This window comes from Toxorhynchites rutilus, chromosome 3, assembly GCF_029784135.1.
Source record: "Toxorhynchites rutilus septentrionalis strain SRP chromosome 3, ASM2978413v1, whole genome shotgun sequence".
In the NCBI taxonomy this organism is placed as follows: domain Eukaryota; kingdom Metazoa; phylum Arthropoda; class Insecta; order Diptera; family Culicidae; genus Toxorhynchites; species Toxorhynchites rutilus.
Window position 1 is genome coordinate 167968804 of NC_073746.1, and position 65493 is coordinate 168034296.

The window sequence follows — 65493 nt, forward strand, 5'->3', positions numbered from 1 at the left end:
TCGGACTCGCTTTTTTTTTTGCTTTTTTCATTCAGCGCTACGATTTTTTATCGGACTCGCTTTTATCTCTCAGCGCTACGATTTTCATCGGACTCGCTTTTTTCATTCAGCGCTATGATTTTCATCGGACTCGCTTTTATCTCTCAGCGCTTCGATTTACATCGGACTCGCTTTTTCTCTTTTTCTACGCTACGATTTACATCGGACTCGCTTTTTTTTTATTCAGCGCTACGATTTACATCGGACTCGCTTGTTTTATTTAGCGCTACGATTTTCATCGGACTCGCTTTTTTTAAACAACACTACGGTTTCTACCGTACTCGCTATATTTCCACTTTAATACATTGTCGAATTCACCTTGGCTTTCCACGAACTTTTCACAAACAAATTGCTACGAATTGTATTAGCTTCTCTTTTCTTCTCAATGGTTTCTAAAAAAATCACGTTTCTTTGTTATAGAACACTCGATTTCAAAACACACGCGCACTCATTTTTTTTGACATCGGCATAAGTGGCCTCTTCATGTGCAAACAAAATGGTATTTTTTTAAATTTCTTTATGCACTCCATGATCCTACCGACTGCACCAAATTGTAGCGTTTGATTATGGGGAGCTTCGCTACAATCAACCGTTCACCACGCTGGTCGAGATCCAAGAGCCCCGACTCCAATATTCGCTTGCTTCTGATACTGTTTTCGTGCTTGTGCTACACACGCACACACATTGATGGAAACAGTATTCATTCCGAGCGGGTTCTGTATGTGAATGTCATCCGCTATAGATGGATTCTGTAAACAAACACTGAATCAAATAACCAGTGCTATTTCCAGGACTCTACACTTACAATGTGCGTTTGAGGTGTGAAACAAATAGATAATTAGTAGCCATTCATCTTCAATCTTCCGCAATCTTTTTTTTTATATTGGGAAGTAAATAGAGAGATAATAACCCTTCATGTTTCATCTTTCTCAAAACCGGAATCCTCGCCATCATGGTCTGGACCACTTTGAGGTCCACTTTTTTGCCACATCTGATACGGGATTTGAGTTGTTGAGCTGTGGTGGCTTCCCAATCATTTTCGTATACCAAATGGGACAGTATGGCCCAATACGAATCGATTGGACGCACCTGTAGTACATTGAGGGGATTGTGTTATAAGTGATTACCTAATCCAGAGTGGTCTTTGGGTAATGGTACAAAGCTAGGATCCTTATGGTGCGTTTTTTACAAAAGCAACTATTTTTGGTAAACAGTTCATTGTGCAGCCACTTCCGATTTCAGATGTTGTCCAAGCATCCGAAAGACACGCTGTCGGAGAAACTCTCTTCCGCGACCTTCCTGTAAACAAAAGAAAACACACTTAACACGAACAACGCCCACAAAGAGGAGAGAAAAAAAACACGTGGCGTGGCGGAAAACGTGATCTGAATTTAGTTCCGCTACTTATGACTTATGACTAACCCGTTAAACGAACCTTTGGATATCGTTGCCGTATCTCTCAACGAAAATGTGTGTCTCAGATGTTCGTTAACTAAGTTGTGCAGACACGTTTTTAACTCAAAATCGAATTTTGCTCTATTATGTTATATCAAATGGACTGTGCTAGGAGTGGTTTGTCCGTTTCAAAAGTGGTAATTATGAGATCAAACAAAAGAAGCGCACTAGACAGCTCAAATTTAGAACACGTTGAATTTAAAGTATTGTTCGATCTAGACTCGTTTCCAACGCAAGAAGAGCTTTCAAAATCATTAGGTGGCTCCAGAAGTAATTCTAAATATCAATTTACAAGCTACTGAAACTGTAAAATGTCATAGACCACAATCGATTTGTTTGATCCTCGGTTAGTAATAGTAGGTTAGTAATTGAGAAAGATTTGGAATACAGTGAATAGGCATTATCGCTTCGAGCGTCTAATAACACTCGTTTTTAACGATAAAGAGCACTCTCGCTGGGATACACACCGCTGCAGAACAGGATAGCAAAATTGGCCATGACATTTCCGTGGGCTTAAATGGAAGTTTTTCCAGCAGGAATTCTAAAAATTGCCAAGTAGTGGGAAGCCATTTACATCACTTTTCATGACACTACAGTGGAACCTAGATTATCCGCGAGCGGATGATCCGCGGTGCGGTTTATCTATTCCGCGGATAACCGGGGTTCTACTGTATTTTCTAATATTTCATCTGAATATAGACGAGCAATTCGTCTCGTCTCGTCTCGGTTTCAGTCACTGTCGAGACGAGCAAAATATCCCATTCCAGTACACGAGTTTCATTGAAATGTTTTATTTGGTAAACTGGAGGAGAGACTTCAGTCAGTTTTTCTCGGTATAATCAGTGATGTCAGATGAGAAGCAACAAACAATTTTAAAATTGATCAATCGATACTCTTTTCTCAGTGCCAAAATATTTAAAAAAACATAACAAAAAGGAATAAGTTTCATATATCTTTTGGTTTCATTGATATTTTTCCTTGAGCATATGGTTTCATCACGTTTTGTTATTATGGATTTATTGGGGGCAATGTTTGTTCACCTAATCAACGATTTATCAAGGAAAGTTTTAAATCTATATATATGTATTTCCAATAAAGTGGTTGTTTTGATTTACTCATTTTCGTTCAATGTGTGAATATATTAACACGGCACGAAAAGTGTCTTCACATCATATTGAACGAAAATGAGTAATTCAAAACAACTGCTTCATTGGAAATATATGCATATCGATTTAAAACTTTTCTTGATAAATCGTTGATTAGGTGAACAGACATTGCCCCCAATAAATCCATAATAACAAAACGTCTGAGTGATGAAACCATATGCTCAAGAAAAAATAAAAAAAAAATAAAAAGATATATGAAACTTATTCCTTTTTGTTATGTGTAATGTGATGTTAAACAATGTTGACACTAAGAAAAAAGTAACGATTGATCAATTTTAAAAATGTTTGTTGTTTTTTCAAAATAAAAACGTGTCTTCCTGTCTGACATCACTGATAATACCAGGAAAAAGCAGGGGTATGTCTAAAACTAAAGGCTGATTTAGACGATGCCAGTCAGCGCTCTAGTTGCAGTATCCAGTGAATAGAGAACAGACACTCTGTTCAAGTTAGAGGGCAATTACTTGTTTGATACTGGTACAAGTGGTGCGGACTCAATCCACTTCATTTTCAAGCAAATTCATGCATGTTTTCAAGCGATTTCTTGCAATAAATTCTCAGACCACCAGGGATGCCAGATTTACAAATATATTTGTAAATTTACAGACATATCTGTAAACCATACATATCTGTAAGGTTTTTGAAAAATAAGAGGCTTTATTCATCACATCAAAAATATTCGACTTACCATATGACATTTTTCCATAGTTTTAATACAGAAAAGTTATTATATTTAGTTTTTATCAATACATATGACGTTAGACCAGCGATACTCAACCTGCGGCCCGGCAGTCTTTCTGGTTGGCCCATCTGGTGTGTATGAAGTTTGGAACTCGTACTTTTGCCCTCACATCATTGCAGACGAAAGAGAGAATACGGTTATTCACAATTAATAAAAAATTGCATTCTCTGAAGGTAAGGAAAAATCTTGAACGAAAATTGTCTCTGATAATTATTTTCTGTTCTAGATAAGATTGTTTTGCTGAAATGCAAGGAGATTTATTGAAAAATAGTTAAGTTAGGGTCAGGACTATGTCTTCTAAGTATTTAAACAACATCGAATAAAAATTTTCATTCTATTTTCAACAACTTACATTCGCTCTCGGGTCTGCTTATGACGAAATATGGGTTACTGTTCGATATTGTTACCCCAGACATGGTTCATGGCCGTGTAGTGATCTAAAACTTGTATAGCCTTGCATGGCGGATGGAAAATATACACTGCATTTTCTTATAAATTTCATCAACGACAAGACCGCAAGCCTTGGTGGATGTCCAATATATCAACGAAGAAATATTGATTTTTATAAAAGTTAACAACGCGTATGTATGTGTATGTATGTATGTGTAGATCGTTGAAACATTTAAACACACTTACAACACATAAGTTATTAAGTGGTCCGAAAAATCATTTTTTTCCACTTATTCCCAAAAATCACAAATGAAAATTAATAACTTTTGAATCACTGAACTGATTTAGATGATCGACATATAAAATTGAAACTAATGACCTAGCCTTTTATTAAAAAATATTTAACTTGCGAAAAAATAATTATATTTTAGTAATTATTGATTGTAGTCGTATTTTTATTTTTTTATGACTTTGGACTAGGAGGCGCTATATTTTTTTATATTTTTTCTTGAAAGCTGAGGATTTTTTACATAACATATATCGATATCAGAGATGCTATTTTTTCGTTTTTTAGATATGATTTTTCAAAGTTAACCGGTCCAATAGTTCAAAAGTTATGACTTTTTGTAGTGGGAAAAAGGGGGAAAAATTGTTTTCGAACCATCGATTAGTTTTGAAAAATCATATTTCAAAAACGAAAAAAAATAGCATCTCTGATATCGAGATATTTTATGTGAAAATTCTCAGCTTTCAAGAAAAAATATAGAAAAAAGCGCCCCTAGTCCAATTACATTAAAAAACGACTACAATCAATGATTGCGAAAATAGGATCCATATTATCTGCAAGTTCAATATTTCTCAATTAAAGCTCATTGGCTTGAATTTGATATGTCGATCATCTAAATCGGTTAAGTGGTTCGAAAGTTATAAATTTTTGAAAAAAGTCATTTTGGGAAGAAGTGGAAAAAATGATTTTTTGGATCACCCTAAAATGGAAATGGGCTCCCTAATGAAAAAATAAAAAAATCCGAGTTTAATGTTTTGCGATAAAGAACAAAATTACCACTTTTGACGAAGATCTGAGAACCACTATATTGGTTTGGCATGGAATGGCTGTATATATATACAAAATACAATCTTACGTGCATCGCGATGTACAAAGTATTAATGAGTATGTGAAAATTGACGTTAAAAGACATTTCTATAGATCTGCACACTTTTACAGACTTTTACACATTTTTAACAGACATTCACATGTTTTTACAGACTTTTAAAATCATCTGGCATCTCTTCCTTCCACTTTTTATCGAATATTTTCAAATCGCAGGAGTAAACATTTACGTGACTCTGACTTCGTTTGTTTTTATTTCGTTCGGAAAAACGTTATGTCAAAGAGAGGGGACATTAAAAGTGCGTTGCTCAGTGAAAGGCTGAGATGCTCTTTCAGAGATGCAATGGTTAATTAAACAATTGACGGAAAGATGTAGCTCGTTCATTTTATGATTTTAATTTTTTTTTTGCCCTTGACAACAATAGCTCTTTTATAGTGTTGATTATCATAAGAAAAATAACACTCCTGATCGTTGGATCTCTGTTGACAATTCAATTGGATCTTTTTTGACAGTCGTTTTGATTCAGTCCCCACCTAAGACAAGACCAGACAACTGGCTTCTTACTCTTCTTCGTCGTCCAAAAACGAAGCCATGACATGAAGATGCCAGAGCTGCCAAATATTATAAAATATCGGATTTTTCAAATTTCTATTTTAATGAATCGTAACATTTGGTTGGTGCGAATTCAATGATTATTGCATATTTTCAAATAGACAATCTCAAAAATATGCTTTAAAAGGATAAAATAAGTCTTTTAAATACCCATATCTATAATATAATCGTTTCCAAAACAAATTTGGGATTTTTTTTTTAGCAAATAAATCTAATCTGACAACCGTTACAGCGTTATGCAGATTCTCATTGTCTGAACCAAAACATTCTATCTTATTATATGAGCAGGAATACAACCAAAACAACGTTAGGAAGCCATTTTATTCATACAAAACGTAATTCAAAAATAAAAATGAAGTGTAAAGCCTTAAATTGTGAGCGAAGGACGGATACTCATCCTGAGTATAAATTTTATCGGTTCCCTCAAGACAAAAATATTCGGAAAGAATGGATTCGATTTTGCGTGAACAGTGAATTAGAAGTTCCATTCTTTGAAATCAAATCAAGCACAAGAATATGTAGCGTAAGTATTAAAAACTAATTCTAAAACATATCCTAATACTAGTATATATACAGGCTCATTTTGTTGATGGGAAATACAATGAAAATGGAGTTACGAAAATTCCGACCTTAGCTGCATCCGCGAATGAGGAATGGGAAGAGATACAAAGTATTGAGAACAATTATGATTTGGTTGACGTATATGAAGGAGATAAACAACTACAGGAAGAAATATTTCGTTTGAAACATCAAATTTCCAAGCTGAAAAGGTAGTGTGTCAAAAAATATGTTATTTTCTAATATTTTATATTGATGTAACCGTTAATAGAATGGAAAACAACCCTTGAAGAAGCTTTTCAGAGAAGATCAAATTAAGCTATTAACAGGAGAGGTTAAAAAAGTGAAACGTTGGTCCAATGAAACGATTACGGAAAATTTACAAATTCGGTTTGCATGTCAAGGTGGATACGACAAGCTTATTCAAAAAGGCTTCCCGTTCCCATCCACGAGGACTCTACTACGCCAAATTGAAGGAGTTCGTTTCAGTCCTGGTATGTAATTATAATCATATGTCTCATCGCATGTTAATATATGAAATGATATTTTGTAGGTATTCTTGAAGATATATTCGAGCTGCTACAACATAAAGTCTCCACAATGTCGGTTGAAGAAAAGGACTGCGGATTGGTTCTAGACGAAATGAGCATAGACGAGGCAAATGAGTTTTGTCAAAATACGAAGCAGTTTGTTGGAACAACAACGCTTCCTATGTCCCAAACTTTAGCCTGTAAAGCTTTGGTATTCATGCTAGTTGGAATCGCGCGCTGGAAACAGGTGGTTGCTTTCGAGTACACCGGCAACTCTATACAAAAAGAGTTTTTGAAGAATGCTGTATTGTCTGCAGTTTCAAGAGCAGAGGGAATCAGTTTGCGTGTCCATTTTATAACAACAGATTCCGGGTCCGAAAACCAGCGCATGTGGAAGGATCTGGGGATCGATATTCGTCGCAAAAATGAGACATTAAATGCTGCGATACCTCATCCAAACGCTGAGAACAGAATGCTAGAGATCATACCCGATCCCGTACACGTATTTAAAAATACAGTACATGGCTGGTTGAACAATGTCTACCTGAAAGTTCCGGATTGGTATGTTCGTGAAAAAAAGCTAACATCCAATATTGTTCATCGAGACCATTTAACCACAATCGTGAACTCCGAAATAAACAACACGTTGCGGCTTTGTCACAGACTAACGGCCTCGGATGTGTGCTTTGACAACAGAACATCTTCAATAGATAAAATGAAAGTATGCAACGCAACAAAATATTGCAACAGGACGGTGGCTGCAGCATTGAAGTTTCATGCGGAAATACGAGAATTACCGGAGCTTCTTACTACCGCATGCTTCATAGAAGACTTTGCTCGATGGTTCGAGCTTATCAATAATAGGGCAGAAGAAAAAGTATTTTGTTTGAATGATCCTATGAAATATGACGAGGATATCGCTCATCTGAAGACCATGGTGCGGTTAATGTATGATCTCCAAGTAGGACACGGACATTGGAAACCATGGCAAACAAGTGTAATCGTTTCCACGAATGCAATTGTGAGGTTGACAGATCGGCTTTTGCATGAAGGACACCCACAAATATTTACATCGCGGTTCGTCCAAGATTGTCTGGAGAGTCTTTTCTCATTGATTCGTGCAAAGCAACGACGCCCAACTCCATTGCAATTCAGCAATAACTTGAAAATTGTGACTCTTTCGCAATACATGACCGTAGTACCGAATGCTTCGTATACAGCCGATACACAACAACATCTTATTGGATTGATAGATTTGCTATCAAAGCGGCGTGAAGAATGTTCAGCCCAGAAATTGATGGACAATGAAGCAGCATCGACATCATATCGAATTTCAGCTTCATCTAATTCTAGTGATAATGTGGATATGAATATTGAATTCGACTATGAGTACACCGTCGATGAAGCGAAAACTTTTCTCGACAGAACAGAACAAAATTCGTTGTTCTATATAGCTGGTTTCATCATCAAAAAAATTATTCAGCGGGAAAGAACATGTCAGCAGTGTAACAAGAGATTGGTAGTCAGCAAAACACAACCTAGATTGTATCAACCGTCTCTTTTTTCATATTTGCGAGCTACAGCTTCTAACTCTCCCATCTGCATAGTGAATGATGAGACTTTTAATTTCTTCTTAGCAATGGAAATTCTATTCCGAAATATGAAATCGCATTTGGAACCTAACGAAGCTGATTTGCCGAAGAAAATGGCAGGAGAAATGTATGTTTTGCCATCCACTTTATTCCATTGTGAAAAAACAAGGAATGACATTATAAAAAAAATTATATCTTTTCGTTTAAAAAGCGGAGAAAACAAAAAAACAAGGAAACGAAAATTTGATAGCAGGAGCATGGCATGGTAGAAATAAAATATATTAGTATCAGAAACCAAATAGATTATTATTAAACTAAACTTATGTCCATTTCCATTTTAGTGTTGTCCGAAAACTCATTTTTTCAACTTTTTCCCAAAAATGACTTTTTCAAAAAATCATAACTTTTGAACCTCTGAACCGATTCAGATGATCAATAAATCTAATTGAAGCCAATGAGGTAGATTTTTAATAGAAAAAATATTGAAAAAAGTATTGAACTTGGAAAGAGGGTTCTAGAGAGGTGTTTTTTTCGTTTTAGAGTCATTATTTTGTAAATTTAACATGTTTTAAGTCTTCGTTCAATATTCTTATGTGACTAGACTAGACCTATGCGACTAGAATCCTATCTTTCCGGTAAGTGTAATATTTTTTCAAAAAAGATTGGCTTATTGGCTTCAATTTAATATGTCGATCATCTCAATCAGTTCAGTAGTTCAAATGTAATAAATTTTTGCAAAAAATTATTTTTGGATAAGAGTGGAAAAATGATTTTACGGACGACCGGTTAACTTTGAAAAGTCACTCAAAAACACATAAAAGCCTATCTGATATCGAGATATGTTATGTAATAAATCCTCAGCTTTCAAGAAAAAACATAAAATATAAAAACATAAAAACAAAAAACATAAAAATAACAAAAAACAACTACAATCAATAGTTACGAAAACAAAATTCGATTTCTTGGCAAGCCTAATATTTTTCCAAAAAAGATTAATTGGCTTCAATTTGATATATCGATCATCTAAATCGGTTCAGTGATTCAAAAGTTATAAATTTTTGAAAAAGGCACTTTTAGGAAAAAGTTGAAAAAAATGATTTTTCGGACCACCCTAAAATAAGAAAAGGTCACCCTAACGAAAAAATAAAAAATACGGGTCTAATATTTTGCAATAAAGAAAGAAACTACCACTTTTCATGGAAATCTGAGGAGCACTATATCGGTTTGACATGAAATGGATGTATATATATATATATATATATATATATATATATATATATATATATATATATATATATATATATATATAAATTTTTCAATTCAATCAAAATATAGTAACAAAATAATTAGGTAAAACGTGTATACAATTCCTTCACATTTCCTCTAAACTAAGTATCGTAATATCAATTAAATTCATTTTTTTTCTAAATTCAATACAAACCCAACGTAATTTATTTTTATTGGCAACACTGGAAAAATCGACTTTGTTTACAAAATTTATCGAAATCGACCAATCAGAAATCAGAACGACTGACAGAAATTTGGTCCGTATCTGACAGAAATTTGGTCCGTAAAAGACCCCCTATTGTCTGATCTTATCTTAGGTCCCCACTACCTAGGTCTAAAACGTCAAATCCCTCATATTGTCAGTGTACCCAATATTGCTGCGGTTCACTGACATTTTGGTTCTGTCAATTACTGTTTACAACTCGGTCCGGTTATATAGTCGAATAGTGGCTAACTTTAAACTCCATGTTAAATGTGAACACCTCCATGTGAAACCGAAACATGAAAATCGCTCATGCAGTTAGAAATCAAGCATACTATCTCCGTGATTTCAACGATTTCAATCCGCTCAAATGATATGTTGGTAAACAAATGACGCCATATTGATTTTGTTTTTGGGTAGCCTATATTCAATTGATGTCTAACCACTGGGAAAAAGTAACTGAAGTCTCTCCAGTCTACCAAATAAAACATTTCAATGAAACTCGTGTACTGGAATAGGATATTTTACTCGTCTCGACAGTGACTGAAGCCGACGAATTGCCCGTCTCATTTTCTGGAATAGGGCCCATAATAATAAGTTTTGGTAGAAGTACTAGGAATTTTATAGTAAAAGGTAATTTTGAAGGGTCGATTAGTAGACCAATCAATGAACAGTTCTGCGATTGGACTCATGAACATGCGCTTAGTAAGCAAACATAAATGTTTGAAGGTATTGATAACAAAAAATAAATTTTGGGAGGCGATCTGGCGTAGTGGTAACATCCATACCTCTCACGCAGAGATCACGAGTTCAATTCTCACTCCCGACATTCTTCCAAAAATGGAAGTAAAAGTGACGAACCAGCCGAAAGAGAAAAAAAAAAAAAATTAATTTTGGGCGAGACGAAGTTTGCCCGGTCAGCTAGTAATATATAACGGATTCAAATTTAATGAACATTCTGTTACCATCTACATTAGATTGTTTATTCGGGCAATAGAAAAAATAATACGATTTATGCACACAGGACTGGGCGTTCCAGGTGGTCGATGATTTTTCACATAAGTAGACTAACTGTCCGAGTCCGATGACAAATTCGATTGGCACACCTCATTGTAACTCGTATTTCGTTCGAATTCGTTCTGATGATGGTGATAGCTGTTCGGGTCACACTTTTGGCCCCGATAGATGACTGAATTTTTATCAGTCTCACAAATCCTAACCTCATAAAGCAATTCCGGTTTGGGCATAACCAGCTTCAGGCTGTCCCATATGAAGATGGCCACATTTTCCGTTGTGCTTGCCTTGACAATGAAAACAACCCATTGAGTAAGAAATGAACACTTGTTTAAGTCAAGAACAGTGAAATTTACCAGGTTCTTAAAATACGGAACATCTTTGTCTAGATTGAGATGGTCAAGCTTCTTCATTATAGTTTGTTCCATGTATTTCTTCAAATCGGTTATGTTCATAACCATGCCGGTCTTCGCATCCACTGGTCCTCGCACGGTGACTTCGACTGCAGGTGTCCATGTACCGCAAACAAACAAAGGGATGAGTCAGTTTATAGAAATAACAAAGCAATTCGTACCAGTGTAATTGTGGCCATGCCCATTGGGATTGTTGCACTTCCCGTACACTTCTCGGTTTACTTCATCGCTTAGAAATGGACTATAAAGAAACCATTATGATAAAAGCTCATCTGTTATTGATGTTACGCTGTTTGCTCATTTGAACCTGTGTAAACGATGGCAAGCGCTGAAGCATTCCTTGCGCGTTAAATACATTAGCGGCTGTGACATATTTTTCACTACACTGATAAGAACGGTCCACAATTTAAGCGAGTTCAACTTTGTCGTAATTCGGTTCTCCAATTTGTGATTTGTGCAGTTATCTAGACGCTGTGCTGCTATCTAATGTCATTTTACCACCACATTCGCGAGAAGAGAACGGAGAATCGGAGAACTCACTGCGATACTAAATGCTCGGAGTGTACCATGGACAAAATAAATGCGACGTGTTTTCATCCATACATTCACATTCCCTCCAAACGAATGTCGACAGCGGACGGAGTGTTTGCCGGTTATCACTATGCTACATGCATTGCAAACTCCAACTTGTTGCGTGTTTGTTTACTAGCCGACATTTAGGCGCTTGCGTACTTTTCCGGGTGATGTGACAGTAGAGATACATACTGTGAAATTATGGAACGAATATCTCCCTACTTGTGAATTTTTAGGTAGAGGAAGTGGTGGTAAAATGGTTACGCTAAAGATTATGCCCAATTCCTGCGTCCACATGCCACTATAATACACGTTTTCCGAAAAATATCGCAACGCAATTAATTGTTGTTCAAAATAAGACGAGTTTTGTTATAGAAACTAGCTGACCCGGAGAATTTCGCTGCGCTCAAAATTGATTTTCTGATATGAACACTTACGAAAATTCACGTTTTCTTACGAAGTGAACGTTCTTAGGTTCAATTGCAGAATTATTTGATTGATCTTCTAATTGGCCTTTTTCATTTTCCTTTATTATAAATTTCCTAGAATGTTATATTGAATGGCGTTAACGTTCCCTATGGAACGTTTGCTGTCTCAACGTTACAAATTTGCCTCTTCATTCAACTGACTTCAATCCACATTTCTACTCCCCTAGGAACGAAATGTATACCCGCGTACGCAATTTTATTTCTACGTCCATATAAAGAGGAACGAAAACATGATTTCTGATGCAAAAAATAAGTTACTCCATCAATGGACGGTTTATTGTTTGCCCATCGTGAACTCAAACCAACGAACTTAGATATTCATCAAGTATGCTATAAAGGTCCTCGCGTTAGTATTAGAAAATAGCGTGCAAAATAGCGCGCTCACACACTGCACGCTATTTTGTACGTGTGAGTAATTTTCGTGTACGATACAAAAGAATCTAGCTCACCTGTAGCGTATTTCAAACCACGTTGAACTCAAACATCGATGCATGCACACGTACATGGGAGAGAAAAATAAAGGAGCGAATTCGTTTTGGGGGAAGTCACTTCATAATGCAATGAGGACAATTTGACTTGGAAGAATGGAATGATATCGTCGAATCAGTAGAGGGAGATAGCGACTAAACACCCGACTGACTGTTTAGTTGTTTTGGCGGAGAAACTGCGTGGAGAAGCCAAAAGTCATTAATAACTGACTACGGGTATAGTCAGTCAGATAGTCAGCTGACTATCCTCAGTTGACTATGACTATGCAGAGCCCTGGTGTTGAGTACTGTTCATCTTTAAAACGCCCAAGAAAAGGCAATATTCTGAAGAAAGTCTAAATTATGAATGGATCAATATGATGACAATAAACTCAAGCAATTAGAAATGCAACATCTACTTGAAAATTCGTACTTCTTCGTTCAAAAATGATGATTTCTAAAACCAGACAAACCATGATCATTTTTCAAACCATGATCAAAGGTAGACAAACCATGATCATAATTTCTCTTTGAAGAATGTCGTTGAAAGACATGAAAATTCGGATCATTTGAACGCTTTATGGTATTAATAGCAACTAGAGACTTGGAACTTTTTAACAAACCCAAACTCGTCTTGATTATATGTGACTAGCTGACCTTCAATCATTCACGTGTTTCTTATGAAGCGATCATTCATGGGTCCAATCGCAGAACTCTTCATTGATTGATATTCTAATTGAACCTTTACAATTTCCTCTTAGTATAAATTTCTTAGTACTTCTACCAAAACTCATCATAATATCAAACTATCTTTCATGGTTTAGACACGATTCTCGTTCAAGATTTTCCAATCACTTGCAAATAACATATTTCTCCGTTACATGGAATATACGAGGGTAGTCCGATAAGTACTTAGCCTACAAAAAAAAAACAAAAATTTTGGAAAAGTGGCTATTCATTTCTCAACATAGTCTCCTTTTAGCCGATACACTTGACCCAGCGATGCTCCAACTTCTTTAATCCTTCTGAAAAATACGTTTTCTCGAGGTCTGCAAAGTAGGCCTCCGTGGCGGCGATGACCTTCTAATTCGACTGCCCGGCGAGTGACTTTTTCAAGTTTGGAAACAAAAAAAAGTCGCACGGGGCCAAATCATGAGAATACAGTGGATGGGGCAGCTGTTCGTAGTGCGATTCGACCTGTTTAGACTTTTCCTTGCTCTCTGGTACCATATTTATCCGACGGTCACGAAACGACACAGAAACGCCTTCGGATTGCGCTTAAACAGCGTCAAACACTGCTCTGAACTTTTCTTCATAAAACGATGTTTTTATGCATAATCTTCCGGAAAAACACAAAAAATCTCATTGTTTGTTCCCAGTATTTAAAAAACAACATCAAGTTCATAACTGCCCCACTATGTATTTTTTGTAGATCTATAATAAATGAATCGATTCAAGTACAGGAATGTTATGTGCATTATTCATATAATAATATAAACTGCTAGGAGTGCTTTTGAAAGAAAAGGGTCATCCATAAACCACGTACACTTTCAGGAAAAGAGGAGATTTGGTCAAAGTATACGATTTGTAAAAAAATCCAGAAATGTATGCATCAAGAGAGAAGAAGAGAAGGACTGAAATGACTGAAAATGAACTTACGTGGTTTATGAATAGCCCCAATTGGTAGAATCTAATGGAAGTGTAATGTGTAAATTGAATGTGAAGGCAGCATAATATACATTGAAATATTTAGGTGTAGTTTTTTTAAATTTTTATTTTTAGGAGATCTATCATTTTAAGCTCTATCACATGGTAAATAAAACGCTTTGTAAATGAAGAAGTATATAAGCATTAATTTGTTGGCATGTTCTCGAAAAAAACCTTCTTGGCTTCTGGAACAACTGTAAGTATTGCTGCCAATAACAATTTTTTCCGTTGCTTTTGAATTCCTCTCGGAGTTTTTTGCCACCTCATGCTGCCATCTAAACGAAAAGTGACCAGCTGCAAGCATCTTTTGCTGTTTCTTAGGTAGCAAAACACAATAATTCAGTTGCTTGCTGTCAACAACATCAGAATAGCCGATATCATACCGACCTTTAGCAATTCTGACCCGTCTAATATTCTCAATATATGGCCGCGGATTTAATTTATTGAGAGTGTATTGAGTAACGGCAAATTCAGTTTTAAAAAAATGTATGCTCTGCATGTCCATCACATCGACGCGCTTCTTGGCCCCTCCAACAGCCTTTTTGAAATCTTCGAAATCCACTACTCGGTCGTTTCGCACGGCAGTTTCAACAGCAGCATGAAAACTGCCAGCGCCATGAACGTATGACCAGATTCGAAGTATTTCAATACAATCTCCTTAACGTCAACTTTATCGTCGTTCAATAGGAGAACAAGATGTAGGAAAAAGTTCCAGTACTTATACTAGGGATACTATATTACTATATACTACACACCGATGCCACTTGCTACGGCACCAATTATGTTTACTTTTTTATGCTATGACACTGTCGTTTTACGCATAGTTCTCAAATGTTACTTTTTAACAATTTTCACTTTTGCTTCATAAAAGAATATTTTTGCTTCATACAATAATCTTTTGGAAAAACACAAAACAAATTATGATTTGTTCCCGTTATTAAAAAAACAAAATCATGTTCAACTGTCCCATGTTGATATTCTACGCATAACTGTCCCACCATGCATTTTAAGCGTGGGAATCTCTTCACGTTTCATTAAACAATAGCTTAGTGCTTATAAAAAACCCGGTGTATTGCTAAACTGAAATGCTTGAAGCTTCTGCTAGACAAATGTGTTAGAAAACTTTGATTGCGTTTTTCTCAGTTGCTGATTTTGGAACATGGGACAACTATGCGTAGAACGGCAGAAATGACGTTCCCTATCGTTTAAGGGAGAAAGTTTCAAATTGTTTAGATAAATTAGGGGTAGATAACGTTATAATACCTATTCAAACTAATCAGTGGGCATGCCCTGTGGTTGTAGTTGTCAAGAAAAACAATGATAAAAAATTAGTAATTAACTGCAAAGTTTTTATTAACAAGGTGATTATAGTGAATGCCTATCCATTGTCATTGCTCAGGATATTTTTGCTAGATTAGCTGGAAGTAGCGTTTTGACGTAGGACTACGTCTTTCATTTCTATACCGGGGTGTAAAACCAAAGTTTCGAAAACGAAAGCGTTACGCCGGAGACCGAGATTTAATAGCTCCTAAACAACTGAACGAAATGGTATGATAAACACTTCATTCGAAAGATAAAATGTCTACGCGTTCTATACTTGTTACTTTTTGATCCAAAAACTTGTTTCAATAGTCTTAAAATTGCTTTCAAAACAGGCTATTGAAATCACCAATCGGTATATAAGCGAGCGCCGCTCGGAAATCCACTCAGTTCTAATTGAACAGCGATTGGAGCATGTTGTCGCTGTTGTGGTGAAGCTAATTTCGTTTATCATGAAAGCGCTGATGAACGGTGTCACCAAGAGCCTGTTTGTGCACCTAAGGCCAGAAGGGAATCCATCATGAGGAGAGTGATGCCAAAAACGGTTCCCCGGGAAGACATCGCTACACACACATACACGCGCGGAATTCTTTCCGTTTGGATGCCATTCAGCATCGAGAAAGTTCCGGAAAGATCTAATCATTTCTGGAAAATAATCTACCAGTTCCTCTGGGAATTTAAAAATACATTCATGTGAAAGGGTTTATTTTAATGTTTTCTAACCATATCACACAGCGATCAAACACATTTGATTTTGTAATTTTTCAACCAAGTGTAATTAGCAGGAAAGCTTCTGAAGATTATTCTTCCTCATCAATAGGATATTTCCGTATCCAATATTGTATGCGCCCGCAATCGATTATTGTTCAGTCGCCGAAAGTTCCGAGCTCAGAGAGTTCATTCCCCTCTAATTTGCCTTCCAAATTGCCATCGTAAACCACGCCTTCTCTCGATTCAATCACACACAAAAAGCATACTTAAGCGATTTTCTGGTGGTGAGATGCATTCATTTTTCGTGAGGACATCGACAAGACAACATCGTTGCTGAGGGTGCTGGACGGCGAAGGATCGAGATCTGCCCTGCAACGCAAGCAGTTTGTTTGAAACTGTGAGGGAGCACAGAGAAGCCGTCCTTCAGGAGAAGAGAAGGTGACCATCGAAGCAGCCGCTACACACACACATACACGCACGGAATTCTTTCTGTTTGGATGCCATTCAGCATCGAGAAAGATCCGGAAAATAATCTGCCAGTTCCTCTGGGAATTTAAAAATACGTTCATGTGAAAGAGTTTATTTGAATGTTTTCTATCCACAAAATATCCATATAATACATTTGGGTTTGTGATTTGGTAATCAAGTACAGTTAGCAGGAAAGCTTCTGACGATTATTCTTCAGAACAAGGTTTTTCGTATCCTATATTGGATGCATAAAACCCTGTGCCTCCAACGTAACGCTCTCGTTTTCGAAGTCCCCCAAATATTCATTTATTCATTCATTCAGAATGGATTTAGATTCAACTTCAAACAAATGATCTCTAAATTAACGATAGTCTTACGTCACCCTTGCGGTCATACCATAGATATAACCCACTTCCTGTTTTTTGAGCGTTAGATTTAGAGGGAGCGTATATACACATATCAATGTCTGAACACGCTCGAAAATGTATGGTGTTTAACGCAATTAAAGAATATTTTACATATAATAGACTGCTACAGCGCGCTTCCTCTAGTGCATCTATCTTCCAGCAAGTAATGGATCAGGTTTTGTATGACACTGAAAATTTTGTTGCTGCTTGTGATGTTTGTGCAAGTATGGCAATTGTTCCAAAGCAAAGCATTACTTCAAAGTGGATCCCTACTACGAGACCATTCAGTAGAATAAATATACATTATAGTAGTTTCAAGTTTTTGATAGAGCCTGGTATGCTGAACTTAAAAGATGATCTAATTAATCCTTTTCTATTTAAATATAGAAATTATAACATGTTTCCCTTCTAAAAGAATATTTAGTTATAAATCAATCATGTTGATCGATTTGATCAACCCAAAGAAAAATTATAAGCAATTGTCGGTACCTCATTCGCTTGATGATGCTTCTGAATCTGATAATAACAATCATCAACATGACCCTTTACATACGCAGATGCCTGTGGATAGCGTGTGGTACAAGCATAACATTCTGCATTTACGTGAAAAATGGATTAATACATCATTTTTAAAACAATTCTCTAAAAAGTTTTCACAGATCACGGTTGGAAACGAGACGACTGCTATCGTTCATCCAACGCAGGTCAGAGTCGTTAAGGACACACAAGGAACATTGGGTCGGCCCAGGCCGTCGTTGACATTGGTCGAAACTGGTTGGCCAATACCGAATACCTCTGAAACCGAGATGCCAACCGTGGAGGAAAGAAATGATGTTCGGCAAACGCCGTTTCGAAACGAGAATCAATCAACAGTAAATGGAAGCAGAAAGAGAAAGTATCAGCCTGAATCGGTAGTGCTAACTGGCCTATCAAGGCGTTCGAAGAAAGTGAAGAAGCCATGAATAGAGAAGAAAGTGAATATGAATATTTTTGAATTATTGTTCTTATTTCTGGATTTTTGTAAGGGGGAAGAGCTATTGTATATGGAATTACAATTTAGATTAGTTGAATTTTAGAGTGTATTCGAACATCTATTAAATGAGTATATTATATAGACACTTTAGATAACTTCAATTATTCGTGTGTTCAGCATTCGGCGGGATAAACATACTACTGTCAAAGTAGTTGTTGAAGTAAAGCTCTTTTCCGACTTCGACTCCCAAACAAGTCACACGCTGTTTTATTGTACTCCGAAGAATTTGATTCAGTATCGGAACACATTACCAAGTACACCCAGGTTTTTTAACGCGGTTTTTTTGCGCGGTTTTTTTACGAGTTTTTTTTACGCGGATTTTCCAATTAACGTACCCGCATAAAAAAAGACCAGTGCAATATCACATCTCCCCATCAGCTCACATTTTTCTCTTATGTTCCCTTAGAGCATATTACGGTAATTAGTGCTTGTAACGGAGCTTAGCGCTTATGAATGAAATCAGTGCCGCATCTTATCACGATTCTTACGTGGATTTTAGCTGTTGGGTACCGGTACGGCGGTACAGTGGGACGGGGTTTTTACGGACAGCGACTCGTGAATTTCCCTGTCTACATAGCTCTGGACGGTCCAACAGTGGTATTTACGTGGATTTTTTAATTAACGCAATTTTTTACGCGGATTTTCCCATTAACGCGGTTTTTTTACGAGGTACGAATCCCCCGCGTAAAAAAACCTGGGTGTAGTCTCGCGTGCTAAAGCCCGGTCTCATCGCTTGCGCATGAAAGAGTTGTGAGGAAGAAAAAATCGATACTAATCTCTTGAAAATAAAGCGAGCGCACAGGAAGTTTAAATCATTATTGAAATGGCATGTAGATGTGTAAAATAAGCTGGGCCTATTCACCTAGCGTTTTTATTGAAACGTAGTAAGAAACACACAACGTGTCGCACCATTAGACATGGTTTTGGTTGGAGTGGTCTGTTTTCCTGGGTTAATTCCACAAAAGTTACCATTTTGAGAGCAGCATGTGATGAGGATCTATTTTCTTCTGTAAACAAATCATTGTAAATTGTCATGCACCACTAACCACTTTTGGCCACAAACAATAAAGCAATTTCTATGACAATTAATCGTCGAAATTAAACAAAATATCTATTTACCATTCCTACTATGTGTGAACAATCGTCCAAACTGTTGATTTGCGAAGATAAAGTAAATGTCATGAGAAATTCCTTCAATACGATGGGCCTTAAATTATATAAGAATGGTTACCGAGAGAGCAACTTCTGTTTTTATTCATATTTTGAGATGCGACAGCTGTACTGAAGTACAAGTACATTAATACAACACTAATAGTCATATTACCAATAATGCAACTTTACCAACAGTTTCCATACATGCAAAGGTGAACAGAACACAGATTTTAAATTTAATCATTCATTTTTATTTTATTTTGTGGTTCACTTTGTTCATTCCTTAAGGTGGCCATACACTGTTTGCCCGGAGGTCAAATATTTGTTATTTTTTGACAGATAAGGTTTGATTTGATATTTGCACAAACACTATTTTGTTTGCCACTCTTCAATTTTCAACAGTACTAAACAATATCAAACACCGAACATGGAAAAAATCAACTGAAATATTCAAGGTAACCTAATCATGTACCGACAGGTTCGAAGAACAGACTGAAAAAATATTTTAGGCATCCAATAATTGAATATTTGCTTGTCGTGTTTTGTGTAGAATATATTTGATCAGTACGCGTTGACCAAATTTTATCTGTCAAAAAGAGTCAAATATTTGGCTTCGGTCAAACAGTGTATGAGCACCCTTAGAAGTATAAAAACTATTTGTTCAATGTTTACCAACAATTTAATCTGCGCCACACCCTTTGTTTGCAGCTAGGTTATGTTAAGTCTAGCGGCTCCGTGAAATATTAAATGAAATATGAGGATTTCGATGTCGATGACCGTCCGCGTGAAGCAAGGTCAAAAACATTCGAAGACGATGAATTGGAGGCACTTGAACCCAAGTTCCTTGCAATGGTTTGAAACCAAGGGACGCTGAGCGTCGTTTTGACGTAGGACTACGAACTTTTTTCTGTACTGGTTTAGGAGGCGGTCTGGCGTAGTGGTTGACATCTGTACCTCTCACGCTAAAGGTCACGAGTTCAATTCTCACTCCCTACATTCTTTCTTCGGAATGGAAGTAAGGCCTTGGTCCGAGTGACGAACCAGCCATAAGGTTGAAAGTCGATATAGCGTATGCGTGATAATGTTTAGCACCATTGAGCAATGTCCAAATTTAAAAAAATCACGCTTAACTTTTCAGGACCTATCTGTTTTGATCGATTCTCTTTATTGACTTTCTCTTTCAATAAATACGGTCTTGCAGACAGATTTTGCGCCAATTTAGCCAAATAGTTTGATTAACGAGGTTCCTTTCTACACTCTTGGTCAACGAACAGATCAAGAAACGCTAAAGTCGTAGAGTTATTAACGGTAGAGAATGTCGATGAAGAGAATCGATCAAAACAGATAAGCCCTATTGAAAAGTTAGGCCTGAAATCTCAAACTTTTCGAATTGTTTTTTTTTATGTTTTCAGAAGGGGGATGGTTCTGAGAGTCTTAAAGTATGTTAATCATCGATCGAGTTTCCTCTTCCTACAATTATGGCTTCCACACGCTTCCGGAAAGCTTCCTTAAAATGTAGTATTTTCCTCATTGAACGCACTGGATTTGCCCGAATCTTTCTTTTGATGGCAGCGATAACCCTTGGAATTCGGACGACCTGTGGTCACCTTCGCGGATAGTTTACTTTTCTTCTCTCGGTCTAATGCCCTTTTCACTTCCACGGTGATTGAAATGTCTTTTTGCGATATTTGCGCGTGGGGCAAATCACGAATACGCTGCTACTTTGTGTTGGTGCAACCGTCAAACTAAAGAAATCTGCTTCTTTTATTCGCAGTCTATTATGATATGAATTATAGCTTACGCGCATGCGAAGAAAACAAAAGTATTTTATGTACAGGTGAAACGGGGACCATATTTGTACGATGGTACAAATATTATCACGGTAATACGTTAATACAGATAAAAAATTCTGTACTGGTGTGTGAGTTCAATGTAACGAATGTGTTATATTTGGGGTGCAAGGTTTTGAGTGTTAATAGCTCTTTGCCTACTGAATGAAGTGGTATGATAATCACTTTATTCGAAAGACAAAAAGTCTTCGAGTGATGTTTGTTACTTATTGACTCAAAAACTTGTTTCAATAGCTCAAAAATTGCTTTGAAGGTAAACTGTTGAACTCACAACAAGCTCACTCATTGACGATGCATTTAAGATGGGAATACTTGTGCTCGAATGTATCTGCACACTGGAATGTGTTTCCCTAACATGAATGAAAAATCGAGGACCCTCGGGAAATCGTCATTGCAGATACGTGCAAGCCGTGGGTACTTTTGTAGTCGCTTACATTTGTGCTGAACGGAATGTGCTTTCCTAAACAAAATTGAGAAACCTGGGGAAATCGTCTTTGCAGATTAAATGTTGATGTCATTGGGCCTTGTTAGGGCTACCAAATAATTGTACTAAAGAGTACTTAGTTCTAAAATCTATATAATGTCCGTTCTCGTCGGCATTAGTTTAATAGTCCTACGTTAACAATGCGGTAGTGTCTTGATTCAATTTGCAATTCGGAAAATGTTTTCACAAAAATCTATACAGGGCACAAAAATGAAAACTGCAATAAATTAGATTTATTTGAGGATTTCGTAATGGTTAGAATCTCTTGAGTTCCAGGTTCGAAGCAAGATTTTAAACGGATTAGTCTTGTCGTGGATCACCGAAAACCAGTGACTCATCTATCGTTGGCTGGTATTTATTGCAGGTGGGAAAGTTGGGCGGCGGTTTCACAAAATTTTTATGCTCTCCGATCTGCAAAATAAGAACCATTCCAACGGCCGTATGCCACTCGTAGTGGCAGTGCATCAACCAGAACCCCGGGTTGTCAGCTCGGAAACGGAGTCTTGTGTAACCTTTGCTAGGGATCGATACCGTATCTTTGATGGGTGGGAATTTCTTCGAACGAATCTGATGAAACGTCCGATTCCTTGCGATACTGCGGGCTCGTTCGACAGTAATCGGGTTTTCTCTGTCCTGACCCATTTCCATCACGTACATTTGGTAGCCATGAAGGTGGAATGGATGGTTGAGTTCGTTGATGTCCGATGTCAGATCGAGGATGTACAGTTCGACCAATGAATGCAGCTCGATTTTCAGTCTATGGATACAGGTGCATGAAGGTTGATGCTGGCAGCGCGTAGAACGCGTTTGTTCATCGCAGAACATGCTGTCGTCTATTAGGTCTGTCTGTGTCATTAACGAGAATGGTGGGTACGTGAAGCTCAAATTGTTGATAGATCCTTGGAGCGTGATATTGTCTTTTACGTCTACAAATAATGTTTTGTTTTATTCTCTACATGTTAGTAAACCGAAAAACTAGCTTACTCATGAAATGCTCATATTTATTCACACCAAATGCATCCTCAAAGGTTAACGGATAGTTCTGAAATCCCAAAATAAATTGATGATCCGGTATGCCATTGACGACACTCTCGTCAGCATCGTGTGCTTCAAAATCTGTAATGCATACATCCGGCTTGGATGTACCACATGATGTGTTAGGATGGTTCGCATACTGGAAGTGTAATAAATGTGTATCAACGAAAATAGTCAGGAGCTACAACTGAACTTACAATTAGATCCTCAAATAGAGTTTCTAAATATTCAGGGGTCACTTCGTTTGGAAATGCGATGTATTCCTTTTGAACGGTCAGTGGTTTATACGAAAGGATAGCAAACTGTTCGATTTGTCTGCTGCTGCAAGGTCCGATCGCTCTCAGACGAATCCAGTAGTCGCCTGTGAAATTGGAAGGGAGTTGAATGATAATGCATATTTATATTGGGCCATTTCAAAAGTATCCCCATATTTTTCACTAGATGGTGTTGATGGGTATATGTACAGGGTGTCACCGTGAAAGTGATACACATATTTGAGTGCCTGCCGATGTAAACTCTGCCGTGCTCTGTTAATTAGCTCTGTTTGTGTTGATTGCGACACTTGTTTATAGTGCACTTGTGAATGATAAAGCCAGTGTTTCACTTTTTTCAGATGAAAATGGCAATGGATTCGAGTGGAGAACAAATCAAGATATTGTGTCTTGATGGAATGAGCAACATACAGTTCAGAAGGAAGTTATCTCATCTGAATTTGAGCACATTATTCGTGTACAGGACCATCGAACGATTCGAGGAAAATACATAAAATCATCAAGAAGGACCTTGAGGATAGAGCTTTCAAGAAATAGAAGATTCACGGATTATCTCGCAAAACTATTCAACACCTCTGAATGGCTCGCATCTTCTCCCGGTTTGAATCCGTTCCGTCCGCGAAACGAACGGAGAAGGGAAAATAACTCGCTTCGTTAGCCACGCCCTTTTTTTATTTCATCGCGGTGCACTTGCAAAAGTGTAAGGGTATAAAAACAGCCACCCGACCGCGCGGAGGCAAGTCGAATTTCAACCATCAAGCAATACACATCAAGTTCAGTAGCAGCAACAAGAAAATTCAATCCAATCGTCGAACCAGCAACAAGGAGCAAGTGTGCAACAGAAGCAGCAAACATATCATCGCAAAAGTGCGACAGCAAGAGTAGCAGCTAATTGGCAAGAACATCAGGCAGTATTGCATCGCCACGGAGTGGCGAAATAAGAATTGATAGCAGCAATTGCCAGCACCAGCAATGGTGGCTAGGTATCATTCCAAATCAATTACACATCATCTGTACAACAGTTGTGAATATCTTGTAAATTAGTATTAAACAGAGAAAATGAATACAGTGCAAATAGCTTTGAACACCATGCTTTCACTCTGCGCTACTCCAACCCGTATCCCATAAAAAGTTTTCTTAAACCATTGAGACTCTGAAAACCCTGAAGTTTGAATTGATTCCACCAATTCCCCGTACTCTCCCGACCTTGTGTCTTGCGATTTTTTTTCCTCTACTAGTGAGAAAGACCTTAAGGATAATCATTACAGTTCTGACAACAAGGTGATAGCAGCTATCCCGTCCTGGATTTCAGAAAAGTCAGATGAATTTATCAGTGATGGTATGAAAAAACTTGTTACACGTTGAGAGAAATGTGTAATGCTTGAAGGGTGACTATGTCGAAAAATAATGCATGTTTTGAAGGTTAAGATTTGTTTTTTACCCAACCTTGCTATTTGTTTTTGTTCGTTTTCTACAAGCCTGTATGTGCATTATTTATCAGCCTACACCCGTATGTTATTGAAAAAATCCTTCTGCGCATATGGTCGAATTTCAACAATGACGGAGTTATTATAAAACTATAAACAATTTTCCTAACTCTATGCTTAGTAACAGTCCGGCTGAAAAGATCATAAAGTTGACGTCTAGATGGCGCCTCTTGCAAAAATCTACTTGACTATCACAAAGCATCATCTTTCAACGGATACGCGTCAAAATTTGACAGAAATCGGTCGATTGGTTCGTGAGCTACAGCATTGAGAGTGAAGCAACTTTTGTTATTGTGAAAAAAAATTGGAAAAATCGGTGTTTCGTGTGTAATTGCATTAATTGGGCTTCGAATTGCTTCCGCATCCACCGTACTCTCGAAATCTGGCCCCCAGCGACTATTTTCTGTTCGCAGACCTGAAGAGAATACTCGCTGACAAGAAATTTAAGACCGATGATGAAGTGATTACCGAAACTGAGGCTTATTTTGATGAAAAACCAAAAGAGTACTATAAAAATGGTATCGAAAAGTTGCAAGATCGCTATAAACGCTGTATCGTCCTCGAAGGCAGTTATGTTGAACAATAAAATTAAATTTTGCCAAAAAATAGTTTTACTGTGTTATCTTATAAACTTTTCAGCCCAACTGTTAAGGTGGAAAACCAATTACTCGCGGTGGACTCGAGTTTAGAAGGGTGATATATTTTTTGAGGAAAAGGATGGGATATAAGAGAATTGTTACAATGTTGAGAACACACTCAATTCTTAAATCTATTCGTTTATCTATTGTATATTTACATTTCAACTTATTTTACTGTTTATAGCAAGGGGGCCAATTGCTCGCAATGGAAAAGAAGGGGGGGGGGTATAAGGATATAGAGACAATTACACAAGACGATCGATAGTTTTAAGGAAAACATATACAGGGTAACTGCGATATAATGTACATTTCACTTTCAAAATTGTACGTGGTATCGAATTGTACGTTATATCGAAGCATAATAATGTACTCAGAAACGTAGCATGTATTACTTTATTGTGTTGCTGTTTGGGTAAGGTTGATGAATAAATTCAACTAGAAGACGAAGCTAGCCTTTTCTATGATGTTTTCCTTCGTACTGTTGATTAAAGCTTGATTCATTTAGAATCCGGAATCACAAAACCATTTGTATTTCAGGATTGGTTAAAGGTACGAAACATGTTCTAGTATCAACATACAGATAATTTATTGTTCTTTCAGAAAAAAATATTTCAAAAATAATTCCTTTACACTTTGAAAATGTGTACGTTATATCGAGGTAAAATGAATGTAAATGTATGTGTGAATTTTATATCCAGTGACGTTAAATCGAAGGCACGTTATAACGAGGATACTTTATATCGAAGTTTCCCTGTATTTGGGACATGTAATCAAGGTCTAACCGAGCCAACACATTAGGCTGTCTTCCTCGGGCGCGAAGGGAGCTTTCTAAACTCGATCTGGCGACAAGATACACGGGTTGTTTTAAAAACTCGTTAATTGGAGAGCTTGTGAAGATTCTGGATGTTAGATAACTACATTCAGCATCTTTGGAAGACAATAAAACAGTTTATAAGCCCTCACACTCTTTTCGGGTGACTTTCGCCGGTTCCGTTCTCCCAAACTAAGTGAAAGTGGAAAATGTTTCTTTCGGTGCCCCTGTTTGTACCGCGGGTTTACCATTGCACCAATAGCGAAAAAAAACTTGGAAATTCTTTCACCCATTGTGGCAACAAGTTTCGTTGTGGAAGATACACCTCGCACGAATAAACAATGGCCACAAACGCAGAAACAAGGCAAAATAAACATGATTACTTATAGCAACCAAATTAACGCTACAATTTGTTCTTAGACACCCAACTCCTATCTTTTGAAAATTTCTCTATAATATGTTTCCAAACAAATCCTGGCGATTTCTAGTGAAGGATAATTAGCCTTAGAATTTGAAGTATCTAAAAAAACAAACAAAGCAGAAAAATAAATTAAAAAAGACAATTCTCTTGAAGGGAAAATATTATACAAAATGTATTAAGAAGGGACCCCTGTCTGGAAGGTCGAAAAATAATGAATTTTCGTGATTTTTTTTTCCAGATGTTAGGAATGAAGTCAAGTGTTCGGGTATTTTGGTTATTGTTAAAGTTATATTGGGTTGGGGAAAATGAAATGTCGTATATTGTCAATATCTGACAACACATAAACATATTTTGTGTTGTACTTATCGCATCGGGTCATTTTATACGGCTATTTAAAGACGACAATTCCGTGCTACAAGAGTCGTTTTGACAGTGTTGTGATTGTCCTTTTCAGTCTCAAGTTATAGCGCGTCAAAGATGGAGTCCACTAAGCAAGAAATTCTCCATATTTTACGTTTTTACTACCTGCGAGGTAAAACTGCCACGAAGGCGGTCGAAAAAATTCGTGTAGTTTATGGACTCGATACTGTAACGATTCGCACAGCACAGCGTAGGTTTGATCGATTTCGTTCTGGTGTAGTGGCTGTCGAAGGTTCACCCCGTACTGGTAGGCCAATCGTCGTGGAAACCGATAAAATTGTTGAAATTATCATCATAGACCGGCATATGAGCACTCGCTCGATTGGCCAGGAACTGGGTATAGACCATAAAACCGTTTGGAACCATTTGCAGAAGATTGGATTCCAAAAAAAGCTGGATGTATGGGTGCCACACGAATTGACGCAAAACAATCTTTTAGATCGAATCAACGCCTGCGATGCACTGCTGAAACGGAACGAACTCGACCCATTTTTGAAGAAGATGGTGACTGGTGATGACAGGTGGATTACTTACGACAACCTAAAGCGAAAAAAGTCGTGGTCGAATCGCATTGAGCCGGCTCAAATCATCGCCAAGCCCGGATTGACGGCCAGGAAGGTTTTGCTGTGTGTTTGGTGGGATTGGAAGGGAATCATCCCCTATAAGGGGGGGATAATGAAGTTGCCTTCTAAATGGCAACAAGTTTGCGCATATTTGAATTAAATTGGACGGTTTTAAGTATGTTAAATAAAGTGTCAAATTTCGATCAGAAATACGACATTTATTTTTCCCCAACCCTATATTTGTAGATGTATTTATCATAAAACCGAATAAAATTTACGAATAATGATCATTACGCTGTTGACAGCTGGATACCTTACTGGTGGTTTCGGTTCTGAAGCAACGGGGTGCCGCAGAACGATGAATATTTTGAAACTTTAGGACAATACCTAAAGCATTACATAGGGGTTTTTAAAAATTTCGAACATTGCCAAAATAGCGACCATTTTTGCTAAAAATGAGTTATTTTTCTTGACAAATCGCAGTTTATAAGTTCATAAAAAAATCTAAAAAATGAGATATTAAAGCGGCGATGTAAGTATTTAGATAGTTCATTTTCACATGCTGATGAAAAAAACTCAGCCAAATTGGTCGAGTAGAACCTGAGATATCGATACCACCAGCTGAAAAACATGGTTTCGCGAAAAACACGTTCAAAAATTCGCACAGTAATACTTAATATATCCCTTGAGGTGACCTCATACTTTCGGCTGTGACATTCTAACGAAATCAAATATCGAATAAATATCGGATAAATAGGAAGAACTATGGGTTGACGGAAGAATCGAAGCTGATGCATGTATTTGGTTCGACACTAGGTATCCGGTATTTACGGTTACTGAGCTAATCGTAGACGACGTTCATCTTGCTTGCCGGAACGTTAACAGTGAAACCGTGGTGAACGTATTCGCCAATTTTACCGCATCTCTCGGCTGAGATAGTTGTGAAGCAGGAAGTTGCCGTGTGGTAGTGTTTAATAAATTGATAAAGGGACATCGGCAGTTCCACGAATTATTAGGAAGGTTGTTCTATATGGGATCGAAGCATGTACGATACTAGAAGAACTAGAAGCTCTCGCAAGCACTTGAACCTCTAGAACGTCCGCATATGGAGATGTATAGAACAATGCACAATGGTCCAGGAGATGCGTTTAAGTGGAAATTAGCATTTAGAGCTCGACAGTTATTCTCTAGACAAAAACTGTCTTCGACAAAGTTGTTACATATGGTAGAGCGCTCATTTTCATGTTATCAAAAATAGGGTGACCAAAATTGTCGATGAAATAAAAAATATAACTCTTTTATCTTTATAGATAGAGGTAAACATAGTTAGACAATGTTGTAGTCCCAGTTATTTGAGACATCTTTGTAGAATAAAGTTTTTTTCTATCTCTTGAAATAACCGATATAGCGCTTTTTTTCTTAGTTGCGTTGGGGTCATCATGAAAAAACGGGTTTTTTGCTCTAACTTTTATATTTCACACTCTACATACAAAGACTTCTGGGACATACTAACACAAACATTTTGATATGCAGAACTTGTCAATATCTCAACTTCACTCAAAGTTATTGATATTTCTTCCTAAAAAATACGCTCTCTTCAATTGCTTGCTATTCTTTCTGGGGCAAACATAAAAGACGTTTGTTGACCGAATTTGAAAGAACAAATTTCACTCTACATAATATGTGATTTTCGACTATATGTTATTCTTTGTATTTAAGTAAATCAAAATTGAAATGATGAGTTTTTGGGTGAAAACCCATCAATAACATTGAGCAGGATTAAGATATTGATAAGGTATTGATAAGCTCTGAAAGTCGTACGAAGACAATTTTGATGTAGAATTTGAAATATAAAAGTTAGAGCAAGAACCCGTTTTTTTCATGGTTACCCTAATGCAACTTTGTTAAAAACAACTTTGTGGGAAATATTTATTCTTCAGACAAAAACTGTCTTTGACAAAGTTGTTACATATGTTAGTGCGCTCATTTTTATGTTATCAAAAATAGGGTGACCAAAATTGTCGATGAAATCAAAAATCTAACTTTCTTATCTTTATAGATAGAGATAAACATAGTTCGACAATGTTGAAGCCCCAATTATTTTAAACAACTTTGTAGAACAAAACTTTGTTCTATCTTTGAATATAATCGATTTAGCGCTTTTTTCCTCAGTTGCGTTAGGGTGACCATGAAAAAGCGGGTTTTTTTTTTTGCTCCAACTGTAATATTTCAAATTCTACATCAAAACTGACTTCGTACGACTTTTAGAGCTTATTAAGATCAACATTTTGCGATGCAGAACTTGTCAATATCCTAATACTATTCAAATTTATTGATGGTTTTTTACCCAAAAACTCATGATTTCAATTTTAATTTACTCAAACATTTACTGTTTATGTTTGCCCCAGAAAGAACGACAAGCAATTGCAGAGAGCGTATTTTTTGGGAAGAAGTATCAATAACTTTGAGTGAAGTTGAGATAATGACAAGTTCTGCAACGCAAAATGTTTGTATTAGTAAGCTCTAAAAGTCCTTCGAAGACAGTTTGTATGTAGAGTGTGAAATATAAAAGTTAGAGTAAGAAAGCCGTTTTTATTCATGCTTACCCTAATGCAACTTTGTTAAAAAACAACTTTGTGGGAAATATTTATTCTTTAGACAAAAACTGTCTTTGACAAAGTTGTTACATATGTTAGAGCGCTCATTTTTATGTTTTCATAAATAGAGTGACCAAAATTGTCGATGAAATCAAAAGTCTAACTTTCTTTTCTTTATAGATAGAGATAAACATAGTTCGACAATGTTGAAGCCCCAATTATTTTAGACAACTTTGTAGAACAAAGTTTTGTTCTATCTTCAAATATAATCGATTTAGCGATTCTTTCCTCAGTTGCATTGGGGTGACCATGAAAAAGCGGGCTTTTTTGCTCTAACTTTTATATTTCAAATTCTACATCAAAACTGTCTTCGTACGACTTTGAGAGCTTATTAAGGCCAACATTTTGCGATGCAGAACTTGTCAATATCTTAATCATATTCAAATTCATTGATGGTTTTGTACCCAAAAACTCATGATTTCAATTTTAATTTATTCAAACACGAAAAATAATATAGTTTTGAAAATAACACATTAAGCAGAATGAACTATGCTCTTTTAAATGACGTCAATAAACTTTGTTTATATTTGCCCCAGAAAGAAAGACAAACAATTGAAGAAAGCGTATTTTTTGGGAAGAAGTATCAATAACTTTGAGTAAAGTTGAGATATTGACAAATTCTGCATCGCAAAATGTTTGTATGTAGAATTTGAAATATAAAAGTTAGAGCAAAAAAACATTTTTTTTCATGGTGACTCTAACGCAAATTAGAAAAAAGGCGCTATATCGGTTATTTCAAGAGATAGAAATAAACTTTGTTCTACAAAGATGTTTAAAATAATTGGGGCTTCAACATTGTTGAACTATGTTTATCTCTATCTATAAAGATAAGAAAGTTATATTTTTGATTTCATCGACAATTTTGGTCACCCTATTTTTGATAACATGAAAATGAGCGCTCTATCAAATGTAACAACTTTGTCGAAGACAGTTTTTGTCTAGAGAATAACTGTCGAGCGCTAAAAATGCTAATCTCCACTTAAACGCATCTCCTGGACCATTGTGCAATGGAGTGTAGAGAAGGAGAAAGAATCGACACATAAGAGAGTCAGAAACCGTTTTCAAAAACAATTGGACGATCAGAACAATTAGATGAGAAAATAGTTTATTTTAGTTTATGTTTCAGTACAATCATAAAACGGTTCTGTTATTTGCAGTACACCTTGCAATAGTTAGCTAGTATTGTTCTTGGATATTCAGGATGTTCTTGATAAATCTGTCAAAACTATGCATATCTGTTGTAATTCTCTGCATACCGCCTAGACTTTCCACTGTAGCCGGATGTCATCGCAGGATATTTTTCGTAGAATTTGGATTCACTAATTACAGGGAAGAAAAAACTATTTGAAGCGATCGACTCACAGACGCATGGAGTTGGGTCCTTGAGAACTTTCGGTTGCTCAATCATGGAGTCTGCTATTGTGTTATTTGATATTTGGATTTTCGTTTCCGTGATTTCAGCTTTGGGAGTGGTCACTCCATGTAATCCCGTTCGTATTGTTAGATCAGGAATCGCTGTAGTTGAGGTTGTATTTGTAGAGGGTGTCGTTGCGTTTTCCAGTTGTTCCTTGTTATCAGGTTGAGAACGATTTAGGAAAGACGTGTTACAGATATCGTCGTTTATATCTTCAATGTATACTTTATCTCCGAATACGTAATTCGGTGGATCGAGGCTTAGCTGTCCTTTTTGGTGTGTGCAAGGCCACAAGTACACGGATTGCATGAGATTTCCACCATCGGGAGCTCCGTTGGCAGGGAATGTTTCCAGCCAACTGTAAGTTCTATCCGCTGAGTTTGAAATGGCGATTGGATCACACCTACTTTTTTCCCCTACAATGGTCTTGGGTGTTGATGTTTGTTTGATCGTCGAACTCATCGGCGGCTCAACAGTTGTGGAGAAAGTTGTATCTTTTGGCTTGCGTTCTGTCGTCATATCGGATGTGATTGTAACTGGAGCTGGCGTAGCAATTCTTTCATCTGCCTTTATGGTGCTGTAGAATTCTGAAGATGTTGTTTTCCGACTATTTTCTGTACTCGATGTTATTGCTTGTTGAACAGTGCTGGTATTCGTTCGCATATCATCACTTTCAACGGGAGTTAACGGTGTCATGGTTGAATTCAATATAGGAAAATCAGTATTCGTCTCAGCAACAACAGTTTTTACATCCGACTTGCCAAATCCACAGTTTGGTATTCTAATGAAATATTTGTTGCTCAGTATCTCAATTATGATGTTGTTTGTTGTTTGAGGTTTTGGCTCCAATGATAATGTGCTAGAATTGGCATCCGAAACAACGCCTTCCAAGCACTTACTCGTATCACTGTAATCCCGTTTTTGCGCTTGGGACAATCTGGGTTCTTCGTCAGACATAATACTTTCGCAGTGGTCCTCCAACCAAACCAACTGAATGTGTCCAGCTTTTTTCTTGCCAATTGGACAAGTCCTGATTTCCGCCAGCCCTTCACCGATGCACAGCAAGTATTGTGGACTCAGCTTTGCCACTTCGACAAACTTTGCACCATCTCGACATCTGCGCGATCGAACCACTCGATTCAGTCGCCTCGCAGGAAGTTCACTTGCGTCGGCGTGACGGCATCTCCGTAGAACCGAATCGTACACCGTGCCGTTGGTGCATCGAAATTGGAAGGCGTCCCCCGATACGCAGCGGTAGAATCGGTCCACAAATCGCTCGTGACTCCAAGTAACCTCCAGCTCATTGTCCATTCGTGGACAGTTGTGGTTCGGCTTCAAAGATCTGCTATCGACCACATTTGTATTTAGTTTACAGTGAGTGCCGCCCACTAGAAGCGAAAATGTCAGCACGAGAATAGAGCCGTTCATTCTGAGCGTATGTTTGACCCGAATAGTAACTGCGAGTACTGCTTGATGTTTGGTCAGCAGAAGGGCTTTAAAAGCAGAATTGGTGCAATTGCGCTCGTGCCGTATCAATGTGTCACCCATTGTGGGCGGTAGTGATAAGCGAACTCGGCAAGGTATGGTAAGGTCAAATATTGTTTCCAGGTGAAAAAATGTTGCTTAGTTTACGCGAGCTGTAACGTACGTAGAAACAAACGATCGTATTTGCGGCTAGTTGGAAAAATCAACAAAGGCAATTGATATAATCGAATCACGAATTTAAGTAATGGGGAAACTTTTCGCGCAAATCAGATCAAATCTGTACATGAAGTGCGAAATATGGCTACGACCGAATACGTCTGACACGATGGTCAGTTGTCAAATTAATCATATTGTAATATTGTACATTTTATACTGAAGGTTGGATAAAAAAGATATTCTCTGATCTAGCAGTTAAACCCAGCACCAGAATAAAATTTAATTACTTCAGAGCGTATGAATTTTTGGCTTGTAAATTGTAAACACAGTTTATGTGATCTCTAGCCAATTTCCACAGGCCTCTTTTGTGGCTAACTTCTGACTACCTAGCTCGTTCGCCATGGACAAAAACAGGTGGTAGTCACTTAGTGCAAGGTCCGGACTATACGGCGGATGCAAAAGAACCTCCCATCCGAGCTCCCGGAGCTTCTGGCGCGTCACCAAAGAAGTGTGTGGCCTGGCGTTGTCCTGATGGAAGACAATGCGGCCTCTGTTTATCAAAGATGGCCTCTTCTTCATGAGTGCTACCTTCAAGCGGTCCAGTTGTTGGCAGTACAGGTCCGAATTGAGCGTTTGGCCATAGGGAAGCAGCTCATAATAGATTATTCCTTGACAATCCCACCAAACACACAGCAGAACCTTCCTGGCCGTTAATGAGGGCTTGGCCACCGTCTGAGCCGCTTCAGCGGGCTTCGACCACGACCGTTTGCGCTTCACGTTGTCGTAAGTGACCCACTTTTCATCGCCAGTCACCATCCGCTTTAGAAACGGGTCGATTTTGTTGCGATTCAGCAGCGATTCACATGCGTCGATACGGTCAAAGATGTTTTTTTGCGTCAACGTGTGTGGAACCCATACATCGAGCTTCTTTGTGAATCCAACCTTTTTCAAATGGTTAATAATGGTTTGATGACTTATCCCCAGCTCTTGGCCGATGCTACGGCTGCTACTATGTCGGTCTTTCTCGGCTAATTCAGCGATTTTGTCGCAATTTTGTCGACAGGCCTTCCGGAGCGTGGCGCATCTTCGACGACCTCTACACCAGAACGAAAACGTTGAAACCATCGTTGTGCGGTGGAAATGGAAACTGTATCGGGTCCATAAACTGCACAAATTTTATTGGCAGCTTGAGATGCATTTTTGCCTTTGTCATAGAAGTACTGTAAAATATGTCGGATTTTCTCTTTATTTTGCTCCATATTTGCGACACTATAACTCACGAACGACTTAACCAAATAAAACACTGTCAAGTACTATATTATAACGCGCAAAAATACCTTTCCAACAGTGGAGGCGATCTGGCGTAGTGGTAACATCCATACCTCTCACGCTGAAGGTCACGAGTTCAATTCTCACTCCTAACATTCTTCCAAAAATGGAAGCAATAAGTGACGAACCAGCCAAATGAGTTGAAAATCACTATAATGCAGATAAAAAAACCTTTCCAACAAGCTATAGTACGACTCGATACAATGAATACAACTAGAACTACGCGCTTACAACGACACCTCGCGGAAATACCGCAGGACTTTTTTGACAGCCTAATATAAAAGGATTTCTGTCTATCAGTCTGTCTGATTCTTATGGATTCGGAAACTACTGCCGATCGACATGAAAATTGGTATGTAGGGATTTTTGGGGTCGGGGAAGGTTCGTATGATAGTTCGAGACTCCTCCCCCTCTCTTAGGGGGGCTGCCATACAAATGAAACACAAATTTCTGCATTACTCGAGAATTAATCAAACAAATGAAGCGAAATTTGGAATGTGAAGGTTTTAGGGTGCAATAAATGACTCTATGGTGGTTAGATATTCCTCCCCCTCTCTTATGGGGGGACCGCCATACAAATGAAAGACAAAAAAAACAAAACTAATCAAGCAAATGGAGCCAAATTTGACATGTGAAGGTTTTAGGAGACACGAAACATTTCTATGGTGAATAGACACTCCTCCCCTCTCCCTGAGAGAATAACTCGAGAACTAATCAAACAAATAGAATCAAACATAGCATATAGAGGTTTTAGAGATCCTCCTCCCTCTTTGAAGGGGGCCTTCCATACAAATGAAACACAAATTTCTGCATAATTCGAGAACTAATCAAGCAAAATTTGGGATGTGAGAGTTTTTGGGTACGAGGAATGTTTCTATGATAGTATGACACCCCTTTCTCCTCTGGAAAGGAGAGGGGGTCTCATAAAAATAATGAACATATTTCAACCAAACGTGACAATTGAACATTTTCGGAAAACTCTGAAGGAAAATGGGAAAATTCGAGAAATTCAATTCGCATGTGTTCTTCAATTACATATCTCATGAATGTGCGCTTAGTAAGAAAACGTCAATGTGATAACGAAAAATAAATTTTGGACGGGACGAAGTTTGCCGGGTCAGCTAGTTACCTATATAACTGAGGGTGTATGTCATTCCCGGCCAATTGGGAGTAGATTCGCTGAAGAAAGTAGAAGGTCGAACTTAGTTTGCCTCCTTAGGTGTTCCTTCGGACGTCATAAGTTTGACTACGATCGTGGTCACTCCTGCTATGGTCATCTCCGCTGCAAAAAAAAAAAAAAAGTTCACCTCCGCCGGGTCCTGACGGCATACCATCGCTCTTGTTCTGCCACTGCGCTGCTGATCTAGCCGAGCCACTTTTTGTCATCGTAACCCGATCACTCAATGATGGAGTATTCCATGAAATTCGGGAGGAGTCTTTCATGTTTCTTGTCTTCAAAAACTGTGATAAGCGAAACGTCAGGAACTATCGTGGAATAACAAGTTTGTCGGCTGCGTCCAAGTTATCTGGGATCATCGTCAGTGAAGTTATTCTTACTCAATCCAAGAGTTATATATCGACCGATCAGCACGGTTTCATGCCCGCCAGGTCGGACACCACGAATCTGTTGAGCTTCACCAACACCTGCATTACTACTATGGAGGACAAGGTTCAAGTCGATGTCATCTATATCGGCTTTCGATGGGATCGTCCACAATATACTTTTGGTTAAACTGTAACGTCTCGGATCATCTCGGTGCCTCAAGGAAGTAATTTAGGCCCTTGTTGTTCATATTATTTTTAATGACATTGCTGCGAAATTAGGGTCGAACTGCAAGTTCATGATTTGCTGATGATTTGAAAATATTCGGCGTGATCCGTTCAGCTGAAGACTGCCAACGTTTGCAATATTTACTGAATGTGTTTGTTGACTGGTGCCATCAAAACAAACTGATTATCAACGTTCCGAAGTGCTCCGTTATGTATTCCATCGTTTCAAAAGTCTGTTACAGTTTGATTACTGCATCGATGGTGCTTTGCTTGAAAGGCAGACTTTGAGCTCGAAGATTTATTAGAAAGACTGCCTAAGAAACGCGTTCTACACATATTCGTACACACAATGATTCCGTGAAGTTTTGGTCAGGTTTGGTTAGCTGCCAATGTAGTAGAGGCACATTTCAGTGGTATCGTTACAATGAGGTCGATTTCGTCGAAAAAGATCTTAACCTACACAATTGCTCCCAGTTTCGCCGAATAATATTAGACAATTGCCAGAAGAGAGCCGAAAATGAGTGGCAATGTGAAAAGGCTAGCTTCGGAGTTGAAGAGATGGTGGAATAAAATGCATGGCCAGATTGACCACCGGAGTATCCGGAAACAAATGCGAGGCATCCACGGAAAAGCTCACGATTTAAACGAAATCAATTCGGAGAATTTTGTTTTTTTTCATGAATTATTATTTTCATTGAAATAAAAATTTTAAGTACACATAATCTCAATTTTATCGAGTTATCTCCAACAGAAAAAGCTTGTTAGTTATTGAGAGATTATTATTACTTGTGAATCACTGTAACAATCAAAGTCATTTTATCTAACAGATCATCATAATTTATTATTGCTTCTAGCGAAATACGCTCACATCAAGGCTGATGCTGATATTGATAAAATATTTTCGCTTTAAAAGGGCTTTTAATTATGTATCTGTTCATCAGATAGCATTCACCGAGCCCTGCTTTTGTACCCTAACTACCATGAAATTGCATCGCCAAAATATCCCTTTCAGCCCGGTCGAGGTGAAGTGTCAATGGTAGTCTGGAAAAATTCAGCTCATTACCCGGAAACCGTTGTGCGATGAAGACCAAGTTGTTTTTCTTCCCCTTTTCATTGCCCCGTTGAATGAGCAAAGTTGGGCGACAAATTGAAGACCTCTCCACTTATCTGCTTCATAAATAACGTCGGCCTATATTTTTATTTTTTTTCCATTTTTTGGTACAGACTTTCGTCTCCTGTTTCGGTGCTGTTTTGCATAGAGTAGGTGTATGTTTCTCAAATTCGAGATCTGCTTGCCCTGGATGTGTGTTGCTGAGGGGAAAAACTTAAACTTCTTGATAACAGCGCCACGACACAACTGCCATCCATCTTCTATCGAGGTTCAATGATGATGGTTCGCTCGTCGCTTTTATCTCAATGGCCCTTGAGTGAACCGTTCAGGCATATGCATACGAGAATCTGGAGCTTCGAGGAAATGCAGATACACTTGAGATTTTCTGATGTTAGGCCGTAAATGAAGTGGTAAATGTTTCGCAGCTGAATTTTCAACGTTGGTTGAATGAAAACCGACAGAAAAGGTTTTTTTTTCTTTTAGGATTGAAGGGAGGATACCCATTGTGATTTTGTCGATGATGATTGAAATTTTAAACCTTCGTTCGCCCACGTGGATGGCAGTTTTTCATATCTACAGGACGCTGTGTATATAAGTGCTCCTGCTTATGACAAGGATTAAATTTCATCTTTCGCTTTGTCTGGATAACTCTCAGGAAGTGCAGTGGCGCGTGCTTTTGAGAAATGATTGTATGTTGTCTGCGTTTAATCTTTACGTCTTTGAATCCCGTGCAAGCTCTCGAAGTTCGCGATTTAGTGATAACGCACACTCTCCGGCTGATGTCTGAGTGATTTAAAAACAAAAGAAAAATGCTGGTGTAGATGAATGAGCTAATTTAGAAGACGGATGGTAGGCACTTTGCTTTGTGCGAGAAAGCTGAACATAAAAATCTGCTGAACTTTCTTGAATGAAAATTAGATGAAACTGCGATTTCGCTTTTCCTTCAAACATTACGATGAGATCTACTGATACCTACAATGATACTACTTACCACTTGGCTGATCTGCATTTAAGATAACGTCGTACCTCTCACCCGAGGTTGAGATTAACGTATTAATTTCGATCGGATGCAGATTGAATGAATCGCTTCCGACAATCTCAAGGGTGTGATTCGCAATTTGCAACTCTAGTGGACATACGTGACTGGCGGCGTTGATAAAACGGAACCGATAACGATTGCTTTCTCGCACTCGGAATACCTCCAGCGGGACGTTCATCTTGGTGCCATCAGACTTGGCAAACGTTCCCTTGCCATTGATGAGAATATTCTTTGGTAAAATTCTATCGGTAGTTGGCAGTCCAGGCATGAACATTTCCGCATCCACGTGCATCCAGTCGGAGGCCACAATCGTATGCTCGGGTAGGTCGAAATCATACCGCAAAGAGTTTGGATCTTTTGATTTCGGTTGACGGATGATCATAGCACCGTACAGACCATTTACTTTATGGTGACCGGCGTGTGAGTGATAGAACTGCGTTCCAGGCTCGCTGGCCCAAAAAGTGTAACGAAAAGTACTCATAAACTCGATTGGACACTGTGTGATGAATGGGACGCCGTCCATGAAAGGTGTTTCTCGTTGATGTAGCCCATGCCAGTGTATTGTAGTTGCAGTACCACCCATGGCATTCACCACATCAACAACGATCAGATCATTCTTGCAAACATGTATCGCTGGTCCCGGTATTTGTCGATTGATGGACATAACACCACGCTCAATGCCGTCCGCCGTAAGGCAGGCGTGATGGTAGCAGTCGGTGTGGTTCCCAATGGCACAGTTTTGGCAAGCCCTGTAAACCGGGTGTACAACAAAAAAAAGTTTTAGTATGTAATAATGTAGTACTCAGGGTTCCAACAGCCGTTTCCCCTCCAGCATAACTCAACAGCAATTTGAACGTATAGTTGCTACCTGACTCTACAACTCGACTATCTCATTTCCTTCTTCTTCGTCTAATGGACCTCATTGCATATTGAAGTGACTCCCCTCAAAATGAATTCGTTTCTCTTTTTCATATATCACGTATGCATGTATCGATGTTTGAGTTCAACGTGATTTGACATACACTACAGGTAATGTAACGGCGAGCAAGCTAAGCCCCCGGTTCAGCCGTCAGTGAATCACCCAATGATAACGAAAGCGAGGCGGTAGATCGAAGCAATGCGTCGGAGTAGAGCGATCTATCATCAAAACGTTATCTGGTCGAAGCTGAATTATTGATAGTCCTTTCTTTATTCAAGTGAAGTCTATAGATTTGAAAACATCTATTATACCAGGCACTATTAACTGTTGTCATTCTTAGTGCAACCGATTATTTGTATTGTTAGTGGATTCTTTTGTATTTTATAGCTGTTGCTAACTCAAACAATTTATTCATCAGAACTGCTCTGAGCATTGAAGAACAGGAATAACATAGAGGCATTAGAGAGGAACTCAAACATTTGTCCTTCTGGTAGTGATCACCAAGATTGTGAGTTTAATGATAATCTGAAGAATTTTTGTAAGCTAATGAATTGAAATTTGTAACATAAAGCACATCAATAAAAGGTTTGTACTAAACGAACTTGGTTTCACAACAAACCTTTTAGAATCTTGACATCGTCAGGATAGGTAAGAATGGAACCTCCGGCCATGGTTGCCACTCGTGTAATCGACCTGACACGGCAGATGCGATGGTCGCGTGTGATAATTGCAACTTCTGGTACCATTTTGGATGTGTCGGTGTAGATGCGAGCGTCGAAAATTACCACTGGATATGCCAGCAATGTCAGGCTAATGGGGTGGCTTCATCCTCCAATGTCGTTAGGGACAAAAATGAGAAGCTGCAGGTTCTCCCGGTCGAGGATCATAATGATCGATCTAATAAAGGAACCATTAGTAGAACGTCGTCCAGGAGAATGAAAAAGGCGGTCGACATCCCACTTCGGTCATAGTGCGGAAGTGCAGCGTCTAATGCACGCTCGGTGGTGCTTGAGGATCAACTCAAGCTACTAAATGAACAGGAGCTTCTTCAAGAAGAGGAACTGAAGCAAAAGGAAGAATCGGGACGTCTTGAGTTTGAGGAAAAGCAGCGGCAAATCGACGAGCGACGACGACGTCATGAGGAGGAATCGAAATTACGAGAAGACCAGTTAGCTAAGCAGAAGGCTTTGCAGGAGGAAAGGTTACGGCTGAAGAGAGAATCGATTGAGATTCGTCAGGAGTTGGTCAGACAGCAAGCCCAGATGAGGAAGGTGGATCAATGGTTTCGGGTTCTAAAAAGTGCCCAATATCCGTCGGAAACAAGGTGCAAAACTGGTTGAAGGATAACAATAAATCCAAAGATGGTGTGATAAAGGATCTCGCGATAGAAGGGACTCAAGCGCCTCTACAACCACAGTTAATAGCTGCAGCTCCGGGAGATCCGTCCAACCAGCTTGCCCGTCAATTACGAGAGCCACTACAACCACAGTTGATAGCTCCACCTCCGGAAAATCCGTCCAACCAGCTTGGCCGTCAATTACGAGAAGTTTCATTGAGCGAATTAAACCATCGTTCGCAGTCGAACAATCCACCAGTAAATCCTGCATACCTTCAAATTGCAGCTCGTCAGATCACGGGCGAAGATCTCCCAGTTTTCAGCGGAAACCCGGAAGACTGGCCGATGTTTATTCGGATTTTCGAAGAGACTACGGCTGCATGGGGATTTTCCATGGTGGAGAATCAAGTTCGGCTTCAGAAGTGCCTACGGGGCAGTGCTTTGGAAACTGGTCGCAGCAGGCTCCTGTTTCCAGAAGGAGTTCCCCACGTTATAAAGAATCTAGAAATGCGTTTCGGTCGACCGGAATCAATTATCCGTTCAATGTTGGACCGTATCCAACGTCTACCATCCCCCAAGCCGGAACGATTGGAGTCGCTGATTGATTTTGGATTAGCTGTCCAGAACTTGGTCGTTCATCTACAAGCGACCAGACAGGAGAGTCACCTGAATATTCCAACTCTACTACAGGAACTCGTAGCAAAATTGCCAGCGCAACTAAAGCTGGACTGGGCTAAATACAAGATGCTCAATTCAACAGTGACACTCGCCACCTTTGGATCCTTCATGGAACAGTTGATTCAAGCATCAAGCGAAGTATGTTTCGACATTCCCCAAGCATTCCCCAGTCAAAACTCTAGACCGGAAAAATCGAGAAACAGGGAGAAAAACGTAGCGTACTCCTACTCCCATGAAAAGCAAACTGAGGTATATCATTCGTCAAACTCGAAACGTATTGAACATGCAAAGAAACCAATTAAAATTTGCCTGTTTTGTAAGGAATCGGGTCATTGAGTCACCGGTTGCAATGAATTCGAGAAAAGAAACGTTGAGAATCGCTTGAAATTTGTTCGGCAGAATAATCTTTGTCGGACTTGTTTGAATTTTCACCAGAAATGGCCTTGTAAAACTTGGCAGAATTGCGTTGTGGAAGGATGTCGGGAGAAACATCATTCTCTCCTTCATACTCCAGTATCTATTGATCCAGTACATTTATCGAGCAGTCATTCATCTATGACCAACGATCAAAAGTTTCTTCCATATTTCCGAATATTGCCAGTGGTTTTACACAAAAACGGAATGCAGCAGCGGGATGAAACAAAGGAACTCTGCATAGAAAGAGCGGAGAAAATCGAATCAGTTTTGGGAATGCGATGGTATCCATATTACGATGTCTTCTCGTATGCGTTGTCTCCGAGAGCGGAAATTTTAAAGATAATGGAGCCTAGGTTTGGCTAGGCTAGGTTTGTTTGTATCGTACAAGAACATTACTCACACATATAAAATAGCGTGCAGTTTTGTGTTCAGAAACACTTACAAACTAGTGAATTTTGTTGATATAAACCCGTTTTTATGAATGTTTTTTCACAAAATTGAAGTCGGAGAAAAAAAATGGTTTAGAATTCCTCCTAAACTGCACGCTATTTACTAATACTAACTCGAGGATCTATATAGCTTACCTACTAACTGTATAAGTTTGTTGGTATGAATTCACGGTGGGTACACAATAATCCGTCCAATAATGGTATAACTACTTTTTTGCATCAGAAATCAAGTTTTCGTTTCACTTTATATGGACGTAAAATGTGTACGCGGGTAACGAGATTCGTGTCAGGGAGAGTAGAAGTGTGGATTGATGTCAGGTTGAATGAAGAGGCAGATTTGTATTCATTAGTCGCGTCAAATAGAATCACCATTTGCTAGAAAGTTCAGTAGTCATCCTCACTCGTAACGCTCGTCAATTCATTTTCTAGTTAATTCAAATCATGTTGACGGCGAATGCCGAAGTAGTCCTAGTAGAAATGAACCTACTGAGTGGAGAGTCGATTTTCATTTTTCATCCTCGAAGATTTCGGGCCCTAATTGTTATTCTTCGCAATCGCAACTACTGTAGAACACTGCTAGGATGAATCAATTCATAGTATAAATTACTAAAACCTCGCAAAGTAAAAATTTAGAAGCTTAGCTTTGGTGTTGTTATAATCAGAAAATGATCGAGAACTATCGGAGAGTGAGGCGTAGCAAGAATATTAAAAACACTGCATTTAAACGCAAGCGAACAATTCTATTTTTTTTCAGGCATCAATTTTTTTATAGAATTAGTTTATACTTCAACAGTGATTTCATTACTAAGCATCTTCTATTTTAGAGCACCTTATTTATTCATCAGCTTTTGCAAACCACCATCGTAGAAACCTAGTAATATTCCCAATACTACATTGATGTCTTGTCGAATGGGAAAGGTTTCTGGGATTCAACATTGCAGCAACCTTGAGTGTCGAATCATTGAAATCGAATCTATTTATCGTTCACTAATCAACCCCACACTCGAAATGCCTGTATTTATCTGTATTTAAGGCCAACACATTTTTTATCTGTAGCATACAGAATCTGTAACTGAAAATTCTTGTTAAATTGTTGCTGTTGTTAAAATCGCTCGACGTATGCCGAGGAGTAAGGCATAGTGAGATTGTTAGAAACAAGGTATCGAAGCGCCGGAAATGCGAACGAACCGTTAATTCTTTTAGGCATTCAATTCTGTTCACTAATTCTGCAATTGTTTGTTTTCTTAAACGGAGATTTGCTTCGGAAGCAATTCTACTATTAGATCTATGAATTCGTGTTCCAGATTTTGTAAAACCCCATCGTTGAATTCTGGAAGCGCTTCCTATAAAACGTTGATGCTTGTTTAATTAGACAAGTTTATGGGAATCAATATTGCAGCAACCTTCTTTCGCCATTTTTTTTCGAGCAATCCATTTTTGTCCGATAGCGATTCCTTCATTCCAATTATAATTTGTTTCTTAATTTTATATTAGGCTGTCAAAAAAGTCCTGCGGTATTTCGGCGAGGTGTCGTTGTAAGCGCGTAGTTCTAGTTGTATTCATTGTATCGAGTCATACTATAGCTTGTTGGGTATTTTTGCGCGCTATAATATAGACTTGACAGTGTTATGTTTGGTTAAGTCGTTCGTGAGTTATAGTGTCGCAAATATGGAGCAAAATATAGAGAAAATCCGACATATTTTATAGTACTACTATGACAAAAGCAAAAATGCATCTCAAGCTGCCAATAAAATTTGTGCAATTTATGGACCCGATACAGTTTCCATTTCCACCGCACAACGATGGTTTCAACGTTTCGTTCTGGTGTAGAGGTCGTCGAAGATGCGCCACGCTCCGGAAGGCCTATCGTCGAAAATTGCGACAAAATCGCTGAATTTGCCGAGAAAGACCGGCATAGTAGCAGCCGTAGCATCGGCCAAGAGCTGGAGATAAGTCATCAAACCGTTATTAACCATTTGAAGAAGCTTGGATTCACAAAGAAGCTCGATGTATGGGTGCCACACACGTTGACGCAAAAAAAAACATCTTTGACCGTATCGACGCATGTGAATCGCTGCTGCATCGCAACAAAATCGACCCGTTTCTGAAGCGGATGGTGACTGGCGCAAACGGTCGTGATCGAAGCCCACGACCACGACATTAACGGCCAGGAAGGTTCTGCTGTGTGTTTGGTGGGATTGTCAAGGAAAAATCTATTATGAGCTGCTTCCCTATGGCCAAACGCTCAATTCGGACCTGTACTGCCAACAACTGGACCGCTTGAAGGTAGCACTCATGAAGAAGAGGCCATCTTTGATAAACAGAGGCCGCATTGTCTTCCATCAGGACAACGCCAGGCCACACACTTCTTTGGTGACGCGCCAGAAGCTCCGGGAGCTCGGATGGGAGGTTCTTTTGCATCCGCCGTATAGTCCGGACATTGCACCAAGTGACTACCACCTGTTTTTGTCCATGGCGAACGAGCTAGGTAGTCAGAAGTTAGCCACAAAAGAGGTCTGTGAAAATTGGCTATCCGAGTTTTTTGCCAATAAGGAAGCGAGCTTCTATAACAGGGGTATTATGAAGTTGGCATCTTGTTGGGAACAAGTCATCGAACCAAACGGCGCATATTTGACTTAAAACAGATGATTGTAACTAATTTTATGAACAAATGAAAAATAAAAAAAAATACCGCAGGACTTTTTTGACAGCCTAATATTTAGGCACGTTATTCATTCCATCATCATAAAGCCTGTCTACGTTCAATTTAGGACACTTTTCTTTCAGTGTAGTTTATGAAATATTTCACTAATCAATGAAATATTTCACTTACATGACAGCTGAAACCCTCCTCTTTATTTCGATGTCCAACATGTTTACATTCTTCTTCAGTTTGGTAAAATGGCGTCGAATCAAGTGGAAGTACGCAAACGCATTTGCGTGAACGGCAGCGAAATCTAACACTGTCGGTACGCGATCTCGTCAAAAAGCTAAAACTGTCGAAGAGTACCGTGTTTAGTGTGTGCAAATCGTTCGACCAGCGCTTAACTGTGGATCGGAAGGTTGGAAGCGGAACAAATCGATAAGTATGCTCCCGACAGATGGACCGAAAGGTGGTTGCCTTTATTGAGAAACATCCCAACCTTTCAGTTGGAAATGTGTCTCGAATGGTTGGAAAATCAAAATCATATGTACAAAAAGTGAAGCAGAGGCATGGACTGAAGCATGAAGCAGTCTCAATTCCCCAAAAAGTACTTGGTTTGACAGGCCGTATGCAGTTGTGACCGAAAATCCAAATCTTTTGTCTATACCGGCACTATCAACAAAGATGTCTACGAGAAGGAATGTCTCCAGAAGCGGTTGCTACCATTCATAAGAAGCCACGACTCTCCAGCGTTGTTTTGGCCAGATTTGGCCTCTTGTCACTATGCAAAATCCATACTGGAGTGCTATAATGCACATGAGGTCAAATATGCGCCAAAAACAGCAAATCCACCTAACTGTCCAGAACTTCGCCCAGTGGAAAAGTACTGGGCTCTGATTAAGCGAAAACTATTCGAAACTAAGAAGAAAGCGAATGGCATTAATGATTTCAAGGGGAGATGGAGAAGCGCCGCCATCAGCATATCTGAGGATACTGTACGGAACCTAATGGCAGATGTTCCCGAGAAAGTTCGTGAATGTGAATTTTACAAACAACGTAATTAACATCGAAGTAAGCTTTCCTTACATACAAGTCTATTTTACTGAAATAAACAATCGGTTTTGTTGTATTACGTGAATTTTCGTTTTACTGGCATCATCTTGGTGTCCGAAATTTGACGTGGTCAGGCTTTAAAAATCTGAAAACGCTTCAAGTACATCTTTGATGCTTAACATATTGGGAATGTTTCTGGGATTTAACATACCAAAAGCCTTGAGGGCCCAATCAACGAAATCAAAAATTTACCTCATTTATTTTACCAACTTCTTCTTCTTGAATGGCGTTGACGTTCCCTATGAAACTTTTTGCCGTCTCAACGTAAGCATTAACTAGCGTCATTTATTAATACTTAGTTGAGATTTATTAAGCCAAATAACACGCCTTGAATGTATTCCGAGGGGCAAGCTCTAGTATACGCGTGACCACAGTGCAAGTCGAAGGAAATTTCTTTGTCGAAAAATCCCCCGCCCAGGACGGGATTCGAACCCGAACATCCGGCATGATGATGTGAGACGCTAACCACTCGGCCACGGGTGCAATGTTTTACCAACTCCATATGTTATGAATTTATCATTTCGAAAAATCTGCACCTATCTGTACTTTTGCACAAAAATCGGTAATCTGTACCGTATAGAACATGTGCGAATAACATGGAAAAAATGGTATCTTTACAGATAAATCTGTACGTGTGGCAATACAGGTCTCAACACGTAAAGCACCGGTCGTGTGTAAATTAATATGTTTAGCGTCTGTCAATATTGTTTTGATGTGTTGAAAATATGTTTCATCGCCAGGCTTAAAAATGGAAGCAAAAATGCTATTCAGAATTTTTTAATGCAATTTAATAAACAACACGTTATAAACTGACGAAAAGAAGCTTCTGATGATTATCGAATATGTCATAGGAAAAAGTTTCAAATAAATTACATAATCTAGTGCAACGGTGCAACAATAAAACCGGAAATTGATAAAAGCCACGATTTCAGTTCTAATCTCAATTCATGATAACTACAGGTAAACTTCGATATAACGTACATTTCACTTTCAAAATTGCACGTTGTATCGAATTGTACGTTATATCGAAGCATTATAAAGAACTCACAAACGTAGTCTATAATAGATTATTGAGTTGCTGTTTTAGTAAAGTTAATGAATAACTTCAATCAGAAAACGAAGCCAGCCTTTCTCATGATGTTTCCCTCCGTACTGTTGATTAAAGCTTGATTCATTCAGAATCCGGAATCACAAAACCAACTGTATTTCAGGATTGATTGAAGGTACAAAACTCGATTTAGCATCACAATACAGATAGTTCATTGTTCTATCAGGAAAAAAGAATATTGAAATTTTTTTTTCTTTACACTTTGGAAATGTGTACGTTATATCGAAGTAAAATGTACATTATATCGAGTGACGTTATATCGAAGTTTCCCTGTATTCTGTTTGTAGAAATACATTTTGTCAAATATCTTCTTCTTCTTCTTATTCAGTGTTGAAAATATTTCATTAAAACGTGACGTTTGTCTAAATTTCCGAACAAAATATTTTATCGATATCTGCTTCGTGTATATCTAACCCGAAATAATATGTTTAACAGTCAAAGAATGAAGCAAAAAGTGAAATTTGAAATAAATTTCATCAAAATCCCTTTGTAGAGGCGTATGGAGATAATGTGAAAGCCGCTTCAACACGTTCGATACCAACGCGACGTTTTTGTGTTACTTGCGGGGCTCAACTTGCGGATAAATTATTACATGAAGATCAATCTTAGTTTGCAGACAACTTTTACATGATCTAGTAATATTTTCTTTAATTTAAAGACGAATTGATAACAATAACACATGCCAATGTCATATAATAAGGGTTTCGGTAAATAAATAAAATGTATAGTAACAGTTCGGCTGAAAAGTTCATAAGGTTGACGTCTAGATGGCGCCTCTTGCAAAAATCTACTTAACAATCACAAAGCACCATCTTTCAATGGATGCGTGTCAAAATTTGACAGCAATCGGTCGATTGGTTCGTGAGTTACAGCATTGAGAGTGAAGCAACTTTTGTTATTGTGAAAAAAAATTGAAAAATCCGAATATCGTGTATTGATAAAGCATTGCTTTGAATTGGACTTCGAATTGTTTTCGCATTCACCGTATTCTCAAGCTCTGGCCCTCAGCGACTATTTTCTGTTCGCAGACCTGAAGAGAACGCTCGCTGGTAAGAAATTCAAGACCGATGATGGAGTGATTACCGAAACTGAAGCGTATTTTGAGGAGAAACCGAATGAGTTTTTTACAAAAAATGGTATAAAAATGGTATCGAAAAGTTGCAAGATCGCTATAATCGCTGTATCGTCCCCGAAGGCAATTATATTGAACTAGCTGACCCGGCAATCTTCGTCCCGCCCAAAATTTATTTCTTGTTATCACATCCACGTTTTCCTACTAAGCGCACGTTCATGAGTCCAATCGCAGATCTGTTCTACCCTTTGAAATTATTTTTTAATATAAAATTTCAGTACTTCTACCAAAACTCGACATTATAATATCAGATTATTTTCAGACAAAATTCTCGTGCAAGATTTTTCATCCACTTGCAAATAACATATTTCTCTGTTACATGGAATAAATGTTTGATACAGAAAATATGATAGAATGTTTCATATTTCTCCAGTTTTGCTCTTATCAACACATTCGACGATCCATTTTGATTTATATAGATAGAAGACGATATAGGACTGCGTTTTATTACATCAAAATCCATTTTCACTTTCGAACGAAGATCAATTTCGTTACCGCAAACATCAAATGGAGTAACAACGCTTGTCAATAGTTAATTGTACAACACATGCGAATTGAATTTTTCAAATTTTCCCATTTTCCTTCAGAGTTTTCCGAAAATTTTCAATTGTCATGTTTCGTTGAATAATGTGCATTATTTTTATGGGACCCCCTCTCCTTTCCAAAGGAGGTGTCATACCATCATAGAGATATTTCTCGTACCCAAAAACCCTCTCATTCCAAATTTTCCTCCATTTGCTTGATTAGTTCTCGAGTTATGCAGAAGTTTGTGTTTCATTTGTATGGGAGTCCCCCTTTAGAGAGGGGGGAGACGTGTCGAACTACAATAGAAACATTTATTGCACCCTAAAACCTCCATATGCCCAATTTGGTTTCATTTGCTTGTTTAATTCTCGAGTAATGCAGAAATGTGTGTATCATTTATTAAAAATGTTTTACTGTGTTACCCTATAAACTTTTTAGCCGAACTGTAATAGACATCATATTAATACGGTTATGATTTTATGTTTTTTCTACATTTTTACATTATATGTAGGTACTTATCGTCCCCCTAAGAAAACCAATTCTTAGTCAAACATCCTCCGGGATTCTCGCTGTTTGTCGTGCCGCATAACATTGATTATATAATGACACACTACTAAAAAATGTGTGGCTGTTGATTTTATCATTATTGTGGCTTTTTTCATTATTTTTTGAAATGATGAAAAATTACTCTTTATTTTGCAGTCGGGGTAAGAAGGACCACCCGCAGGGTATAACGGACCATGACGATGTAAGATGAACCAAGACTATTTTTAAACAGTTTAGTCTAGTAGAAAAAACAGGAACAGTGTTGTCTGAAGTACTACATGTTTTAGAGTTGTTCATAAACAACAGAGAAACTTCTGTAAAGGTCATCCATATTCCACGTGCAGAGTTCTGAAAACATTCGTGAAAAAAATATAAAATGTCTGGAATCTTTAATCGTCCATTGTCTACTCGGCCGTGTTCCTTGCAGCACGTTTTCTCTTCGTAACACGAGTCTTCCCCGTCTTCCCCTACAAACTAATCTCCCACAATATTATACATCTACGTTATCCCTTCCTAATGCGGCAAGATGTCTTAGAACAAGAACAATACTTACGGTCCCATGGCGTGGTAGTGCTCCAGCACCCACTTGAAATAGCATACTCGCGGTTGTGTATCCTCGCAGCTTCTCATGCATAGCTCACCCGGAAATGCTACCAAATCCACCGGAAATGTCTGGTTCCGGAATAGATGTCTGTATTTGCTGGTAGCATTGTCACTTACGGCACAGGTCATACTAAACAGACACACCAGAAGCCATTGGACTTGATATCGCACAACACTCGTTCCTAGAAGGGAAGTCATCATTTCTGATTTCGGTTTCGCGGAGAGGCTTATTTGTGGATGATTCAGAACAAAAAACGGGAAACTATTTGAAAATCAATCGATAGAGTTCGCGGTCCTAGCCTACCTCTGCTGATGATTGGTATGCACTAAAATAGTCTCAGATCTAAAAACATTTATTTATACCACGCAAAATGTAACTTTGAGTTAGAAGAGTTGCAGAAGGATTAAGTTGCATCTGTATCTGAACAGCCTTGTCATTATATGTTTACCTGATGGTCAACCAAACGTAAGGCGTTGCGTTAGTTGATTGAGGGATTACACACATTAATCTGTTCGGGGAATAGATATCACTTCTAGGTAGAGCGGCAAACCTGGAAAACAAGTAAACAATCCCATTTTAAAGATAATGGAAGCCTAGCATTAAATATTGTTTATGGAATATTACACACTAGACCACCAGTCGACTAGACAATAAAGAAATGGTGACTGTAATGGTTGCTTCATTGCAGTTTTCAACTTGATTCGTAACGAATGCGATTTCCAAGTATTCCAATAACTATGTTTGCAACTGAGAATAAGTTCTTTGGTCGTCAACATGTATGACAACATATTGTATCACGCGAAGTTAAACGAAGTTGGGCTTGTAACACATCCTTTATATACTTGTATTCCCAGACCATGTGTTACACCAGTGGAAACTAGCAATAACAACTATCTCAATTTTTCCTGTGGTTGGTTAAATGAGTTCCGATTAGCACCTGGCAAACCCATTGCTGCTATTGGAAGTTGTAAAAATAGGATGCCTGAATGAACAGCTGGTATTTATACGTGTAGCTGGAGCCGCAAAAACTAGAAGTGAGTGGCTGTGATCTCCACACTCTATGGCGTTAGTGGATGAAAATATTATTTTGCAATAAATTCTACCGTGTGCCAGTTGAAGAAAGTATTCACAGTCTGTGGTAATAGTGTTCACTTTGCTCGAGAAGAATACTTCGCAAATAAGGTGATTATTCGCAGAAGACTTTTTTGTTCAGTACAACATTGGGCGAATGCTCTCAACTGAAAGGTGTGCAATTGAAAATGTTTTCTCTCGTGCAACTAATTTGATTGTAGGTGCATCTGAGTCCGGATATATCTTCTCGAGGTACACAAACATTATTGTCAAGCACATTAGTGCTGCAGAACGTTGAATTATTTAGATCCTAGAGATAGATTTTCAAACTTGAAGCTTCAACCAAAATTTTATCTTTTTCAGAGAAATTTAGATTGATTATATTATTTTAGGTTGGGAAAAATGTAATCCATTATTTTTGCGGTGAAATTCAAAACATTTTTAATATGCTTCGGATTGTCCGATTTTAGTCAAATATACACAGTTTTGTTGTGAAATTCGATGCCATTCTAAGGGTAGTTTCATAATGCCTTTCTCATAGAAGTTTTGGTCTTTATTTGCGAAAAACTCTGGCAAGAGATTTTTACAATCTTCTCTTGATCCCAATTTCTGATCACTTAGGAAGTTTTGCAATGCGAGGAAAAGATTATCGCTTGGTGCCAGGTGCATTCAACGTCCCATATGCTCCGTGAGTACGTGAAACTAATTTTGATCGCTACTAAACCTAGATTTAGCAAGAAATGAACATTAAGGAAACTTTTCAATGAAGATCAAATGAAGCTGTTAACGGGAGAAGTAAAAAAAAATGAAGATGTGGTCCAATGAAACAATATTGAACAATTTACAAATTCGTTTTGCGTCTCAAGGAGTATATGACAAGCTCATTCGAAGAGGCTTAGCATTTCCTTACACCCGAACTCTACTCCGTAAAATTTAAGGAGTTCGTTTCAGTCCTGGTATATTTTTATTGTTATTATGATGTGATATATTGCAACTCAACATGTTGAGTTGTATGTCTTTTCATTGCACGAGTAACATCATACCGGACATAATTGAATTCGACTACGATTATACAAAATTCGATGTTTTATATCGCCGTTTTTTTTCTAAAAAATGGGTGGGTTATATCTATGATATAAAAAGCAAGATTCACGTGGGACTACCATTGTCTCAGTAATCATTTGTTTGTATTCATTAAATTATTGATTTAATGAAACAATTTTCGAATTGAATTGAACTCAACATATTTGCTGTTTAAGTAAAGAATTTGACAAACGCCATGTAAAGTAAGGCACCTTGGTTTTGATGGCTGTGTTAGGGAACATATGGCGATGGGAACAAAAGGTTTTGATGGCTGTGTTGGAGAAACCGTAGATCGGACCAATCAAAATGGGCCAGTTAGGGCGTGTAGATAGCTAAGGAAAAATAACATTTTATTAATTGTGATAGATGCGTAGAAATATTTCCTATCAATTTATGCAAACATCTTTCCGATCTATTAATTCTTTGTGATCGTTTGTCTGCTTTCAGCCACCACATCAAAAAACCATGCTAATCTTGTATTTTACTCAACCTTTATCAAGTCAAGTTTATGCTTTTCCTAAACGAAGCTTGATGCCTAGTGAACCTGTTCACGCATCAATATGGTGCTGCTATGAGTAATAGATAACGGTACTCAGTATCAAACAAAGTAGTCACCCACACAATACAACGCACAGTGCGTTGAATGCACAGGAACGTGGGATAAAAATCATAACAGCAGAATTTAGTCATTGTAACATTTCGGTATGATGGAAAAGATTGTTTATAAGTATCAGAACTACTGTTTGCATAAATGTCTCATTTTATTTGAGTAATCGCATAAGTGTCTCAAGCCACAAAATCTTTTTTGTATAAAAACATTACATTAAAATACATAAAATACATTGTTAAATTAATACATATATATACTCCACAAACAAATAAAATAAAAAAAAATCCTAATCTTTCTTGTATTACTGCTTTTTCAAGGAAAAATAATTCCGACCAGTACGACACCCATGTCCAAATTTAATACGACCGCAAAGGGTTAAGAAATTCTCGAGTTGTAGGCATTCGAAATCATTCATTTTTCCTGCATGATCTGTGTTTAAGTTTTCATTTTACCCCCCTATATATTCAGGTTGGACGTAGTCTCAAGACAAAAAAATAAAACAACGTAGAACAACATGTCAGATGTGAGTAAACAAATTGGTTGTCGAAAAACAAATTAAACCATCTGGGTCATCCCTTTTTACGTATTATCGTGCCAGAACATCATTGTAACAGAACAAAAATTTCAGTTCTTTTTAGTGATGGAAATAATGTTTCGGGATGTGGAGTCAAATCTCACATCTGAATGCTCTACTCTGCTAGGCCGCCGCTGTTATGTTATGCTGGTTGGCAGGAGAATCACAAAAAGGTGTAGAGGAGGAACTTGCGATGCAAAGTTTTCCTCTCTTCAGGGAACAGAACAGAGGACATGAAAGGAACGAAAATATACAAAGAATCGATATTTTTGGACCTTTTACCCCTTAAATGATGGAAACAGGTCACACTACTATTGTCATGTTTTAAAGAACAATCAGTTAAAAGATTTCATGAGCTGCTTACAAATGAAGCATACATTTCTGCATAATTCAAGAACTAATCAAGCAAACTGAACCACATTTGGCATGTGGAGGTTTTAGGGAGCAAGAAACATTTCTAAGGTGGTTCAACACTCCTCCTACCTTTCTGAAGAGGGGAGGGGGGAGGTCTGCTATAGAAATGAAACAATTTTTATAGTAAAAGGTAAATTCAACGGAGTCAATTAGAAGATCAATCAATGAACAGTTCTGCGATTGGACCCATGAACTTACTTATAGTAAGAAAACGTGGATGTTTGAAGGTATTGATAACAAAACACGAATTTTGGGCGGGACGAAGTTTGCCGGGTCAGCTAGTCACAAATAAATGTGAACAAAGAATATATTTCACAACTGCGAACTATTTTTTCACCATTAAAATCAGTTAGGCAAACAAAAAAGAAACAACGACCTGATTTTATTTACAGCTATAGGTTCAAAAATTGTCAAATGACAAGCCAATACCCAGTCATGTCCGCAACAGAGCCGATACGGTCCCAACGAGGCCCTTGTAGCCAAGTGGTCCACCAGAGCACAAGCCCAGCCGCCAGCCTTGTATTGGATTGACTATGAATATCCTCATCCAGAGAAATCGAGGAAATTTCCTCAACGAAAAATTTCTAGACCGGCACTTAGAAAACTTTCATTTTAATATCCTTTATATCTGTGCTACGCGCGCGACGCTCAAACTTATGTAGAATACTTTTTTTTAACTAATAGAATATAAAAACAACAAAATAAAAATAAAAAATAGTCCAACATCAGCAGGATCAAGACGGACATAATAGAGAGGACATAAATACAAATTAAAAAAGAAAAATCATTTAAAAAACTTCGTCAGGTTAATTGAAAATATTAAAAACAAACTGCAAAAAAATCCCACATTAAATTATCCGTTCGTAGAAAACTTGGTCAGTAACAATCTTCGTCATAAAGTTTAAAAATATGTCGGTCGGCTGTTAATGAAACACAGCTTTTACGTGTGAAATATAAAAATATAAAATATGTCTTGGCATCGAGTTGAACACATTTATACCTTTAAAATACAACAAATTTTGTGAAGCACATTTCAAGAAATTAGGTGTTCTCAATTCATTCGCGTTTCTTGTGTTATAACTATGAAAGTCACTTCCTCTTTCAACACGATCACTTTCTAAAAATGAACTAATGTCTTCTATTGGAGGTCCCTCGTTGTTGAATTCGTTATATATACTTGTGGATTTTCAGCTTGGAAAAGTTTGAAAAAAAGCGAGTGAATGACCCCGAGACTAGCTTTGCGCAGTGGCGATATCATAACCATTTAGGTTTATCCGAGGTGTGAATATTGCTAGTTGAACACTAAAAAAGCCCGAGGCAAAAGTCTCAGTTGATTACTAAGAACAAAAGCAAACAAGTGACACTGATAAAAAAGTGATCGAATGCCACTGATACAAAAGCCCTACTTCTTTTGACGATCAATCCGGCCGATAGTTAGAAATTTATGAAAATAACATCTCTCAAAAATTCACATACGCTATCATACTGAAATGTCTTCACATATTTCATAATGTCTTCAAAATGTCTCGACAAAATCAAATGTCTTCACAGTAAGTCAAATGTCGTCAAAATGAAAACATGTCTTCAAACCTGGCATCCCTGTTGGTAACACACGAAAAAATCATGTTTGTGTGCAAACACAAAACTGCGAAAACAGCAATAACATGTTAATCTCGTACGCGGTGTCTTATGTGCAACACGAAAGACTGTTTACAATCATTCCCCTTAGGGGTTTTGGATCATCTGCTCTGGTTCTCAATAGTTTCAGATTCTTTTTCGGACATGCTACCATAGAGATTGGTCATTCGCAGGCGAAGATTCAGCTACCGAGAAAATAATAGATTACTTTTTTCCCAACCTAATATTATAATCATTCAAACCATCTCCAGAGAAAGAGTTAATTGTGGAATGCCTGAATTTACGACAGAGAATGTAGCAAAACATTTTAAAACATCAGTAATACTAGTCAACCCAATTCCTCCCTATGCTCATTCTCTAATTGTCCCGCGCAGTAAACACTCCGATAACCACAGCAGATGTGGGTAATATACTCTGAACCGGAGGTTTTATTTTTTCCCGTCCAAAACAAACATTCAAATGTGCCTTCGGGAGATTGGTGCAAATCACTCTGCAGCTGATTGCACCCTACGGACCGCTACCACTGTCTGGGAGATTCAAAAATTTCACTTCTTCACCACAAACAAATTAAATCCTCACCCATTAAATCCAGAAGCGTGTAATTTCACCCTCGGCACGTACGCCCCTAATTGACAAGACGAATCTAATTTGCTCAATTTCATTCCCCCTTTTTATTACGCATTGCATAAGCGTCTTGTGTTACACAACATGGACCTGCCCATGGATTGGAACTTGGAATACCCAGAGAGCCGTAAGATAATTTTATCGACATAACATCGGGATTCAGGCAGCAGCCTCAAGAAGCAGCATCGCGTCTCTTCCCAGGGGAATGTGCCCTTGCAGTAAAGCCGACCATCAACATTACCCTCATGATCATCATCATCATCAACCTTGGCGAAATATCTTCTGCTACATGAGATGGAAACCACCACCCTGTCTAACATGCTCTTCAATTCAATCGAGGAGGTTATCTTCTCGACAAACAAAGTCAAAGAGTAACATGAACAATGGCACCGCAACCACAATTAACATGTTTCATAGTCCTCCCCCCGAGAGACCAGGGGATACTTCCACGACCCCGAACGTACTTTGGGCTGTGGTTACGCTCGTGCGATGCTCGTCCTCATGTTTGAATAATTGTCGATATTTGGTTAGCATTGTTTACAGCCGCCGGCTATACGCTGTGACCAGCCGCCGAGAATACCGATATGGCAGGAGATTCGTTCGCAAACTGCGGAAGGCCGAAAGAAAACAACCAGGAAAGCACCCAGACACAAAACTTTTCAGCTAAGAAAATGTCTTGTAAAACGTGCAACATGATTGGGGAAATTCTTCGAAAACAAGTTTCGCAATGTAGGCTTCCTAGGAGGGAGAAGGAAGTTTATATTCTGGGGGAATGTGAGAAATTTATTCATAGCCAGAGAGGAAACGAAGATCTTGTGAATAGACTGAGGCGGGGGTGTATTCATGGTTAACACATTCCATATTATGCGCAAATATGACATACAAGATGCTCTCGATTTGCATCGAAACGCAATTAGTGTTTTTGCCGATAGTGTGCTAGTGTTGTGTTGAGTTATATTAAAACGAATACTGAAATATGAACGGAACAGTTATTGTCACGCTGATATGAGAGTATCGAAATAACGGAGCTAATTATATATGAAACTTTGAATAAGTTCTTGCTGATTTCAACAGATGACTTTACGAGATTTTTTTTAGGATGGTACAAGATAAGATGATGATAGAGAGTATGAGTTGTATGTTTGAACTTGAATTGTATCCCTAGAAGTCCCTCGAAGCGTGAACATTGCTTCAAAGTGGAAATGGAATGATTTGTTTGCAAAATTATATGCATTTCTTTTGGTTTTCATAGTGAAGTGACGTTCGTGATCAGGTTTTTTATAGTGTCGAGCTTTGTTCAACAAAAAAAAAAGGAATTCGAAAAGACATCGACTGCATTACTTTATTATAAAAAGATATTCCACAGTTAAAGCACAACGCATGCTGAAACATCGACTCTTCTGTTTCGTTCATTTCTGATTTTGTTTATTTTCATTTGGAGAGCGTAAGCTTTCTTTGACGATTAAAACTAGAATGGGCTATAGGGGAGGGTGATGCTGATTCGACCCTTTCAATTACAACGGTATTTCATTACATAAAAGCTTTGTTTTTTGTGGACTTTGGCACAGAAATGTATACTATAACTTTTTAACTATGTTTCCTACTGGTCAGTTTGGCTCGTGAGTGTTAAAAAAGGGCCAAATTGGTACATTTCTCCGACGCGTTCAAAAATGGTGGTCCCCTATGGACCGGGAATGGATTTTTTTTGCAGCGAATCTATTTCCAATTGGTCGGAAACGACATACACCCCCATTATGGTCCCAAAGATGGACAACCCCTACGATATGGGTACTGGATGGAAGGGTTTTCACAGCGGAAATCGAATATCGTATTCCGTTGCCATTTTAAAAACGAAGATGGTGACTTACGGATAATAGAAAACGGCTTTAAAAGAACTTTTTAATGGGGTTAGACATAGAAAGTGCTAGAGACGAAGATCGTGTTAGAACGAAATGATGGTAGCAAATAAGCACGGAACGGAATGGAAACGGAAACGTTCATGCTGCCGATAACGGACGGGAGTCAAAGGCGTCTATAAGCATAACCAAATGCGTTCCTCCGGCAGTGATCGCCGTCCGGTGAGCCAGGCTCGTGCGTGCCATTAATTGTAAGCGCCTGAGTGATCGTGTTAAATAACTACGAAGCAATAACAGAGGGGTCGGTTTGGGAAACATTTTTGAGATTGTTTCAGAACCACCCCGGCATTTTTCGAATAATGACATGCCGTTATTACAGGTCGCCCTTTTTGCTTATAGGGTAGACGACGCACCCAGTTGAACTCTCACTCCTTGCGCACACCTGCGCCCGGGCGAATCAACTCGCACCGAAACAAAGTTGAAATGTTTTGTTGCCAACACCGTTCGCTTAAGGCGGCTCGCACACCGCAGCAATGAGCAACTAGCAAACTGCAATACGCAATATACAACAGGCAACATATTTTGTTGTTCTTCGCATACCAGAGCAATAAAAACCCCTGACATTATGCAAACAATCGGCTAATGTACGAAACTTGTCAAAATATGGGCGATAAGTTGCTCTTCAACCGACACGCTTTGTTGCTAGCGACATGTGTTGCTCTGTAAAGGCGACAGCAATATCGTATTGCGTCGGTGTGCGAGATCAACAAAAATTAAATGGAATAATCCATTGGCGATAATATTGCGTATTGCATGTTAACAGTTGCTAGTTGCTTATTGCTCCTGTGTGCGAGCCGCCTAAATGTTCGAACATCCTTACTGCACCGTATCCTAACACCGGGTAATATATCCAATTTGAAACCGCGCTCGAATCTGGTTTGTCTGCTTTGCTTTCTCTGTTGAGGTGGTTGGTATGGAGGCGCGCTGTTGTTTATATACTTAGCTTAGAACGAACGAAGACAAAAGGGTCGCTAGAATTTGATCTGTTTGTGTGTGTGTATGGAATGAGACGGGCATCACACAAGTGAGATGCGAGTTTAGTATCTGAATTCTGCGCCGTGCTGATTTTGTACTCACTTGATTCTGAGTTCGGTGCACTTCGTATCAAGCGAGAACACGTGTTTGTTATGAACACGCGCTGATGAAAATTGAACTCGAGTGCAGCGCAGCGTATGTTTTCTAAAGACTGATTTCTTCTTTTATTCACTGCGTCGTCATGTCAACTACGCTTTCTATTTAGATCAGGTTCCCATCACATCCCTGCATATATCGACTTGCGACACTTAGCTTCTGCGAGTTGATTAATCTTCGGGTTGAATTTCCGGCATATCATTGACACGGGATAGCTCTTTCATTTCAGGATGATCACGGTTCTTCTGTTGGCTCTTCTTTCGTATCAAAGTCGTGATCATGTCATGTCAGTGCACAATGATGATCCTATAGACGCAGAACCGGCCTTTCTTCATCAACAAACATATCCTGTCGCTGATAGTATTTCCAACGTAACGCTCTTGATTTAGAAACTTTTAACTCACACCCCAGTTGACAAATAAAAGATGTAGTTTTACGTCAAAAATAATTATCGACTACACCGCTCTACTACATGACTAGAATTATTTTTATTTCATTCAATTTGTTTGTGTGGTGAGTGGCATATAAAGGGTGTGTCACATCAAATTGCATCACGGAAAAAACGCTGTAGAAATTCGCCCATAGGATCGGTCTCCTTTTGAAAATTTTAGACAGTAAAATAAAAACTATTAAACAACTTTTGGCATTTTCTTTTTATTCATACTTCGAGCCCAAGCCCGTATGCTCGCACCTTCCTCTTTACCCCGTCCATAAGGTTCTGTACAACGTCAGGTTGTAGTTTTTTTTGAACAGAAATCCATTTTCTCTTGAAGTCCGCCTCCGATTTGACAACTTTTGGGTTCTTCCGGAGGGCCTGCTTCATAATCGCCCAATATTTCTCTATTGGGCGAAGCTCCGGCGCGTTGGGTGGGTTCATTTCCTTTGGCACGAAGGTGACCCCGTTGGCTTCGTACCACTCCAACACGTTCTTTGAATAGTGGCACGAAGCGAGATCCGGCCAGAAGATGGTCGGGCCCTCGTGCTGCTTCAATAGTGGTAGTAAGCGCTTCTGTAGGCACTCCTTAAGGTAAACCTGCCCGTTTACCGTGCCGGTCATCACGAAGGGGGCGCTCCGCTTTCCGCAAGAGCAGATCGCTTGCCACACCATGTACTTTTAGGCAAACTTGGATAGTTTCTGCTTGCGAATCTCCTCCGGAACGCTGAATTTGTCCTCTGCGGAGAAGAACAACAGGCCCGACAGCTGACGAAAGTCCGCTTTGACGTAGGTTTCGTCGTCCATTACCAGGCAATGCGGCTTCGTCAGCATTTCGGTGTACAGCTTCCGGGCTCGCGTCTTCCCCACCATGTTTTGCCTTTCGTCGCGGTTAGGAGCCTTCTGAACCTTGTATGTACGCAGGCCCTCTCGCTGCTTGGTCCGCTGGACGAATGAACTTGACAAATTCAGCTTATTGGCGACATCCCGGACCGAACTTCTCGGATCACGTCTAAACTGCTTAACTACGCGCTTGTGATCTTTTTCACTGACGGAGCATCCATTTTTGCCGTTCTTCACCTTCCGGTCGATGGTAAGGTTCTCGAAGTATCGTTCTAGTACTCTGCTGACCGTGGATTGGACGATTCCCAGCATCTTACCGATGTCCCGATGTGATAACTCCGGTTTCTCGAAATGAGTGCGCAGGATTAATTCACGACGCTCTTTTTCGTTCGACGACATTTTTCCAAATTTACGAAAATGGCCAACGTGATCAATACACTCTTATCTGATTATAAGTGAAAGCTGAAGATATAATTCCTAAGTTTGCCGGTTGTGGTTTTAAGGATTTACCCGCTGATTAAACAAACTTTTCGTGTATTGTGCAGTAAAGTTTTGTTCGCCTACAGAAGAGGAACAATTTGATGCAGCGAAATTGTAAGTTTAATAACAATAAAAGAAATTAATTTTAATTTTTTGCATGTTGTGAGGGGTCACGTGGACACGTTTCTATGGAGTGAATTGGTCCTACAGGTTTGAGGCTTTTCTTTGGTCTAATTGCTTCCAGATGCCGCCAAACTACAAAAAGAGGTTGGATTGGCAACGTTGGAAGAAGAATGAGCTTGAAAGAATAACCCATGCCATCAAGAATGGATTTTCTTTGACCAAGCATCGAAAGTGTTTGAAATTGCTCGAACAACAGTGGAAAGATTCATGCAGAATTAGAGATGGTGTCAATCCAATTTTTCTGGTCTGGAATCTGGCCAAGACTCCTGGTATCGATCCCAAAACACTTACTAATTGTAACATAATCCCAAAATACTTTACATAAACATCTGTATGTTTAATTTTCGATGAAACACACACTGGACCAAATCACCCTGCATCATATATTAATGTTCAAAAATCATCTCTTTTATTTTATGATATATTTAGTAATTTGAAGCTTGATACAATGACCAGTTCAAACAACGTATTCGGCCAAGCTACGGCATGTGCAAATTTGAATCTCTCCACGCAGAGGTAGCTGCTGCCTGAGGCTCCGTATAACTCTCATACTGCCTGTTAGTTGCATCTATTCCTCGTACGATCACAAAAGTTATCCATTGGGGTTTGAACCGGTAAATAAGCAGGCTAGTTCAGAATCTAAAGCCCCCAATAAACCATGTAGAGGACTTCCGACTGTTAATAAACTCATAGTCAGTCACGAGTAACGAACAGAAAGTTACAGACCATGGAAAAAGGGTGAGTCGATAATTATTGAGATTCTTTCAAACTTGCGTATCGTTTTTATACATGACCGAAATCAACCACATTTTGTTCAGTTTCTTTTTAGAGTGTTTGTTTTCACCTGCTCAGTTTTGCCTTTATCAGTTAGATTCCGATCGAGATGAAAGAAAATCAGCAAACAGTTCGCGAAACGATTTTGTTCACCCACATACAAAATCCTGGGTTGTCACATTAACCTTATGGAAAACTGATGAATAGGACGCAAGGGACCTATAGAGGTTCCAAGAACGGATGACAGTGTATCACAAGCCAGAAGCTTCGAAATGTTCGGATTCCACTTGAAATGAGCAATCCTCGCTCTAAAAAGGAAGTGGAATCGGAACATTTTGACGCGGAACTTGACCAACAAATTTTATATTTCGCCAAGTTTCGTCGAGAGAGCCAAGAAAGAATCCCGGGAGCCGTGCCTGGTATGTATGGTATGTAGTGCACAGAGCTTCCCGGGATGTACGCCAGCAGAGTATTTTCAAAACGAGTTACTGCAAACTCTACACAAAACTGCTAACGAAATACCGGTGTTGCGTCATTAATGATGACACTTCATCAAAGCGGATTTCAAGTAGTTGCCGGGATAGGAATATCCCATGGGTAAGGACAAATTTGCTGTGGATGACCGTTTGAAACGATCGAAGCTGTCGAAATTCGTTCGAATTATTTGAATTGACAAGTCACATGCACTTGTGGCAAACGGAGTGAACCATTCGTGACAAACGGGACCATAAAAGTTAAGATCTACAAAACTGATATCTCCAAAAACGGTTCTTCACAATCGAAAATCGCTTTGTCCGAATTGATTTCGTCCCTTTACACCAAGACCTTGCAGGGGTGGTATGCGGCTAAATTTATCAACTCACCCTTTACATCTGTAATTTTGAGTTACCGCCATGGTATGTACGAATTTTACTTAACACGTTGAGTCTCGTGTCGGTCCCCCAGGACAGCAATTACCGACAAATAACGCCTGGCATCTGCAGCAAAGTTTTAAAATAGTCGATTTTCATTGGTTTCAACTTACCACACGGTTGAAAAAAAACATAGGGTGAGATGAAATGCTCAGGGCTATACGAAAAAATACGGTTTATTTTTTAGAACCACTACACTTGATTATCCCTATTTGATCACCTGACGTGAAATTCTGACGATACTTTTGGGAAAAAAACAGTGGTTCGGACCGATTGAGTCTGCGCGCAAAAATGTCTGTTTCGATTTCACGAACGAGGAAAAGGAAACAATGGCGCGGATTGCGTTAAGGCAGTATTCTAGTCTAGTTTCATGCGATAGCGGCATCTTTACTGATTCAGAATCTGTTCGTTTTTTTTTGTTTCAGATAACCAGAAGGGCTGGAATCGTGTACGCCATGGCCCAACTTTTTTTCAACCTTCTAGTTCTAGTTATGAATATTTTTTCTCCGTTAAATTTTTGTTTTTTTTTATCCTATTTATTTATTTAAGGCTCATTAGCATTTTAGCTGTAACAGAGCCGAATTTTAATCGTGTACATGTCACATGGTTATCATATCTATAATTAGCACATTACATAGTTACCATTCGCCAGTATTTCTTCTATACCATTACATATGGTACATTCACACAGAAGCCATTTAGGCGTAAGAGTATTCTTTCTGTTCTTCCATTATCCAAGTTGGGCCACCGGACAGCGGAGACAGTTGATTGATCATTGTTGAGTTATTTATAGAACAGCAGCCCGATGTGTCTTGCAGAGCAGAGCAGTTGTATGGATGAATCGATCTTATTTCGACCGTGGATCGATCTCCATCGCTGATTATTGTTGCTTGGACGTAGCTATTCCGTAACAACATAAAGATGGTCAATGAGGGCCCTGAGTTTTGAACTCACGATCGATCGCTTACTAAGCGAACGCGCAACCAATGTGGCTACGGAGACCCCCGAATTTTTGTTTTATTGATAAAAGATAGATAAACAAATAATGATATAATGGATACTAAAAGTATTCTTTTGTTTTATTTTTACGGAGCTCGAAAAATTCGAAATTCGTGTCTCTACACTAGAACACCCCCTTAAGCTTTCCAACAGTCTGGTAATGGTTGTCATAAGGTGGATTAAAAGGTATTGTTTACTGAAAAAACTTATAACTTTTTATTGAATGGGTAAAAATTGATGGCATGTTGGGTAAAACTAGTTTAGAGTTCAATGTTCATATGTGCAAAATTTTGTCGCAATCTGTCGAGTTGTTATCGAGACGGCTTCCAAGCAAGAAGTGCTTCGACAAAAAATTATGGGCGCGGTCGTGGAAAATCCAGGTCAGTCCCGTAGGTGGAATCAGTTGGGAAAGGTGACCTGTGTGGAAAAATTGTTTGAGGAGACGCAGATGACCCAGCGATAAGCTGGCAACGGAAGAAACGGAAGTTATTTCGTGATCCATTTGTAACAGACGGAACGCGAAACACGAGAAAACTCGCGAGCGGTCCGCAATGTGTTAAGCGCAATCCGAATCTTTTGACCAAGAAGGTCAGTTCTTCTTCCGTTTTTCCGTTTTCCCGCCCGTTTATAAAATCCCCCGCCAGGAAGCTGCACCGCGAATAGTTGGTGCAGCCGAAATGCATCGTAATTGATGACGATACGTACATTAAAGCAAACGCCAAGCAGATCCCCGGCTTGGAGTTTTTCGTCGGCAAGCCTCGCCTGGATGTTCTGGAAAAGTACCGGGAGAAGGTTGACAAATTTGCCGAGAAGTACTTGGTGTGGCATAATCAGCATACCTCGGCACCATCAACGACCAAATATATAAAGAAGAATGTCTCCAAAAGGGCCTGCCGCCTTTCTTCCGGTCCTACGAAGGTGACACTCTGTTTTGGCCGAATCTGGCATCGTGTCGTAACGCGAAACTGGTGATGGCGTGGCACGAAGTCAACGATGTTGTTTTGTGTCGAAGAACTTCGCCCAACAGAAAAATTTTGGGGGATTATGGAGGTTCCCCTGTTTTATCACCGTACTATTGCGAAGCTTTGGACCGATTAAGAACCGCGATTAAGAACAAGAGGTCAGGTTTATTGACGAAAAGAGTGTTCCTCATCCACGATAATGCGCGGCCTAATTCTGCTCGCGTAACTCAAGAGCAATTGAAAAAAATCAAATAGAATGTGTTCGAGCATCCTCCTTATTCCCCAGGCCTCGCCCCTAGCGACTATCACTTATTCCCGGTGATGAAACAGGCGTTCGGCAGTCAACGAATCGATAACACTGAAGAAATTCGTGACGCAGTTACATCGTACTTCAAAAAGTTGGACGCTACACACTTCCCGCTCGGAATAGAAAAACTCGTGCCACGCTGTGAAAAATGCCTCGAACGTTACGGCGATTATGTAGAAATCACCTTTTTTGTACTAACTTCATTTTTTCGCGATTTCTGAGGCACTGAAACTTATTTTTTGAACGACCCTCGTATTAAGAAAGACGGTGCAAGAGTTGCACAGAAGTTGATGCGTTAATCGCAAGGTACGAGCATTTACCCTAGGAAATGAGGTTGAATAACTACACAAAAACATGGCTAATATGTGTTTATTTATTCCCTGAGTGTTTCAAAACTATTTGGCTCAAAATGAATTTTTGGTGATCTTTTTTGTCTGTTTCATTTTTTCTAGTACGATCTTTAAAGAAACAGAGAAGATCAGGCAGCGGCCGGTTAATTTGACGTGGGATTGTTCTATAATCATATCGACTACTTGTTCAATTCCTGTACGATTATACCGGCTAAACAAATAACACAGAGTTCGCATAGAATAATTTGATATTACATCGGAAATCATTTACGTTCGGTGTCACATAAATACACTGATTATTTATGATTCATTATGTGATTAATCCGCTCCGCCCCTATCGCT

General features: G+C 38.7%; 2 protein-coding genes and 1 pseudogene across 2 annotated transcripts; 1 reads left to right on the top strand and 2 right to left on the bottom strand.

The window, feature by feature from the left end:
• Positions 1 to 10627: 10627 nt before the first annotated feature.
• LOC129778000 (6-pyruvoyl tetrahydrobiopterin synthase) lies at positions 10628 to 11694 on the bottom strand. Its single transcript, XM_055784620.1, has 4 exons — positions 11417 to 11694; positions 11271 to 11350; positions 11053 to 11198; positions 10628 to 10983 (listed from the first exon to the last, which is right to left on the bottom strand). The coding sequence occupies exons 1-4, from the start codon at positions 11479 to 11481 to the stop codon at positions 10750 to 10752; spliced, it is 525 nt and encodes a 174-aa protein (XP_055640595.1). The 5' UTR covers positions 11482 to 11694; the 3' UTR covers positions 10628 to 10749.
• A 10321-nt stretch (positions 11695 to 22015) lies between these two features.
• LOC129777944 (uncharacterized) lies at positions 22016 to 50160 on the bottom strand. Its single transcript, XM_055784552.1, has 5 exons — positions 49798 to 50160; positions 38330 to 39126; positions 23002 to 23165; positions 22754 to 22943; positions 22016 to 22695 (listed from the first exon to the last, which is right to left on the bottom strand). The coding sequence occupies exons 1-5, from the start codon at positions 50046 to 50048 to the stop codon at positions 22070 to 22072; spliced, it is 2028 nt and encodes a 675-aa protein (XP_055640527.1). The 5' UTR covers positions 50049 to 50160; the 3' UTR covers positions 22016 to 22069.
• Positions 50161 to 54834: 4674 nt separating this feature from the next.
• On the top strand, positions 54835 to 54916 carry LOC129780848 (U4 spliceosomal RNA; annotated as a pseudogene).
• Positions 54917 to 65493: the final 10577 nt, after the last annotated feature.

Bases quoted from the DNA above. Each gene is read 5' to 3' on its own strand.
- LOC129778000 (XM_055784620.1), bottom strand. From the start codon at position 11,481: ATGTCACAGCCGCTAATGTATTTAACGCGCAAGGAATGCTTCAGCGCT. The intron at 11,351-11,416 runs GTTCAAATGAGC...GTTTCTTTATAG, and splicing joins GCTTGCCATCGTTTACACAG to TCCATTTCTAAGCGATGAAG. The intron at 10,984-11,052 runs GTAAATTTCACT...TTCATTGTCAAG, and splicing joins TTCCGTATTTTAAGAACCTG to GCAAGCACAACGGAAAATGT.
- LOC129777944 (XM_055784552.1), bottom strand. From the start codon at position 50,048: ATGATGACTTCCCTTCTAGGAACGAGTGTTGTGCGATATCAAGTCCAA. The intron at 22,944-23,001 runs GTAAGTTCAGTT...TTACACTTCCAG, and splicing joins CTCTATTTGAGGATCTAATT to TATGCGAACCATCCTAACAC. The intron at 22,696-22,753 runs GTAAGCTAGTTT...CATTATTTGTAG, and splicing joins TAAATATGAGCATTTCATGA to ACGTAAAAGACAATATCACG.